Here is a 68,275-nt window from a genome sequence, read left to right as displayed (position 1 = left end):
CAGGGGTGACTTCTGTGAGAAGCTGCCACCATGTCTGACAGACAATGCCAGACTGCTCCAGGATGGACCCTCCACTGGTCAAGGCTGAGCCCATCAGTGACAGTGGCAAGTGCCTCTGGGATAACAGATTTAGGAAGGAAGAAAAAACCTGCACAGATGCAGCTGGAAGAGAGGAGTGAGAATATGTGATAGCAACAGCTCTGCAGACACCAAGGTTAATGCAGTAGGGGCAGGAGGTGCTCCAGCTGCTGGAGCAGAGATTCCTCTGCAACCCATAGTACAGACTATGATGAGGCTATGAGCTACATGCCGTCCTCTTGCAGCCCATGGAGGTCCACAGGGATGCAGAGATCCAACCTGCAGCCCATGGAGGACTCCATGCCAGAGCAGGGGGATGTTGGAAGGAGGCTGTGACCCTGTTGGAAACCCATACTGGAGCAGGGTCCCAGCAGGACCTGTGGCCCCTTGGAGAAAGGCTTGCTGGCAGGTCTTGTAATCCTATGAGATACCAGTGCTGGAGCAGTCTGTTTGTGAAAGACAGCACCCCATGGAAGGGACCCATGCTCGAGCCGTTTGTGAAGAACTGCAGCCTGTGGGAAGGATCACATTGGAGAAGCTTGTGGAAGATTGTCTCACATGGGAAGGACCCACAGTGGAGCAGGGGAAGAGTGTAAGGTGTTCCCCCCACCTCGAGAAGGAAGCAGCAACAATGTGTGGTGAACTGACCACAGCCCTCGTTCCCCTTCCTGCTGTGTGGCTTCAGGGGAGGAATAGAAAATGCATGAGTAAACTTGAGCCTGGGAAAAAGGAAGGGGCAGGGGTGGAAGGTATTTTAAGATTAGGTTTTATTTATTATCGTACTTGAATTTGATTGGTAACAAATTAGACTGATGCCTTCAAGTTTAGTCTGTATTGCCTGTCACAGTAACTGGTGAGTGATCTCTCCCTGTTCTTATCTCAACCAGACAGACTTTCCTAACATTTTCTCCCCCCTGCCCAGCTGAGAAGGGGCGTGATAGAGTGGCTTTGGTGGGCATCTAGCATCCAGCCAGGTACAACCCATCGCAATGGCTTTTTAGAGGTGCAAGGGCATTAAAACTGACATGACTATACTCTGCTACCTGCCCATCTTGAAGAGGTCTATGAACTTGAGTCCTTATCTCAGCTTTTTCTTTCTCAGTATTACTTAATAAACTGTTACCAAATTCCTTTGAGATGATGAATCATAAACCTACTGAGTTTTCTATGCAGTTTCTAATGGGATGGCTGACCATGAAAAGTGACAGTTGATACATAGGAGAAGCAATCTTGGATAACTGCAGTATAAATTGGAGTGCAGTGTAACTTCAGGAAAAAGAGCAATAGACTAAAGCATGCAAATACTAGAAAGAAATCAAGCCTTGAAGTCTGAGGGGAGGGGGTATCTTCTATTTTCCAGATATTTTCCTTCTTTTTGCTTATCCAGCACTATTTTCAAATCTTTTCTCTGATGTGTCAAAAGAACCAGAGAAAGTTGATAGTTATTCCTATAAAACTGGTAATGCCTGTGCATATTCTTGCCCATACATAAATGGACTGAAATATTTCAAGCTCAAAGGGCTTTCAAAATGGCGAGACATTTCGGTTCCTGCTTAGCTCATGATCAGAGAGATGTTCAAATCTTTGCCATCAACATCTCATTCAGAATGAGCTTTTTTATTAATCATCAAATCTTTTTCTTTTTTCAGATATGAACTGATTGATAAGGGTTCTGCATTTGCTGGCCTAGTGATTGTGCTTGAAATGGCATTGTTGGTTTTGGAACACAGAATCTATGTTCTCGCAGACAGAAAGGTAAAGCTTCTATTAAAATAAGTAAAGAAAACAAGTAGAGAAAACCTCTGTAGATCTCAGTCACTCAGGGGTTTTTTGACTAAGAAATTTCATTTATGCTAACTCATGAAACTTGGGCTTTCTAATAATAACAGGAGGCAACACATGGACAGGTCCCTCAACACACACAGTGCTGAACAATGAAATGAGATTTTGATTTTAGGAAACACCTGATATACTGCAGGATATTTCAGTAACCGTCTACTTACAGGTTTGATTTTATGCTTAATGCAAAGATAGACTGAAAAAATACAGAGTACGCCAGGTGGAACCTCCACTGGAACAATATCACTGATTAAGTTTCATTTGATGCAGTTGCTATCAGTCATCTCCGAGTGGTAAACAGTTCAAATTATAAATTCTTTGCCACTAAATTGTCTGCTGCTAATTGCTCTTTTGCATGCAATTATCAGTCAGGATTTAATAAGTATGGAAATACTATTACATGCCAAAAAGTAAAAATAAAATGAGAAACAGCAGACTTAAAGAATGTCTGGCAGACAAACTCTTTAATTAATCCTGGAACAACATATTGGCTGGCATCCCTCTCAGTGAATATCTCTGGCAGAGAGATGATGGGGTTTTATAATCCTTCAAGAAAAACAAGTAATACATTTGCTTCGAAGCTAAAGAGGTTTTGGCCTTTGCCTTCAGGTAATGCATTGGAAAACAACATCGATATGGGTGAGAAAGACTGAACACATCAAAGGAAACACGAAATCTAAATAAAACTTTACAACAGCAATTTCTGTCCACCAATTCCAATGAGAGAGAGGCAAAACCCAGGAGGGGGTTTGAACTGTCACAAGGCTTTCAGAAGTAGCTCTAGCTTCTGCTTTCTTCACATGATTTGTGTTTTAAACAGCCATGCAGCTTTTGGTGCAGGTAAAATATGGGAGATGTGGATGAAAAATTTAAATTATACTTTCAAGGATTTTCATCTTGTTTCTGATTAGGAAAAGGTCAAGATTACCAAATAACTTTGCATTGATACCTTCTGCCTACTGTCAAATGGTGGTGGAAGTTGAAATATCCTTGAAATATCCTACCAGTGATAACAGTCATTAGATTATATTGATCTGAATATAATCAATCTCAGCAGATAAAAAGACTATACACAGATGTAGAGTCCCAAATCTAGATCCCATGTAGTTAACAGCTAAACTACTGTTTGCCACTGTGAAAGAAAAATCCCAGTTCATGCATTCCTGTAAACTATCAAAGAAAATGTAGTGGAAGAAAGATTTGGTATTTTCATACATTTCTCTAAATGGAAAACATCTAGATTTAGGGTTGTTAAGTAGGTTAATGACTTGTTGAACAAGACTAAAGAATAAATTACTACTAAGAGAGAATGAGTAGAATGCAAATCTGAAATGTATTTGCCTCAGTGAAAAGAAGAAAGATTTCTTGCTTTAACTTCCTTAGTCGCTGTTGGTTATTTTGCTAGCTGTCATTTAGTGGTTCCATGTAGACCTGAAAATGTCCTTCATGAAGAATTTTGAAACAGAATTGACCAAGTTTGGCTAAGCATAAGGCTGGTACTAGAAGATGTAGGTGAGAAGCATTACAAGATTTCTTTTGCTATTCCTGGCTCAATTCCTCTATGTAAATTTATTGCCCAAAGGGGAACAACCTACAGAACTAGTGAGAATTTTGTTCTTCCTGCCTGCTTCAGTCTATATTATTTCTTTCTCTGAGGATTAAGAGGGAAACAATTTATCATGAGACATGTTGTATGTGATTTATACCAGTTTGCAGGAACTCTGACCAATTTCCTTAGAGCAGATGTAGCAACAGAATACACTGTCTTCACTTATTTCAGGATTTGAATTGCCACCCTAGATACAGAAGAGAATTGTGAGCACACTGAGCCTTCTAGATCTTCATACTTGGTTGTATTATTAGTAGCAGAAAAAGACATCACACTTCAGTACCTTTGCATTTGGCTAAATAAACTCTGAAGACATTCTGGTTAACTCATGTTAGCAAGATTTTTTTGACAGTTCTTTAGGCACGGGTTTGCTTACTATGATTAGAGAGAACAATCTCATTCTGGGAGCTGTTGTTTTAATTCATGTATGAAATGAAAGGGAATTTTCCAGACTTTTTTCTTTTTGTGGGTTCATTATAAATTTCTCTGGAATATCATTACTGAAGCTCTAAAATGAAGATAACACCACCAGCTTGGATTTGATGTCTATTTTTCCTGAAAGATTTATGCATTTCATGTGTGACTGATTTTGTGATAAGGTAACTCTCTGGAGGGCATAGGTTTAGTTTTCAGATCATTTTTTTTCTTTCTAAACTAGAAAAGGAAAAGAAGAAATCCTGCCTGATTGGATTGCCTCAGCAGCATATTTCTTTTGGACTCTTGCATCAGAGCAAATTAGATCATTCTGCACTTATGTGATATATAATTCCCGTATTTTCTGTGCCATCAGCTTCTTGGGTTTGGTTTGAAGGGAAAAGAATTAAGCTGGAGCGTTTGAGTGAAACTGTTTTTATTATTGGAACCACAAGGGATTTTTATGGCTAGGAGAAAATCTACCACAACTGCCACACAGTGTGACTCAATCTTAAATATCAGGAACCTTAATTCTGCCAGCATCAATTGGACCTGAAGCACATCCACTGATTTGTTTTTACTTTTATGTAGCCCTATGAGCAAAAAGAAACTATTTCCTTTTTGTGGTTCAGCGCACACTGTTTTTATTATTTCCGTTCATTCTTCCTCATGTTTAAGTCACTGTGTAGCAAATAATCTTGCAGGATTTCCTTTCTGAGTGTGTTTTGGCGCATCAGTTGAGCACAGCTAAGCCAAAGACTGGATCGGCTGCTTGAAAACTTTAATTGATGGCAAGTAATGAAGAAGTAATGACACCTGAAACAATAGCTACCTATAGAAATCTGACTTCAACTATTGTTGAACTTGTTGATCTTTAATGAAAAATGTAATATGTACTTCACTGGAATATCACTCTCACTGCATCTTCCATCATCACATTATAGGTTATGATTACGACATTTTCCTTCCTCTACTGTAACATGACTCTTTGGATAAAAGGGGCTGATTACTCCATTACTTCTGGATATCATTCAGCACTTAGGACAACATGCCTTTCTTTTGCACTTCATTTGCATTCCTCAATCACCGCTAATACCCTGAACAATCTTATGCCACTTGATAACCCAGCTAGATAATACTTTCTTTGCTGAAGCCCTATTTTGCTCCAATTCCTAGAAATACAGTCTTTAGGCATTTATATTGAGCACAAATTATGATAACTCTTAAGATGAGACATGGACAATGGTAAATAAATTTACACTAGTTTGTCCTGGGAATTGTTGGTAAACAAAATAAAGAGGCATGAGATAGATTTCAGCTGGAATTAACTATGAATGTATACCAACACTACAAGATCTAAAAGCATATAAAATTGAATTACTAGCTTCCATTTTGTATCATCACCTGATTCTGTTTACATAGAAATTTTAATCCCTGATGGAAGAAAGGATGAAAACCTGGGGTTTACTTGTATGTGCCGAAAGAGGCAACTTGAATAAATGATCTTGTCAGAAGAGAAAGCAACATTTAGGGGGAAACACAGAGGAAGTGAGCAATTCATACCAGTTTGTTAAAAACAGTGATGTATTTTCAGCCATTACTCCTCTGCTTCTTTGTCAACTGCTCTGACTATTCAGCTTTTTGTATAAAAAACAGTGACTGTAGATAACTCTAGTTTACTAATGTTGATTGTTACTTAATGTTGAGCTTGTACATAAAGAGTAAAGTACATAAAGAAGTTATTTTAGAATAACTGTACAAAGTCCTGTGAAAGATAAAAAACTATAGCTGTCATCAAATAACTTTTCTGGAGCAATATTATTTTACATTAGGAGTAAGAAACCACTTTATAAGCTCTCTGCAAAAATTCTAAAAGACTTCATGTTGGGAACATTCCCATACATAAAGCTTATTTTTTAAAAAACTACAGACTGCTCTTATTTTCTTATTGCTCTTATGCCATATTTTGCACACATCAAGAAGGAAGCTAAATTGTGCTTGGCATAAAGATTATTTCAACAACAGCATTATTCAAAGGTGTGAGGATGGCATGGAGGAAAGTACTTAGCAGAGATGACAGCAAAAGAATCAAGTATGTAATAATGAAAATCTATAACTTTTTGGGATACCTGAATGGTTTTTGGATGAGTATAGAACTTCTTATGCAACTGAAGTATTAATAATAAATATATTACTGCAGAGAAATCCAGGAAGAAATTGGATCCTTTTTTCTTTTATTTCCTGCTATAAAACTTAGAGCCTTAGTGTTTTCAGTGTCTCAAAAAACATTTTATGATGAAGATCCAGAGTAAAACTCAAAATGGAGAGCAAGATTTCTTAATTCAGTAGCCCTAGCTGCAAAAATAAATGAAAATTGTAATTTGATAACATATTTGACCCCCAAATGGCAATTTCTTTTCAATTTAATCTTTGAACAGCAGGTGCAAAAGTTATCTTGAGACAGAAACCTCAAACAGGACAATTTTACAGGAGATGTTTTAGTTGCTGGGAAATGCAGAAATAATTGTGAGATGTAGCTCTTTTTCCCTCTGTCTTCCAACAGTGGATCATACATGACCCAGTGCTTTATCTTGAAAGAAACAGATAGATAGATAGATAGATAGATAGATAGATAGATAGATAGATAGATAGATAGATTAAACCCCCCACAGATTAGAACATGGTTCAGCATCATATTAGCTCCTTTGGTCAATGTTTAGAAATTGATGTGAAAATGGATTTTCATTCCATTTGTTTCTAATCACTCAAAGGAACACAGTTGTTTTGAATTACATATCTGGACACCCAGGTGGTTGCTAATGAAAGAAAATCAAGTAGATTTAATGCTGCCTTCAATTACTTCCCACAGTTCTGGAAATGTTTTTGCTATCTCAGACTTCACTTGGTTTTGCAAATGTGTCAGGGTTTTATCCTGCTTGATGGTGAAAATGGGATTCATGTTGTAAAGTGCTAACTTGAGATAAGAATTTTGACAAGCTGGGGACTCATTAAGGAAATTACAAAATCTATTTTTTTCCTGACATCTGAAACACATGAATTAAATACAGGAACTAAAGAAGGACTTGAGCCTTAGACCTTATATAGTAATAAAGATTTTCTCCCTGCTTGATACACCTGCAATGTACAGTAACATCTTTTTCCCAACGCTGCATAAGCAGATGTGAAGCTGTAAGATGCCACTCTGGTTTAAAATTCAGCAAGGTGCTTAGGTGCTTTGTTGTATTTAAACCAGCCTTGAATCAACCAAGATGGCTCACACAAGCCATCCATGTTCCATGATTCACTGAAGCGTGAAATTCTATGGACCACTGCCAATCTCCTCTGACTGCCTAGCAGGGGAACTACTGTACCACCAGATGAATCATCTCAAGGAGGTATAATTTTGGAGTTGTCTTCTTGAAACAAAACAACCCTGCATCAGATGTGGACAAATAGTTCTGAACAGAAAAAAAATTTACTCCTGTGTTGCCAGTAACAGGAGCCTCCATGAGGCCCTGAAACTGCCCAGGCAGTTCTCTGCAACAAGGCATGTTTGCAAGCCTTGCCCAGATAGATTTCGGGCTCGCAAAGTGCCTTTTGAGCCAGCAGAGATAAGAGATCCAGAAGTGCCAACAGGAAAGTTCCATAGAGTTTATTTCTTCTATGAAGGGAGTCCAGTCTAGCAAATCCAAATGGGTGGGGTTTCTAAGAGGTCTTTATAGGGTTTAAGGGTTTTACATTTTGCACCAATTACCAAGGGAATTAAAAAACCAACCAATCTACAAAGGACTTTAGGTGAGAGATTAACCAATAATATAAGAGGAAAATGAACCACTAATATTACAGAAAGATAACACAGGGGTCTACAAGGGGGAACAAAATACTTCTTGGTATTAGTCACTCTAACCAAACAATTTTTTATCTTTAAGGTATCGTCTTCCATGGGGCCTCTTCCAGGGACTTAGAGAGGGTTTCTGCTTCAGAAATGGTTTCTGTTCCCTCCACACTCCTAGTAATTTTTTTTTTTTGCTAGAAGTAAAATTACTTCTAGTAATGTCTTGCTCACTAACATTGACTAAAATGGGATCTTTCAACTGAAATATCTGTGTTTACAAGCCAACCTTGAAGCATGTACAAACTTTTCCCTCAAGATGGTATCATAGCTTCTCAGCTAGATGCTTCAGACTATACACTGCTGAGGGGTAATGAAAATTCTCTTTCAGCCCTGGCTGTGTAAATTTAACATAATACAAATCTCACACTGCTCTCAGCCTTTGACGGGTTCTCAGAATGACCCTGTTAACACCACGTAGAAAAGTGCTGCTGTTAATATCAGATTAACTATTGGAATGGCCATAATAAAACACACAGCAACATGGTCTCCTTTCAAGACAGGAAAGGAATGAGTTTATTGTAACACACACTCCTTATAAGCACTAGATCGCTAAACCAAGAACAGAATACAGCTCATTGGTCAGAGCAAACAACACCTCTTGCACAGACGTTTTCATCACAAACAACAGAGTACTCAAAATACACACTCTGTAAACAGTAGCGGGTGCCTTTGTTCCTGGGAAAACCTCTGCCCCCAGGACAGCCCTTGGGAAAGCTTTCTGTTCTCACGCAGCTTTCCCAGGCTACTGTGTATCCACAGAAAAGCAGAGTGAACCAGAATGAAAGTAACACATGTCAAGGACATGAAAACAATTAACTTAGGTGGCTTATTTGTGAAATAAACCTGTATCTCAAAAGAAAAAAAACTTGGCCACACACAAGATTGGCAGAACACAGTAGGTGCTTTTCCATCTGGTTCTTTTGTCCTTGGCAGCATAAGTTTCAAGAGAGAGTTGAGGGACACTAGATCCATTGGTCTGACAGTAGTTCTATCTGGGCAGCACTCTTTGATGACCTCCCGACAGAAGATAAGGCTGCAAAAGTGCATCTTCCTTCCATCCATGCCCATCGCAGCTGCAGATGGTGTCACTATTCACAGCAGAGCAAAGTAACTGCAAAATGCCATCAGAGCAGCTTTTTCACACTGACTGCATGCTGGTGTAAATGATGATATCAGGTAAGGGAAAAAAAAAGAAAGAAGCTTATTTATTTCTATTATTACAAAAAGCATTGCTTCCGGAAACACTGTAGGAATGGACTTCAAGGACATTCTTATAAATCACTGGAAGACAAAATCATCTTCATCTTGCAATATGTGAGCAGACAATTGTGTCTCTGTATCTCATCCTTCCAAATGACATTGCTTCTACAATATATTTGTTCCAGGCTCTCTGAAACACTGGCTAGTAATGTAAAAATCTTGGAAAAATTACTAATTTTGGCCTCTACAAGGTGATAACAGAACAAAGCCCAGATCTAGTACTGTTATAGATGAATACAGAGATAAAACGACATCCTTACACAGCCAGTACCACAAAAGTGTTAAAAAAATTAAAAATCATATAAGTTACCTTGACTGTGCCAGGCTGGAGATGTTTCTAACATAAGTAATATGACTCAATTTCCAATGAATGAAAAGACTAAGAAATTTTGGAGAACTATTTTTGTTTTGGAAATTACATTCCTCTGCATCAGACTGTAGCATGTGGGTTGACTTTTGTGATAGAAGTTATTAAAAAATACCAGATCGCTCAGTGAGAGCTACTGGCATCATTAACCCCCCATGAGATAACAAAATATTGGAAGGCATTTCTTAAGACTGTTTTGAAATTTAAACATGTTATTTTAATTTGATTGTTAAAAATTGAGATATGGTTTTCTTCCTGGCATGTAATGATTTCAAAAGTATTATAACTAATTGTAGATCTCTTACTTTGGGAGCCTGCTCTTGCTCAATAATGCACATGAGATATATGAGATTCTTGACTTGCTTCTTTCTTCTTTTGATACTTTGTTTCATATTTGCCCCTCAGATACATAAATTCACAAATAAGCCACCAATACTTGGCAGTCCTCAATTTAACACATATTTATTATGAAGAGAAATTTTACAAACCCAGAGGGTTTAAAAATTCTAATTTTTGGCTCTGACATGTTCAAACATATGCCATAGCATAGACCTCCTAAACTTAGATTATACCTTGCTATCACAATATCTGGTTACTAATCCTAGAATTATATGAATAGGCTAATAATATATGCATTTAAACAACTTTCACACTTATGACTCCGTGTTAACTAATTTTAGCAAACAAACACGTGGTTAATGATTTATATGAATGAACAAAATCATGTTGAAAGACTCTAAGCCTCACAGTTCAACAGGTTATGGTGGGACTTTTCTGCAATATAAATTCATTCTTGATTCTGTTCAAATGGTAGTTGACACTCACAAAGACCTTCAGTGCTGAGCTGAAGAGACTAGTTGGTCATCCCTAATTTGGTACCACCACCTCCATGCAAGACAGCCAGAAAATGGAAAGACCCCAGAGACCCCAGCCCCTTCAGCAGCCTTGCCTCCTGGAAAGAGTGGAAAAAAAGTCTTGGCATAAATGAGCAATAAGTTAACTAAGTTTAGGTAAAACTTTAATGTGGACAAGGAGTTACAGAGTTTTCTCTCATATTAGCTGATTTATAAGGTCTGGGGGTTAGATCTTGACTTCTGACCTTTGGAAGGTTTCAATTCAAAGCACTTAGAGATTTTGAAAGGAGAAATGGCAGTTCTGTCAGTGCGAAGGGCAAAAGCAATCTTAGCTTTCAATCTGTAGCTTTCTAGTCTGCTCTTGTGCATGGTATGTGCCCTTGTTCTCTCTGCAAAACTAAGTATAAGAAGAGGAAAATAGACAGGCTCTAATCAGGACTTGAATGTAATACTCCTCTGACAAGATTTTGTGCATAATAAACGCTTACTATGTGTCAAAAATACTTCACTAAAAGAAAAACCTAAAAAAAAATCAAAGAACTTTAGAACTGATTGAATGTAGAGTTCTCAGTCCCAGAAGAGTCACTAATAAAGATCAGCAAGTGTGCTCCTGCTCAGGAGGATCTGAGCACTACAGGTATTGCATGTCAGGTCTAAAAACTGCAGTCAATTAGATAGGGAGGCCTGGAGAAGTGTCTCCTGCAGAGCCTATGGAAACCAGGGCACATTTTTAGGTTCTGCTCTGAGAATGTGGATGACAGTGTAGATTGAGTAATTACTATGAAATTATTTCTCAAATAGCAAATTTAAAAGAAAAGCATACTGTCCTAGGGTGACTTTGTCATGTTTAATTGTACCCCTATTTGTCTGTTTAGCCCAGAGATAAGTTTTGTACCTTTAAGGCTGGATTTGAGAGTGAAGGAGGGGGGAGGAGAAGCGGTGGAATGTATGAGGCGGTTGTTCTCAAAACACAGAGATAGGAGTTCCATCCTCTCGTCCTCCTTCACTGTATCACCGTGGTGGACAGCAGAGAGAGCTCTACTTTGCTTTTTGTTAGTTTCTGACTAACTGAAGCAGAGAAGTTCCCCGGAAAGTTTTTTTTCCTGGAATTAATTTGAACCTGCCCCGGACTGGGGATCCGGGAGAGCACCAGGAGCTCGCACCTGCGGCTCACCAGGGCCTGGCCTGGGCAGTGGCATCTTCCAGTGCCAGAGGAACTGAGAACAAACTGAGCCGAGCTACCACCCACAGGAGAGAGACTTTCTGAATTTGTCATCTCTTCAGAGCAGTGAGAGGTTTTATTGATCGGTATTGTTTTTCGGGTTTTTTTGCGTGGGCAGTGCTGTGCCTGTTGAATAAACAGTTTTTTTCCACTTCTCTCTGAGGAAATTTCTTTCCCGAACCAGCTGAGGGAGGGGCCGCTCAGGTTTGCTTCCTGGGGGGGACAGGGGAGCGGGGGCCCTTTGGAAGTTATCTCTCAAATTTGCCCTAAACCAGGACACATAAATCATATATTAAGAGTCATTCAGCTTCAACATGTAAGTTAAAGACTAATAAAGCTGTTCAGCAGAACATTCATAGAGTATGGAAAAGATCAAAACGTGAGTCAGTTTGCGGCAGCCAACAGGGACACATCTTGACAGGCTGTGTGTCTTGTTCAAGTGAAGGTAAGCTGACAACAGGCATCACCTGCTCCAAGAGTACTCACTGAGTCACTTTACTTCGGATGATACCGCGAATGAGTCAATTCTGCTCCAAAAAATCATTCTGCAAAGTTACACTCCATTCCATCAATTAATTCATTCCAATTTAATTTTAGCCCTCTCTGTTTACATTGATGCATGACAGAATAATTGTATATGTATTTTTTCAACTTTGCAGTTACTGAGTCTCATAAATGCAGGAGATTGCACATTCTGTGGCCTGAAGTGAAGCATTTCTAAAGCAAGAATCAACAGAATTCAGTTGTGTCAGGAAACACAACAGATTAGCCCCTATGTCCACTTTGACAAACATTGACTCATACTGTAATTAGCCAATATAGTAACACTGAAATCTCTAAATTACTGGTATGGTCAAGGATTTCCTGAAATGTGGGATCCAGAATAAAGAAAATCCATAGTACAGCTACCTCTGCTTCTAATAAGCCTAAATAGTGCAAACATTTAATTGGTATTTTTAGAACTTCTGAAATACAGAGAATATTGTTCAGTAACAGAAGTTCCAATTAAACAAGTGCTTTTAAGTTTATTGAAGACAAGTGTCTCAAGTACAAGCATTGCTGAGATCATTATATGAAGAAATCTGGGTATGCTGACATAAAGGTAAACATAATTGGCTCTGAAGGAATTAAAAATTTCAAGTTGTGATAAGGCACAAAAATGCAAATGGTCAAGCAAAAAGAAAAACAACCTGGACTGATTTTCAGGAGAGTTACTGAGGGGGGAAAACCCTTTTGCTCTGTAAACCAAGTTCAATGGACATGAAAATAATATAACGATAAAAATCTTTAAATCTAAATTTCTGGGTCATATTTCAAATCAAATATTTCATTTGAAGGACTGATCTTTTTTATTTTTGGGTGGTTGTGGTATGTATTTGAAAATGACCACAGATGCTGCAAAAAGCTGTGCAGTGTTAAGCAATAAGAAGAGAAATTTCTTTCAGCATTCTTGTAGAGGTTTTAAAATTTTTTTAACCTTTTAATTAAAACACTGTTATATTTTTCCTTTAAGATATTATGTTCCTGAAACTTAATCTTATGATGAGGGTGCTATTGGAACTCTGTTCTTTTACAGAGACAATTTGAGCTCATGTGAGAGTTGTTTCAGTCCATTACTTACCCAGCTGAATACATAATTTTCAGCACTCTTTTCCTATCTTTCTCTTTTTAAAGCTGATGGAATCAGATACTCAAACACTTTGTTTTGCTTTACTTTCCTTTTCAGAAGTGGATTATCTGGGTAAGGAAGGCAGTTCACGGCTGTAGATATTGTTTATTCTTCTTGGTAAGTGTGTAGAAATATCTCCTAAAAGAATCCAACAGTACCTTCAATTGTTCAGAAATGAAACAATCTTAAGTGTAAATCAGCAGAGCAGCCCCATTTGGAAAGATGCTTTGGGACTCTTACTTGCACAACACCAAATTTTCTGTTTTAGGAAGAAAGAAAACCTTAACTAAAACTTTGGCTTATGAGGTTAAAGGCAGCCAATGATTTATTTAGTTCTAAATGTATCCTACTTTGGAAATTGCTATTATTTGCTATGATATGCCATCTAACTTGAAAAATAAGGAAAACAGAAAATAAGGGGGAAAAAAAAGTCCCATCTGTGGCAGAGTATAGTCAGGATTAAGACTCCAAAGCCAAGATTAAAGTTCTATAGTTAACTCACCTTCATGTCTTGGAACATGAGAGTTTATACAATGAAATACAATAATAACCTTAATGACTTAGAAAATACGTTTACCTACAAGACCATTCCAGTGTAGGTTATGCTACTTGTTAAAACTGTTTGCCTTAAGTTAAACACTACCATACCATTCTTTTTTATCTCATATTTAAATCTAGATTACTTCTTTGAAACCATCTGCGTTTTTTTATATAAAATCAGTCAATAAATTTGTAAAATTCTCTTTCCAAGCATCTTCGTGAAAATTCAGAGATCATATGTTCAAAGTCAGCTATGTATCTAAGTGATAAACCAGAACTGTAAGGTTCTCTGGCTCAAATATCTGCTTGCAGAAGTGAGCAGCTTTTGAATTAGAGCAGCAATTTTCCTTTTATTCCCCCAAAGCCAGCTGTAAAAAATGATAACCAGCTTTTTACTTGTCTTCTAAAAGGATTCCCTTTAAGCTAAATACAATTGTGTGGTATAACTCTTTCCACACTGGGATTGAGACTGAGATGCAGCATATTCCTGATATCCTCAGTCCATCAGTGGCCTCACAGCTCCCATGTAAAGAAAAACTGCAAAATGGGGAGGGTTCAAATTCTAGGGCTTCGAATACATCTCTAACTCCCTCTTCTTCAACATTCGGGGAATGTATTTGCAAGTGTAAAGCAAGATAAATCCTTTCAGGTTCCAGCATTTAATTAAGCTTTCAGCTATCTTTGTGAATGAACTGAAGAACATATAATACACATGTCTACAGGGAACAGGGCAGGAGTACCACTCCTTCTGTGAAGTTGTTTGCTATCAGCTGGAAAAAATCTCAACTCAATTAGCCTCTCTCTGTGTTTAACTTCCTTTGGAACTTTATATCTCTTATAGCTGAATCCCAATTGTAATAAATGTACTTAAACAAAAAATACTTTCTTCCTCTGCAATGGCCTGTGTTTCTGGTAGTAATTGAGCAGCGTCAGGATAAGACGACTGTGGTATGGGAACTAGCAAGGGAATGGTGATGTCAGAGGATTGGAGAAAAATTTTAAAGTGCTCAAGGTTGTCTAGCAGACCAGAGCAGAATTGTTCTGATTTTTTTTTTTCCTTTCACTGTTGGAGTCTGTAAGTCAAGAGGCTCTCTGACTCCTTCAGAAAGAAATCAGAATGCAGGAATTGAATTAAAACCTTTGGATGGATTAAAGTATGTTAAGCCACTCACACATAAAGTAGAGGTGTAAGTTTAAGTTTTAGAATAAGTAAGCAAGTAAGTAAGTAAGAATAAGTTTTAAGTGCTTTTAGAGAGTAAAGGTCTCAGAGTCCAAGGTAGAAGCACAAGTTCTAGTAAAGGTTGAAAAACATAATCCTCGATATTAGTGTTTCCGTGGAGGCTCCAGGAACATAGTTTTAGACATAATAAAACTATAGTAAGAATATTGCTTACATTTTTCAGATGAAACAAGATAGACCATATGCATAGTTTATATGTAACCTGGCGTGCTAAGAAACTAGAATTATAATAGGTTAAGAAGTAGTGGTTCGAGTTTGTGTATTTACCTTGTTGGGAAGTTTGTATATAAGAATCTATGCACTGGGGAGAGCTGCGCGGGGTTTTTGCGTTTTTGCTTTTGCTCTCCTCACCGCCGTCATCATCACCCAAAGACGATAGGAGCTGCCGCAGCAACATCAGCCCTGCTGGGACCATCAGGAGCAGCTTCTGCTTTTATTTGGGACTCTATACCAAAGCTTTGGCATGGACTAACGCTTGTGACTCTTTTCCTTTAGAGACTGATGTGCCTTTGCAATAAACAATTTTATAGCAACTATTAGCTGCTTGGCTCTTCAGAGAAGATAACCACAACCTGACAAATGGTGCCCAAAGCACTGGAGAAATAACCAAGACTCTCTTATTACAAGTAGATGCATGTAGGATTCCCAAAGAGGGATATAACTTACTTTAGTGCCTAACTGAAAATGGTAAGGATTTAAAAAGGTAAATCCCAACAGTGGTTCACAGGGACAACTGGCAACGCTTTACTCTACAAGAGCAATCAACAAAACAACCCTAACTGCCATGAAGAATTTTCTTTTGTCTGGCTGGTTTTAGTATGCAGTTTAATGCATCATGGTAACCATGTGGGCAGAATGTTTTTGGAACAGACTATCTTTCACCACCCCGTTACCACCCAATCCCTATTTACCAAAGTCATGAATGTAAATAAAGACAAGGTTAGAACATTATTTTCCTGCATTATGTGACAACTGTGGGACACTAATGTCGCAGAAATAAGTTGTAAGATGCTCAGAAGTCAGTCACCAAAACGTTTCAGAACAGTGCTAACCTTGCCATGGCAGATATGAATCAATGTGGCATATGTCAGATATTTGAACTTCAACTTTTTATGCCACTGTACTTCAAAGAGGAGCTACGCAGTTTTCCTCTGTGTGTAAAATATCATCACAAAACATTTTCAGCTGTCACAACGAAGTCAAGATTGAGTCTATCTTCATCTGTATTGCTCCAGCTGGCTTCATTAAATATCCAATACAAGCATTCAAGCAAAATGAATTAAAGAATTTCCCTCTCTAAAAGGTAACTACTAAATTAAGTATTGCAAATTCAAAGGAGTGAATGGTCTATTTGAAAATCAGTCAGCACTAGGCCAGCTCTATTTTTGAGCGCTTCCCCTCACTGCAGTTCCTCTGCCTGCGCACTGATTTCCCATTTCTCCTCAGGACACTTTCACTCCTGAATACTCTACCATCTCTACACTACCCTGACTGCAGTGCCACTAATACAACACTACACTGCCCACCTCTTCCTTTCGCTGTCCCTCATCCTGCTGTGCATTACTAACCTTCCACCAAGCTACTCTGGGAAGGACACCAGCATATATTAAGCTCTCTGTCCAGCACAGCCACCAGAAAATTAATAGCATGAGCATCTTCCAAGGCAGCTGTTTGCACCAGGGCTGGGTGACAGGCCATGGTGGTGACAGAGTTTACCAACTGAGTAAAGAGCACATTTTCTATTAGCCACTGTGCAAGGCTGCCTGCAAACTGGAGTAATAAACATCTAAATAAATTTTCTTTATGGTTCAAGTCTTTATTTTTTGTCACCGGATCAAAAGCCACTTCTTCAGTTTTGCTGCACACACGTGTAACTAAGGATTAAGACTATTTATTTATGTTCTTGAACTTTAATATGAACCTTGAGGAAAACGTAATGTGCAACTGTTTCCCCAGTTCTCCTAATTCTCCATGTATCATCTATCTATGCATTGACAAATCATAAATTAGGCCCAGAAAAGTAATGAGACTGACATGAACAGTAATGGTGTACCATAAGAGTCTCATTCTCGGAAACGTCCTTTGGCTTCTGAGGCCTCTGAAAGCACTCACATTTTCAAATTGTTTTCAGCAAAACATGAGCAATGGATGGATGCATTTATTTACCAAGAAAATTATTTTTCACAGCACATTATTTTTCACAGTATTTTCAGCCCTCATCTGGCATTTTTCTCAGCGTGCTCAGCTACGACGGGAGCTACTGCACACCTCTGAGGGAGCCTGGAACATCTGCGGCCCCTGTAACATCAGGGTACGTCGCGGGCTTGTAATGGCCACGCAGAGCACTGCGCAGGCAGCAGCAGCCCCAGCCGTGCGGAACGCTTTCGATGCGGACAGCACCCAGGCTGCTCGACTTCGTTCCCAGCCCCACCTCATCTCACTCGCCTTCAGGAACATCTGCGTCGCCGCTGCCTCCTCCGCGCCACAACGACGCTCCGCATCCCAGCACCTACCGCGGCGCGGGACACCCGCCACATTGCAAACTACACGTCCCGATGTGCACCGGCAATGGCTCCGGGAGGACGTAAGCGCGGTGCACGCTGGGACACGGAGTCCTGGCCGGCCTCACCGACAGCCCACTCCCCTCTTCCCGCCACTCTTCGGCGGCGCCTGAACGGCCCGCGCACGCTCTGCGCCACGTACACTCTGACGTCACATGGTGTCACAGGGGTGCACGCACCTCCCGCCCGCCCGCGGACCCAATCAACAGCGCCGGCCTTCGATCCGGCGCTGAGTGCGAGAGGCCGCGCGCGCCTCCCCGCCCCTCCCGCCGCGTTCGCCGCAGCTGCCGCTCCCGGCCCGGCCCGGCCCGGCCCGGCCCCTGCAGCCGCGGGCGAAGTGGAGCAGGCGAGGCCGGGAAGACGCCGCCGCCGCCGCCGCCGCCTCCGCCGCCGCCGCCGCCGCCTTCTGCTCTCCTCCTTTCCCTCCCCCCCGCACCCCGGCCGGGTCCGTCAACATGGCGAGTGCCTCATACCACATCTCCAACCTGCTGGAGAAAATGACATCCAGCGACAAGGACTTCAGGTGGGATCTGCCGCTCCGCGCCCTCCGCCGGCCCCGCGCCCGCGCTGCCCCTGCGGCCGCCTGCGTGCCGGCCCCGGGCCTGGTGTTGCGGTGGCCCGGGCGGGGTCAGGTGCCCGGCGGCGGGGCCGGTGCCGCCGGCCCGGTCCGTCTGCGCTGCGGCTGCGGGGCTGGGCGCGAATTTTCTGGTGCTACCTTGGGAAGGAAGTTCCCTTGAGAGGAGCCCTTCTCCTCGCTGCCCGTGAAGGACGGGGCGCGGTGGTGAGGGCACCGCCGCCTCCTCCACGCATCGTGGGCAGAGATCTCCGGCAGCCGGGAGAAGGCGAGCGGCCACTAGGTTTGCTGACTTTCGTGGGGACAGGCGAGGGTGGAGGTCTGAATTCCTGACCTCGCAGATGCTCAGAAGCCGAAGGGACGAAGCCCTGAGCAGCTAGCTGTCGCTGACCCTGCCTTGAGCAGCAGAGGTCGGGTGAGGTCACCTCCCTCGTCTCTTCCCAACTTCAAAAAACACGGATCCTATGATTCTACGAATAGAAGCAGGAAGAGACAGCCGGCACGGCACATTCAAGAGGGTGCAGTGTAGGGCCACGATGATGAAGGGACTGAAACATCCCCCTTATAAGGAGAGACTGAGGGAGCTGGGTGTATTTAGTCTAGAGAACAGAGGGAGAGATTAATGACAGAACCTCATTAATGCATAGAGTTATTTCAAAGGTGTGTGCCAAGAGGATGGTACCAGATTCTTTTCTGTGGTGCCCAATGACAGGACTCAGAGGAACGGCCATAAACTAAACCACAATAAGTTTCACCTCAACATGAGGAAGAACTTTCTTACACTGAGGGTGGCAGAGTTCTGAACAGCCTGCCCAGGGAGGTCATGGGGGTCTCTGTCTCTGGAGACTTTCAGACCCCACCTGGACATGTTTCTGTGTCGCCTGCTCTAGGTGACCCCATCTTTGCAGAGGGGTTGTACTGGATGATCTGCAGAGCTCCCTTCCAACCCGGACCATTCGTTGGTTCTGTGATCCTAAGCTCTCATCCTTCTGGATGCTGCATCTTTTAGACAGTGGGGTATTGTGCTCCTCATGTTGTTTGGTACTGTCCCTGTGCATCCAGAGAGAGAAATCCAGTTAAATCTTATGGGGACAAGACTGGAATTTAATTTTGACTTCAGGATCTGTCACAGGAGCACTACTTTTCATTGGATCATTTGCTTGCTATGTAAAAAATTAATAGCAGATAAAATGCAAAATATCAGAAAATGAAATAATACAAGTAAACTGTTAAAAAACGGCAGAGATAATACATTTACACAGTACTTCTGGCAAAGCATTAGGCTAAACAGAATTACATTGTTTTGGTATTGAGTGCAACCAGAAATTCAAGTTTGAAGGCTTGTCAATGACAGTGTATCAATATAGACAGGGAAAAGGCATAAAGTGCACTTGTGTTTTGTTGCTTTGCTGCAGCATCACAGCGCTTGGTTTATGATTAATGTAGATGACATCCAAACAAGTCTCTTCTTAATATAGTAAAATCTAAATGAAAACAGAGGTAGTGATTATATAGAGCTGGGTTTTGAATAATCTTACTAGTTTTGACAAAGCGTTTTAGTACTGGACACAAATTTGATATGGGACTTTTTGTGTCAATTTCTTTCAAATTTTAATGCATTGTATTACCTGTAGAGTTCAGACTAGAAATTTTGGCAATAAATAATACTGATTAGTCTAAAAAGAGACAGACTAAAATTGCCCGATTTCTTTTAAATCATTCTGAAACTAGACTGAAACATTTTTTCCTCTAAATGTTACAAATTTTTTTACTATATTTTCATGCTAATTTGTTTCTATGATTAAGTGAAATTTCCATTTTGTACTTATGGGGAAGATGACTTACAGTAAGGTCCAGTAGATTTGTGATAAATACTGATTTTTTATGGGTTAAAAACTTTTTGTATGTAAGGGGTAGGTTATACCTGTCCAGTGCAATTGTAGCAAACACTTTTTTTCCTCACAGCTGTGTGTAATTAAAACTTCTTGTGTAGTTCCTGTAGTAGAGCACACTTCAGAAATTACCTGTTCTAGTAGCTTTGAACAACTTTGAAATTCTCAAATATTAAAAGAAATTTCTTAACATAGATTAAAATTTAACTTTACAAACCACAGAAAAAGTGATGATAGACCTTTACCAACGAGCTGTTATGAAGTAACATTTTATGAAACTTTATGTGTATTGTGTATTTGCATATAGTGCAAATAGTGTTTAGTTCTAGTAATTGTAAGTGTTATTTATTGTTAGATCATGTCTGTTTGAATAGGGACAGTGTAGTTACCTTGCTGATATCAGGCAGCAAGAGTGTAAAACAACTGTTCAAGTAAGCAATCTACTGTAAAATGTAATCCTCCTTTTATTGGATAAACTGACCTGTCTGCTGCAGAGCTAGAACATGTACTTCATAGAACATGTACGTACTTGCAGTTCTATTGTCCACATGGAAACTTGGGCTTAAGTTCTAAAATGAGCAGTCAGGTAAGGTGGCAGTTTACAATCTGTCTGTGGGAGAAGTGTCCTCACTGCAGCAGGAGAATGACTGCTCTGAGTCAGCTATTGACCAAGGAAGTGAGAAGATGCTATTCAGTTTTTAAGAAAAGAAGTTAAATACAGCAGTAACTTGGAGACAGTTCTTGAGTGTTCTTGTACTGTGTGATTTCATGTATATCCTTAAATTATGTCCTATCTGTTACCTTTACGTACCAAGTAGCCTTTTTCAGTACTGTGCTTAAAAGCTGATGCATTGCATCCACAGCCTGTTTTTGTGCACATCTGATTCCTGTCAGACTGTGCAGGCTTGCTTCAGTGGGACTGTTGGAGTGAGTGAAAAAGGGGTGAGGTCTTATCTTAGAAATACCTTGAGACCATTAGACTGGAATTCTTAAAAGACTGGACAAATTGAGGTCTATTATGTGAGGTTAGGCATCTGGCACTTGTGATGCAGATTAAGATTATGCAGAGTCTTGGCTTTGGTTTTCAGTAAAAAGTAGTATCTGGCATGTCAAGCTGCAGAGATAACCTTCCAAGCATGACCTGAGCTAAAGTATTGTCTGCTTGAGGCTGATGTGCCTGAAGTCCAAATGTCACCCTTAACTGTTTAACTGCAAACCCTTGTTTGGAGTTTTGAATAGGGGTTGGTGTCGGTTACTGAAGCCCATGGGATTTGTAATTAAGTAATACATCTGTATTGCTGCTTCTGAGAAGAGAGGGCACTTACAAAAGAAAATTGGATTGTGAAACAGACTTCAGAAGGCAAAGAAAAAGGCAGTATTTTGGAAACTAATTTTTCATTATGTTCTTCTATTGGTGGATATGACTTATTAAATAGTAAATATTAAATAGTAAATTAATTGATATGAAAGATGATTTTATTTGCTTGATCCCTCAAGAATTAATTTTGTTCTTTACTGTGGCACCTTATATTGTGAGCTGGATAAATGTGATCAGCTGTTTTCTGGGCTGTAAAAAAGCTAGTTTGTACAAGGCAAGAAAATGAAAACCACATGGAACATAAGCTTAACTTTTATTTCTCCCTTCATTAATTAAAGTTTGGCTTTTGTGAATTTTATTGGAGAATGTTTGAGAAACTATTTTTCTTTTTGCTTAAAACTTTTTAAAATTAACTCAGAGCAGAGATCAATTTTTTTAAACAAAATTAAAAAAAACCTTGTTTTTACAACATCAACATAGCTTATGAAAGGACTATTTAAAATCTGTGATAGTGTCAGTTTTTGTTTGTGGAGATCATGTGGAATATAAGGTAGATGTTGGAAGTAAAATATGTAGCTGTTCTCATAAGAGAAAAATGATCTAACTCAAAGTTATTGTCGTTTTCAAATAAAGTTTTTCTTCCTTTCTGTTTTAGAAATGCTACTTGCATCACAAAACAGACAACAGTAATTCTGTGTTAAATGTGATTTGTTTGATAACAAATTATGGAATCTGAGAATCTTGAATCCTGAGCGCTGTGAATAACCCATATCCCTTTTGCAATAATTATCAGGTTTATGGCTACTAATGACTTGATGACAGAACTACAGAAAGATTCTATCAAGCTGGATGATGACAGTGAAAGAAAGGTGGTGAAGATGATTTTGAAGTTACTGGAAGATAAAAATGGTGAGGTGCAAAACTTAGCTGTCAAATGGTAGGTATTGTTTTCCTATGATGTAAAGAATTGTATAATGACTGAACAATATAAAGCTGTTTTGAAAACTCAAATGACCACTGCTACACAAAATTATTTGTGAAATTGATGTCCAGAAATTGATGTCCTTGTTCTTGTAGACTACCTGCCTTAATTGTTGTAATGTAAAAAACTATGTTTTGTTGACACTGGGAATTAATATTTGGGGTTTCAGGCACCAAATAGCACATGCAGTCCTTGCTGAAAGTATTTGACTGACACACCTGTTCTTTGGTGATAATTCTTGATTCCTAAATAGGTACAAAAAGCTTATAATTCAGTGGTAGTTGCCACATTGATCCTTGATGGTGAGACCTTAGATGATGTGCAGGGGAAGAATTGTATTGGAGTTGTTTTCAAGCAGATATGAAAACATGCAATGGTAAAGATACCTCAGTTATCAAATGTGGAACTTAACTCTTCACTAGCATTCAGAATACTGCATTAATGGTTTTAGAGGAAGTGTAAATGTATTATGGGATCAGGGTGCGTTTACTTGCATTTCAGAGACTTGTGTTGCTTCACTGCCCTCTTTTCCTCACTTTATTATCTTTACATATGGTGTGACTTTTCCAGAGCACCCTTTGAAGAGGTGCTACATTTCTTACTACTTTTTGTTCTTGGCCATTCTGACTTTCTGTGTGCTTTAAAGAGGGCCTGTCTTAAGAGGCATGTAGTGTTCCTGAGAGTGTTTCTTGTTTGTGAGCTCAGGGGTTTTTTTAATAGTCCATATACACTACTTATACTCCATGAATTGAAGTAAACTTGGTACACAAGAGCTTGTGAAGCTTCATATTGTGACTAGCCAAGTTTGTTTCAGTTTGTTATTCTTTGTAGTTTGCCCTTCAGATTAGCAAAGCAGAAAAAAGCTGTGTGTACCTCTGCTTATGTACTTAGAAGCAGTGTTTGCTTCAGCTTCTGAAAAGTTGTAAGTGATGGTAACCAAAACTTTGCACAGACAAACTGGTGTAGGAATGTCAAGTTTCAGATATTAGTGATATTAGGTATATTAGTACTATAATTGTCACTGCTTTTTTGCTACTGTCACCAGAGATGCAGTGTTGTTAAAATGTGTCTCATCTCCTTTTCATAACAATACAAAATACCACGTTTCTTTTTAATTCAAACTTCTGGAGTGTCTTGAGTTTCTTATGGTTTCATGACTTTAAAACAGATTGCTTGTACTCAGTCAGAAGAGCATATTGCTGTGAAACTTGGCTGAGACTTAGAATTGTCTTTGTGTGCAATAGTATTTTGTGGAAAAGTTACATTTTACCATACATGCAATACTCATATCTAATGTACATCCTGTAGTTGTCCTGAAGTTTAGATTAATGCACATAGACACATATATCACAATCTTTAATGGCGGTGTTAGAATTTAGGATCTAAAGTACAAGTAATGCTTACTAAAACATTAAAGAAAGATTGCAAAGGGAAGAGAATGAGGAAATATTTGACTTCCTCTGTGTGTGTGCATCCTGTTCTTATTAACAATTCTTCAATTTTTAAAGTTTAGTTTGATTTTTGCATTGCTAAAACTCTTGGATTTAACTAATGTGACTGAATCTCTTTCAAGTTATGAGTGTTTTTGAGAAATCAAAATAATGTTAAGGAACAGTGTTAAATTTACTTTAATGGGACAAGAAGCATCATGGAAAAGTTTCCAAGTGAATTGTGAGCATCTATGCAGAAGGTGGACATGTGTACATTTTGAAACTCATAAAGTTGTGTTTTTTCAGTTTTTGTTTTTCCTTGTGTCCCAATCACTTGCAGCTATGCTTTGAATACAAAGAAACCCCCACCACTCTTTTACAGTATTCTCTTCTTAAAGCAGCTTGTACTAACAGTACAGTTCATGACAGTTTTAAGCCTAATGTTGCTGCTACTTCCTGTTTGCTGTTCTTGTACTACTTGTTCCTTTTCTCACACTGCTTCTTACCTGGTTTTGTTACAGAGTGGTTTAAGGACTTAGTTTTCTTCCGGCTTAGTGCTTTCCTCTTGCAGTTTAGCTGTTGGTAGAAACATTGGTGGGGTGAAGGATAGGAGAGGCTAAACACCATTAAGCTGTAGGTTTTTTAAGACAGTTCAAGCTGGTCTGAAGTCTTTCATCTACTACAACACCGGGTATAAGCCTGATTCATTGGGAAGTTAATTTCAGCCAGCATATTTTTCTTGGCTTTTTTTATTTTAAATATTTTGTGCTCTTGTGTATTTCTCTTAAGGATTCCTTGACACTTCCAGCTGAGGAAAGTATAAACTGTGTTTAGATCTCTCTTAATTTAAATGCTGTGATGAACTTTAGAGACTATCAGCAGTAACTTTCATCAGACCCTTGATGACCCATTAAAGTATCAATTCCCTCTCTCATAGAAAGAGGATTTAAGACAGCCTAATGCACTTTTCAATCTGCGCTTGAGATAGATTTTTCCTTGAGGAAGGGAGTAAAGTGTTGCAGCTTGTTAGGGAAACTTTCTCTACAGGTAGATTGGTGGAAACGCTCTGAATAAAACTCTTGCATAAGAGTCTCTCTTTGAAGATTTGATTCTCAAAGTCACTGAACACAGCAGATTTGAAACAATTAGGAGCAACCATAAAGCAGTATTTATTTTTAGGTAAGTGTAGCAACAAGTGAGCAGTGTTCCTGGTTTTGCCTTATCCGCTGCTTGCTTTCACACTTGAGTAAGAAGAGCTCTATTGGTTAAAATGCTGATGAACTTTTTTCTTATTATCTCTACAAAGCACACATTGCTCCTTTCAATGACATTATGCTGGTTTGGGGCAGGATAAGCCATGTAAAAGCAAAGCAGAAGTCAGCTTTTGAGTTCATGGGTATTTGGGTAGCTACCTTGCAAAATGATTGTCCAGTTCATTTCTGAATAAAAATGAATATTAATTAGTACTCCTGAAGTGAAAGTTGGCCTGCTCTAATCTTTGACCCTACAGAAGGAAACTTGAGTTTCATTTGTTAAGCTTCTTACTGCAGGCAGTAGATGAAAACTGTATCAGTAACGGCAAGTTGTTTATCTTGTTTTTGTTAATTGCGTATAAAATATTAAATTTATTTTTGTTCTCTCCATTTTTTTTAAGGAATATTTGTTTTACCTGATAGTCATAGGTTGTTTTACCATCAGCCAGTGTGGAAAATGCTATTCTTACAGCATATCCTTAGTTTATAGCTGTAGGTGTAGTCCAGCCTGGTATCATGAGTGCCTTATGGCAGCAGTAGTTACACTGCTTGTGGCTTTATTCAACTTACGTGCATCCAGCGTAGTCAAGCAGTGTGATTTGACCTTAGGTATCGTGTTGGTATTTGTTGAGTTCGAGCAGCGTGGGACCCAAGACAGAAAACCCCACACTCTGTGATCTATGTGACAAAAGCCTTTATTCAGTTCTGACCTCGGTTTTTATACCCCTTTCAATGTTCCCGGGCAAGCGTCTGTGATTGGCTCCCAGGTCAGGCTGCCCAGCCCTCTGACCAATAGCTCTCTGCAGCCAGAGCTGGAACTTGTTGCATTAAATCCTTGTCTGTCCCTATATCTTGTCCTATCTCTGTTCATTGGGGGCTGGCCTTTTCAGCCAGGCTAATTACCCAATCAGTAGTCAGATTAACTGCCCAGTATAAGCCAGCTTGTACTGTGACAATTCCCTGTTTCTTTTTTATTAATTTGAAGAAAATTTTTGAAACACAAATGTGCAGCTTGTTCTCTGTAATCTTGCATGCAAGGGCCCTTTTGCATGCAAAATTACATTAACAGCATATATTTGATTGGAATGGGTTTTTTCCCAGCTTAATAAATTTGGATTTTAGAATAGTGATGAGTTCCCCATACCAGAAGCTGTAGGGCTTTTGTTCAGGGGCAGTCAGGTGAATTAAACACTTTTGGTTTCACATATAACAATTTAACTGTTTAACATAGAAATATAACTTAACTCTATAACCATAAAACTTTAAACTTTTCTTTTGAAATTATAACTTAATATAACATTCAGTTTTGGAACTGTGCAAAACTCCAAGTTGATAAAACAATTTGTAAACATTAAAACATTTTGTAAACAAACAACTCTGTTATTTTAGTGTCCCATAAGTCTGTGACGTAGGTGCAATTTCTGTCATTTACTTTCTCCACCAACGATACATGAGCTTTTAAGGTCTAATAGATTAACTGGGATTCTCACTCAGGCACTTTGCCTGCTTAACAGGCTGGCTGGGTTTTAACTTGTATCTTTTAGGAAAGTTGCAATATTTACTGCCATGAATCCTTTAAATTTAAATTTTGTTGTTGAATTTTATAAGCTTAGTATTCCAAATTATTAATGTGCTTGATGTATCATTGGAGTTGTGTTGTTTTTATTTAGAAAACTGTTAACATGATTTTTAGCTTGACATGTTATAGGCTCAATGCTTAATAACTATAGTGTTACAATTCAAGATTAAACAAGAACCACTTAGTTCTAAATCATTAACATTTTTTTTAAAAACAAGAAACCATTTAACTAAAAACCATTTCAAATAAAAACATATGTACTTCCTTTATTCCTTACTCCCCTTTCTTTGTTTTATTTAAAAAACAATTGTCTTGGTTTGAAAGACAGGTATTTGCTAAGGAAAGGCAAGAGCCCCCTTCCTGAGATGTAGAATGCAACCCCCTCCCTTTTAATTATTTTAGTTTTAAATCAGAGGCCTTCAGGCAGGAGATGTGGGGATAACAATAATAGTTCTTTACTGATATCTAACAAGGCAGAAAACAACAACAGCTATAAAAATTGACAACAGAACAGAACAGTATAACTCAGTTCCAGTCCCTTTTGGCTGCAGGCCGTCTCCCTGCGCTCAGTTACCGGTGCTGGGGGCAGGGCAGGTCCCATGCAGTCGAAGAGGGCTGGGTGATGGCGGCAGCGGCCCAGGAGTGAGAGGGATGGGGAGGCGACTCCCCCTCACGGTGCCGGTCGTGGTGCTCGGCAGAGTGTCCGGAGGTAGTAGGGTGAGGTGGGAGAGCAGCAGAGTGATGTCCAACGGCAGGGAGCGTGGATCTCAGCACTGGGATGGCAGGGGAGATGCCAGATCGGAGCCTGGGTCGTCCTCCCACTCCACGAGCCAAGCGAGAGAGTGAGACCACTCCAGACCCCCCCGTCCCACCTTTCCTTTTCCGGTTCTCCCCCTCCACCCACCCCCCTACGAGAGAACATTATCTATCTTTTGAAGGTGTAGCCACAACTACTTAGCATAACAATGGGAGAAATTCCACAGAAAGAAAAAGGAACAATTCAACCCCCCAACAACAATACACTAGATAACTTGAAACTGTTTTAATTAGGAACACATGTATTTTCTAGCCTTTCTCCTCCTTTTTGTTTTTAGAATTTAAAACAAGAAGAAAAACATACACGTTTTAATTAGAAATATCTGGATTTTATAATTTTCTCTTCTTGTCAGTCAAATTCCAATTTGGCCACAATTGAAAGAGACTGAGAAGGCTTTGATGATACACATTTCCTTTTGCTGAGTTAAAACCCCCACATGGCCAGAGTTGAGACTTTAGACTAGGCAAAATTCTTTATTATATTTTAAAACAAACCTTTAATAAATTTCAAACATTGTAAACTGAAGTGACAAGAGGTATGTACTTTAGAAATTTTGCAACTGTGATTTGCCAATGAAACACTTTTTACTAAACTGATCCATAGAAATTTGTTTTGTAGAACTTAGAGTATGCAAGATTTTAATTCTTAAGATAGCTGATTGAGTATGATGCTATTGCAATGTATATGAGTAAAGTTAGTAAACATTCAACTGCGAACTTTAATACTCTAAAATTTGTAGACTATATTTGCAACGTTGAAAAAATATTCCTTTAGCAACTGTAAGAAAACAGGTTAACAAAGCAAATATCAACTTAGTAAAACTTGCAAGATATGCAGGCTTTCCTAAAATCAAGTTGAAAGTGGATGAAGCAGCTGTTGAGCTTTGCTGAAGTTGATCATTGCTGGTTGCATTGCCCTGGTTGGTATAAGTAAGTTTTTAAATTTTCATTTTTACTGTTTTGGTTTTCCCAACTTCTATTATAGGATGATTTGAGATTACCTGGTCTTCTAGCCTTCTTTTGTAGGGCAGGTCTCTTGGGACAGCTTGCCTTCCAGTGGCTTTGTTGTCTCTGATTGAAGCTTTCTGTTCTCAGCCTCACTGCTCCTGCAATAGAATCAGCTAATCTCTCTATGTTAGTTGATGTTGTCTTAAGTTTAGCACATGCATTAATTATTTCTTCCAAGGATGGATTTTTCTTTGGGTATTGCATTTATGAGTTTTTTGCAGTCCTCATTCGCATTATCTCATGCTAATTGTAGCAATACTAGATTTTTTGCATCATTATTACCTACTTCCTTTTCTATGGTATTTTGCAGTTGCTCTATGAACTGTGTATATGGTTCACTTGGGCTTTGTTTTATGTTTCTATAACCTGGTGTTGGCTCAGACATGTTTGTAACTTTATTTAGGGCACTCATCCCCAGTTCCTTTGCTTGGTTTAATATCACAGAATTTAAGCATGCTTGTGTTTGAGGATCCTCCATGGGGCGTACTCCTAACAATGGGGGAACCCCCACCCCAAAGCACGGATCTTGCTGTGATAATCTCGAGTTTTGCAACTCTTGCTCCTCTGCATATATTCTCCAGCTTGATTCAAATATCATATACTGTACTGGAGCACAGATTAACTTTGCAATCTGCTTTATATCATAGGGTGTTAACTCATTAGCAGTCACAAATCTAAGCATATTTGTTACTGCAGGGGATCCCAACCCATGCTTAGTAGCTAATTGGCGTAGCTCTAAAATGATTTGCCAATTGAAAGGTACATGTTGATTAGGTGTTGTTCCATTACTAACTGGGAAAGCTTCAACTGTCCCATCTCCCCATTGCTGGCTGCCTGAATTTACTGGCACAGAAATTAATACAGCAGTTTCTATATCCCCACATTCTATAGCCTTTTGTTTTGCCTCAGACCAGAAGATTACTGGGTCCTTGGAGGAGACGACATCTGATTTCTACATTAACGGGGCTGGAGCTGCTTTTTGGGAGTTGGCTGTCAAGGTGCAGTTCGTGTTCTTTTCCGGGATGTGTTGGCTGTGTCTCTGTGCAGAGACCTCTTTGAGCTGTTCTGTGCTTGGCTCCTGGTATGGAGAAACTGTGGGTGCTGTATCTCCAGCAGGATCGGGGCTGATTCTCAGTTCTGGAGTCATTTTCGGGGCTTCAGCACTGGTATTTGCCAGATCCAATGCACTTCCGGGTTTTTCTTGTGTCGCTCCTGGGGTGACATCATTGTGGTGCGCTCTGGCTCAGGAGTCAGTGGGGGTTTCCATGGCGACTTGGGGCGGCATCACGGCCTCTTGCCAGGGCGGCGCCACGCCCTCTGGAGGCTGGGCTGGGGCTGGGGCCCCGCCCACCAGAGGCTGGACTGAAGCTGGAGGTGCGGCCCACCAAGCTGTGGTTGGAACGGGAGGCGCGACTCATCAGGGCGGAGCTTGAGGCAAGAGTACATCCCACGAGGGGGGTTGTGTTTCCTTTCTCTCTCCCCCAGCCATGTGGCCGCTGCCATTTTGGTATTGTTCCCAGACCACTGTCTCGGCCACGCAGCCACCGCCATTTTGGGATAGTTCTCTGATGTCTCCCGCGGCAGTTTGGGGTGTTTTTAGAGTCTCTGGGCTGGCAACTGAGGAATTACCGGGCAGTAAAGTCTCTCTGCATGGAGTAAGTACTTTTTCTTCCATGCTTTCGCTGGATAAATCCGCTTTTATCTCTTTTATCAGCTTTAAGATAGTTTTCTAAGGCTTTAAAACTCTAATTGCATTTTTATCATTTTTTAAGGCAGCATTTAGTATTTCTTCCCCAGTTCTAGTCCAATAGTCTATATTTAATGCAGTTTCCACAGTTGGTTCCACCCCCTTTTCTTTTGTCTATAGTATTAGATCAAAAAGCAATTCTTTTTCATATTCAGTTTCCCACTCCTCCAAAAACTCTGTCCATACCTCTATAACTGGATGCGTGTTTATAGAAAAGAAGCTTCCCATGATTTTCTTGTAGCTTTTCAGCTGAAGTTTTCCTCCGTTTCTAGGATGCTCTGGCTGTGATCAACTCCTGTTGCCTCTCTTTTTGGGTGTCTTTCTCGTCTCTTGGACGTATTCCTGACTCTGGCCAATGTTTCCCCTGCCTCTATGGGCAGAACCTGGCTCTCGGCCAGAATTCCCCTGCTCTAGGCCAGTATCCCCCGTCTCTAGGATGGCCCTGGCTCTCGGCCAGTGTCCCCCGTCTCAAGGACGGTCTGTCTCCCCCACACGCGGCAGTACGGCTATGCTGGATCACGTCGAGACTCACCAGATGTTGCGTTCAAGCGGCATGGGACCCGAAACAGAAAACCCCGCACTCTGTGATCTGTGTGACAAAAGCCTTTGTTCAGTTCTGACCTCGGTTTTTATACCCCTTTCAATGTTCCCGGGCAAGCGTCTGTGATTGGCTCCCAGGTCAGTCTGCCCAGCCCTCTGACCAGTAGCTCTCTGCAGCCAGAGCTGGAACTCATTGGATTAAATCCTTGTCTGTCCCTATATCTTGTCCTATCTCTGTTCATTGGGGGCTGGCCTTTTCAGTCAGGCTAATTATCCAATCAGTAGTCAGATTAACTGCCCAGGATAAGCCAGTTTGTACTGTGACAGGTATTGCTTGTTCCTCATCGCTGATAATCTTGTTAATGCTCTGTTGGCGCAAGTTGCACATTTATTGTTTCATGTGTTCAGTGTTGCAGTTTAAGGATAAACTGTTTCTCATTTTGAACACTTTGATATTCTGCCATTTAAACCAGCACAAAGAAATTTTTTTTGGTTAACATTGCGAAATGTTTCCTGAAACCACTAAGAAGCCAAATGTACTCAAGTTATATCTATGGTGAAAAAAAAGGTGAGATTAAAGTACGCACTTTCAATGATTCCTCTCTTGTGGTACTGTAGTTTCTCTGCATTTATCAGAGTGACTTCTCTGGGCGGTAGTTCAGTACAGGGAGCTCTGCCTGATGCTGTGAGTCTGAGTCATTAGTGTGAACAGGATGATGCATGTATTGGCTGCTGTGTGGCTGATACGGTTCAGCAGCTTTAAAACGTTTTGTATGCTTTGGTAATACACTACTGCACATCATGCTACACTAGTGATCTGAATAATTAATTTTTTTAATTTGTGAATTTTAATTCTTCCTTGTAAATAAATACGCTTATTCCATAGCTGTTAAAATATGCCAGTTGGAGATTAAAATTGATTATATGTTGATGTCCAGCTTCCTAATATGGAGCTATGCTATGAACACCTTTTTTCCAAATGTGTGTAACTTAAAGGAGACAGTGTGTTCCTGTATATTTCCATAGGCCACTGAATGAGCTTTTTACTTTGAGAGAACCTAGCAACAAATTATTGGCTGGTGAAGAGAAAAGATTGAAGAGCACTTAAAACTATCCAAAAGGCCTTCAGGTGTGTAAAATACATGCTTAAGTGCAAAAGCTTTCTACTCAGAACTGATTTGATACAAGAAGGCTATAGTTTATTTTCAATTTCTTGTAAAATTGGTTTGTAATCTGGGACTAATAATAACGTCTATAAGTGATATTTACTGATTTTGAAGGCCAGAAAAGCTTGACGTAATCTTCTGTAAAATTTACTTCACAATTCTTATGTCTGCTTTGCTGAACTAATAGGTTGAATAACAGGACTGAAGATGCTGATTCAGGTAAAATATGGCTTAATACTTTCCAGAAACTAAATTGTAGTGTGTGTGAATATCATTCCAGTGGTTTGGTCACCTTTAAAACATTAGCAAAAAAGTGCTTCTGATGCTTAGCTGAGATGAATCTGATTGACTGGCTTCTGCTGTGATTATTTTAATTACTCTGTCATGGTTTTGATTTGTTAATTTAAATATACTCATTTTTTGTTGTGAGATAGAACCAGGGCAGAAGCAAGGCAGGCTTAAAACTTAAAAGGGTATAAAAAGAAATTTATTAACTACACAAAGGAGGGGGATAAAAACAAATTCAGAATAAGATTTTTTTAGACCACTCCTTCCTTCCTTCTCCCAACGTTCATAACAACAAAACAAACATACAAAAAACTACTTTAGTCAGTTCCTAACTTAAATAGTCCTTTTTTTCAGTTCACTTCAGAGAGAGAAGTTTCTTCTTGTTAGGCTATAGGGGTTTCTCCACAAGGAGGAAGAAAACAGTTCTCTCGTGGTTTCATTTTCACGATTTGCATCTGCCTGGGAAAAAACTTGCAAAGTCGTGAAGCTCCTCCCATCTTCGCAGCTTTCCTAAAGCTGTGACTATGGGCCATGTTACACTCATGGGGTATTAGTTTTAAGACTGAATTGTTCTAAATCAAAAGTTCTCTTCGTGTCTTTTCTCTGTTCATGTTTCATCCTCAGAAAACCGAGATCTCCTTTTTTCTTTGGGGCAAAAGATTTTTAACACAGGTGTTTTTTGGTTGAATGATCTATCAAATGGAACATCTCCAACCCCTCATGTTTTTTTTTTCTTCATGGTTTATTGGAATTTTCAGTGTGATACTAGCCCATCTCTACAACTTCGCAAAAGGGTTTTTCAGCCAACTTTCACAGCTTTTTATCATTCTCCTTCCATTTCAAAAACTTAGCTCTTGCTTCACTGACTTTGGAGAATCTTTTTTTTCCCGTCTCATATTCAAAGGAAGGCCGGAGGTTTTGCAAATCTTATCTGAGCACTAATGCGTTAAAGTTTTACACAGCTGCAAGAGTTGAGGCAGGCCCAAGCCGCGCTGGGGTTGGGGCAGGGGCGGCTGCAATGTTAATTAGCTTTTCTGGGACTTGCTGCAGCCCCACACTGCCCATGGCCACCTCTGCTTCCCAGACAGGGGCCTGGCTGCCAGGCAGCAAGAGCCAGGCCCCCCCAGAGCCGCGGGCCTGCAGGGGAGGAAGCAGGGATAAGGTTTTATCAACAAGCCTCTCCTCCCTCCTCGGCCATCAGGCCCCCTAGTTTGCAAACAGGGCCCAAGAGGTCTCCTGAGCCCCGCCCCTGCATGGGAGGGAGGCCAGGTTGGTGTTACTTGCTTAGCTACTGGATATAAAAGAGAACTTTTTCCCAGGTTACTTCCTTCAAAATCTGTGTTCACAGAGCGAACTAAGTTTCTCTAATTGGCTGTTTAGGCTGTTAATAACTAAACCAGCCCTCAATTGGTCCCAGTTAATCCACAGAGGAAGCCTCCATAGAGAGAACTTTTCTCTGAGTTTCTTCTTCCCAGGTGAAACCAGCACATACTCATAGGTTGCAACTGAAAAATAAGCATATTTAAATCAGAAGAATCCAGTAGCTGTTCAACAGTTCAGGTTTAAAACAAGGGGTTTTTAACCTTGTAGTCCGTTGACTGAAACATACAGAGAATTTAATTTCTGTGGACAGTTATTGGAGTCATTGTACCTTGGAATTCTGTAGGTTTCTGTTTGAGTTGATTTGCACATGTGTTGCTTGCTAAACTATGCACCAAGAGTAGATGTGTTCAACAGTGCTGTGAGTAGCCACTGACTGGCAGTAGTGTGTATTTGAAAGGAAGCTCTATACATAGATGTGTCAATGAATCATGGTGAAGGGAAAGCTTGACTCGAGTCAAATCAAGTTATGAAGAAAGCTGTGGGCTTTTTCAGCAACTGGAGAAAATGCTTCAACTGCAGCCAGGGATGGCTTGATGTATTTGTGTCTCAGAGATAATTATTGGTAATAATCTGTGTTTGCAGATGTCTGTGTACAGATTTATCAGGAGTTTTTCAGTTAGAGGCAAAAAGTTAGCGTTCAGAAATTATTTTAATAATACATTATTAATTTAACTTAATTGTAGCAGTAAAATGACCAGATTAGACTGTGGTTATGGTCCTCTAAACCCCTCCCTACCCTCAGGAGTTTAGTGGCTGTAGACATTGTTTAATTGAATCTAAAGAACGCAGTACAGTGCATTTTCCCTAAATTAAAGGGCAATGTCAGGTTAGGGCATGAGGTCTGACTGTTTTTAAGGAAGGGGGTTCTGTCAGAGCTGTTCATTTCTGCAGGATCTACAGAAGCAGGTGAGAAACTGTCCATTACGTCTCCATTTCTGTGCACTTAAAGGGCTTCTTTTTATACCTTTGGTCAGATACCAGTCAGTATATCAACTAACTGTTCTCCTGAGATTATCTGTTTGCTGTATCTTCTAAAAATGTAACCCCGAAGTTGATCTCATGTGTCTATTTTAAGGTTATCTGTAAATTGCCATTAAATACTCTGCAAGTTGAATAAATCTCGATCTTTCTGAATTTGTGGCATTGATGTGATCACAAAGCATCAGTTTCAGATGTCTGTGTCCTAGCTTGACTAATGTCAAGTCAGTTCCAAGTTCTGTGCATTAACAAAACTGAGTTAGTTGTAAGTGATACTTCAGTGCCTGGTTTTGGCAAATATGTTTTGCCTTTGCTGTCTCTCTACCCACTCTTCCCCTGCCCCCCTCCCACCCCCCATGTGTTTCCAGCAGGTCTTACCACATGAGTAGAGTGGGTAAGGAGAGAAAGAAACCAAGCCAGGTTATGGTTGAAAAGGAAGGCATGGAAAGTGCTAGGTGTGATTGCCTTGGCAATTCCCTATTCCTGGATGTTAATCTAAGTGTTGTGCCTCAAGTGCAAGCACTGTTCTGAGTTGATGGGAGGTAAGGCATTGTGAGTGTGGCCATCGAAAGAGAAACTTCAGGTTTGCCTAACATGGTGACAGACCAGTGATGCCAGAACTTTGAATCTTACTCTGCTTACTGTTGTGCAGTAAGTCACGCAGTGCTTGAGTGCAAGAGCTTGCTTGACCATGTCCTCCTCCTGTTTGCATGTCTTTCTTTCTGCCTTTTGCTTCTTCTGGGCATTTTTTATAGTAATTAGTTCTTGCTCCTATGAATTCTTGGATGTGGGACAAAAGGGTACATGCAACAGGTTTGGGGATGGAAGATGTATTTTGGGTTTGTCTTGCTGCATAGAGCCATGACTGAATCCAAAAGTTCTATAGAATGAAGATGCAGTAATTAAGAATATTCTTCACTTGTCTGTGAATTATGCAGGCACTGATGGTCAAGCATGTAAACTGACGGCTCTGGCTAGGTTAATTTTTGTTATAAATCTTGTTGTGAACTGAGAAGTAGGAGGGAGTCTGGTTTTGAGACTGAAGCAGAGCAGCAATACAAAACGAATTTCCAACTCCAAATAAAAAACATACTAAATAAGTATTTTGTTACTAGATTTATGGAAGCAAGTTACCAGTCCAACCAGATGAAGGTTTTCAGTTTTTAAAATTCTGCTTTGTGTTGCTACCAAAACCAACCTTAAGTTTATGACTCTAATGCAAAATACTGAAATAATATTGTTGCCAATTTAATACTCTTCTCTTATTTATACAGCCTGGGACCTCTGGTGAGTAAAGTGAAGGAGTATCAAGTGGAGACCATTGTAGATACCCTCTGTACAAACATGCTTTCAGATAAAGAACAGTTACGTGACATTTCAAGCATTGGTCTTAAAACTGTGATTGGAGAACTTCCCCCAGCTTCCAGTGGTAAGGCATTTTGTACTAAAGATTTTGTGTAGTTGTATCATTTACTAAGTCGAAACAATTTAAAAGTCAGGGGTTTTAGGGAAGAGGATTCAGTTAATTTAGCACTGGAGCTAGTTTCACTTAGGGTAAAAACATGACACAAATACTCTTTCAGTTTCTCCTTCTCTGACTATTTTGCCAAATTTTATAGTTTAAGAACTTTTTTTTTTACTGAAGTATTGCATTAATGTGGAAAACAAACTCAGAGAGTATGAACTTCAGTATAAAAAGTTGTAAAAGCTTCTATTTTAATAATTGCCTGGTGGAGCAAATCTCGGCTGTAGTAGTAGCTACATCTCATATTTATCTTTGGCTGATAATGCACTTTAAAATTGTTTACTCCTGTATTTTTCTTTAACCATCTGATTTCTTGTCTCACTTCCCAGGAAGTACCTTGTGTTTTGGGAAGTACCTTGTATTTCTGACAGTTGCCTGTTAAATTAGTGAGAGTCTTACCTGTAGATTTAAATGAAGGCAGTCTTTCCTCTAAAAGAGACACTGATGTTGAACAGCTCATCAGTTAATAGCATTATGTTTTTATTCAAGTGCTTTTCAGATATTATAGTGTAGGATATGAATGAGAATAGAGAGTGATTAAAAAGGTTTTGGAAATTATATTTTTAGAGACTGAGGTCTCTTGAATTAAAAAAAGCTCTGATTTTAATATCCTTTTTGAAAATTTACATGTAAATCTTGTTTCTATCAAGCAGCAGTGAGTTGCATAAGCTTTCCGTAAATAACTAATTTTAAGTAAGTTGTTTTAATTTGTACTCTTTTGTTTGCCTACACAAAACAAAAGGAGATTTTTGGGTGGAGGTGAAGCTCAAACAAAAATGTAGCAAAGTCTTTCAATATCATTAATATTCCTAATACAAAAATAAACAACATGTTATTTCTTGCTCCCAACTCAAACACAGATTGTTATCTCCCTTTTTTTGCCTCCATGGTAACATATTAGACTGTCCACTTGTTATATTTTAATTTTAGTTCTAGTTAAGAATGAGCCACAATATATATAAACTAGATTTACCATGGGTTGGAATGGTATTAATTTCACATTGAAATTCACGGAACATGAGTAGAAGAATTTCATGCAGATGAAGAGGACTGTTAACCACTGGGCAGTAGTTACCATGACATGAGTTCCTTCTCATAATTGCTTGAAGCAGTATTAGACAATTGGAGGAAGGGAGAATTACGAAGTTGTTATAAAGACATTTTTACTTGTATTTTAAAATACTTTGGATATAAATTTTCCCCCCCTTTATCAAATGTTTCAGTACTATTTCGGGTACTTACTTTTTATGTAGCTTTTTGTGCAAAATAATTTTATTTTGCTTTTTTTTTGCCATTAGAAATGGCTCTATCTATGTCTATGCTTTTCCTTGTTGTGGCTTTCACTTTCCATTGCTTGCCCTTCCAAAAGCAGTGTTCTTCTGTTGTGTATACCTTCTGGGACAAGAAGCCCTTCCTGTTTATTATGGTTGTACATAGATAGTCTTTTGAGCTCAAATGCAGAGCATACATGGCATTAGCAAACAGGGTGGCTGTTTAAGCTTTGTTTTGTTGGGTGGAAAAAGCTTCTTTACGTATATTGAGTTGCTTTCCATTGTCACAAACATCATATCTGGTATTAAAAGCTGTATTTTTTTAATATTATGGAAATGTTGAGGTTTTGTTGCACTTTCAGGTTCTGCATTAGCAGCTAACGTTTGCAAAAAGATCACAGGGCGTCTCACTAGTGCTATAGCCAAGCAGGAAGATGTGTCTGTTCAACTGGAGGCACTGGATATCATGGCTGATATGCTGAGCAGGTAAACATGCCTCTTTTGATATGGTGGTGAATGTTCATAAGTACTCCTTAAAGCTTGACCATCAATTTTCCAAATGTTAAAATTAAATTATACAAAGTCATATGAAATAATATGGTAATATTAAGTATAGATGAAACTTAATTTAGCAAAAAATAAGTGAATGTATTGAAGATAATTGGTTGATGGATCAATTATTATTTCATCTTCTGAGAATTGTAGTTTTAAGCTTATTTTACTGTTTATTGCTTTGAGGGTATATTTTAAACTCATTTCTTCTTTTCAAAAGTTCCAAAACCTGAAATTTAAAGATTTGATGGGAATCTTTGTGATATTGGGGAAATATTTGAAGGATTGTTTTACAGTATATGAACAAAGTTACCTAGATTCAATTGGTTTTGAGTTTGTGTTTTGTCTGTTTTAAGGCAAGGAGGACTGCTTGTTAACTTCCATCCTTCAATTCTGACCTGTCTGCTCCCCCAGCTGACCAGCCCAAGACTTGCTGTGAGGAAAAGAACCATCATTGCTCTTGGTCACCTGGTTATGAGTTGTGGCAATATGGTTTTTGTTGACCTCATTGAACATCTGTTGACAGAGCTGTCTAAAAATGATTCCATGTCAACAACTAGGACCTATATACAGTGTATTGCTGCTATCAGTAGGCAAGCAGGTCACAGAATAGGTAAGAAAAATACATAAATTATCTTTTACTGAAGCTTTTCAGTGAGAATAATTACTTAGCTAATTTTTTTCTCTTACCAGGTGAATATCTTGAAAAAATAATTCCTTTGGTTGTAAAGTTTTGTAATGTAGATGATGATGAACTACGAGAGTACTGCATTCAAGCCTTTGAATCTTTTGTTAGGAGGTAAGTCATTCATGGATACCTATTTCAGCTTTCTTAGATATAATAGTGTGTCATTTGGTTGTAAGCTGTCAAGAGACAGCCTCCTTCATACAAAATACTTTTGCAAGCTTTGAGCTGGAGCAGTTCCTGTAACTATCTTGTAACTCAACTCTTAAGTAATATGTTACGTCTGTTCTCTACAAACTTTCCACTGTGCCATTGCTACTTGTACAAACAAGAGGTGGGAAGTATTCTAATAATATTCGTGTCTGATAGTGGTGATAAAAAATTGGTATCCGAAGGCATATCTGAGTCCTTTGCAACCTTCCAATCTAGCAGATCCTATCAAAGTGGCATTGCCCTTTCTGACCTTCTCTTCAAATTTCTGTAGTTCATATGGATGCACTGATGTTATCTTAGTTACTCTCTGCAAAGTACAGTATACAACATGAAATCTTTTAGGAATATTTTAGTGCTTCAAAGTAATTTGACATTGATTGTATTTTTATATTATACAGGTGTCCTAAAGAAGTTTATCCTCATGTATCTACTATTATAAACATTTGTCTTAAATATCTTACTTATGATCCTAATTACAATTATGATGATGAAGATGAAGATGAAAATGCTATGGATGCTGATGGTGGTGATGATGATGATCAAGGTATATTCTCTTTTTGGTCTGGGGGAGAGGATGAGCTTTTGATCCTGCACCCATCTGAGAAAATTGGTATGGATAGTAATACTCCTAAGTACCAGCATTTGAATGAGTTGTGTACTTTCATTCCAGTTTTGTACCTCTTCTAAACATAGCTAATGACCTCACTTCTTGGAGTAAAAGTATAGGATATCGTTGCTGGAGATCAGTAATTCTGAGAGTGAACATAAAATACAAGACAAATATTTTTAAATACTTGAAAGGTGGAAAAAGGCAGAAGCATGTGGCATTATATAACTTAAGTGAAAGCATCAGTTAATGAACTGAAAATATATATACAGCATGGAAAAGGCTTCTCACTACTTTCCAGTATGATATATTGGTACCTAATACATAAAATCAGAATAGATTGAAAATGACTCAGTATTTTTCAGTAGGATAAAAGGGTTTCAGACTGAAAGGCATAAGGTATTTTATTGTTAAATATGGTGGCAGGCGTTGCCAGATGGAAGCTTTGTGAAAACTTGGACACACAAGTAATCTGAACTGAGGCCATAAAATTCTCATTACTTAAGGAAGGAGTGAGCTGCATAGTTGTTGCTTTAAGACCTGAAAAATCTAAATTGCTTATTTTATATTTCTTTGTTATTTTTGGTGACACTGTATAGGTTGATTTACCCCTAGAAAGGAAACAAAATAAGTGGTTGAATCTTGATCAGCTAGTATTCACTATTGCTTTGTTGTTTATGTCATGAATAGAGAAGAATATGCTTTAAATCAGTAGTCAGGTTGGAAATGTGATGGGGAGCTCCTTTTCCTCTTTGCCATTTACATTAATTCAGTTAATTTAGCATTCCTAAATGTGTGGAAGACTAGCATGAAAAAATTGGCTGAGAATTACAAGTTAGACTGTTTAGAAGGTTTTTTTATATGTATGGTTTTTAACGTAATTTTGAAGCTATTTCTTTGTGTGTTTTATGCAAAGATCTCTACTTCTTAATTGTTTAAAAAGCATGTTCTTCTTAATTGTTTAAAATAAAACTTGATGCTTTGCTTGTCTAGACTCGAACATATGCATAATTTATTTTTTCAAGGGAGCGATGATGAATATAGTGATGATGATGACATGAGCTGGAAAGTGAGACGTGCAGCTGCTAAATGTCTCGATGCTGTGGTTAGCACACGACATGAAATGCTTCCAGAATTCTACAAAACTGTATCTCCTGCTTTAATAGCCAGATTCAAGGAACGTGAAGAGAATGTTAAAGCAGATGTTTTTCATGCATATCTTTCTCTTTTAAAACAAACTCGACCTGTGCAAAGTTGGCTTTGTGATCCTGATGCAATGGAACAAGGAGAGACACCTTTGACAATGCTTCAGAGTCAGGTTATTTGTTAAGATTTTTGTTCTCTTTGAGAAGACATGTTGAAATTGCACCCTATTCATAAGGATAGTTCATTTCAACGTGCTTTATCATGCTTTCTTCATACGCAGGTTAGAGTTTATTTCTGTAGTACTAACATAGAGAGCAAGCAGGGTAAATTGGCTCAAAAAATGCAGCAGTCTTAGAAACTGAAATTGACTTGTACAAATGCACTTATTCAATTTCAGTTGTTTACTTACCTGTAAAAGTTGCATGTCCTATGTCATTTAGCCAAATTGCCAAGCATTCTCCAGGCATATGCACTAATGGTCAAGATAAAACTTGATCTGCTGCAATGTATTTTATTTGCAGAATAAAAAAGATAATGCTGAAAAACTTCTTCTAATTATTTGGGTGACTTTTCACTTGTTACTCTCTACTGTTTTTTTAATGCAAATCACCTTTCAAAGCTAAATTACTGTTTTATTTTTTAAAGCAGTTATTTTGAATCTTTATTTCCCAGTGTTTCTACAAGGTCTCTAGTTCTGTAGAGAAATCAGGTGGTTAGGATACACATATTTCTTTATATGCCCCCGGTGATCAATAATGCAAGAAATGCCAGCTATTAAATCAATTAACAGATGTGTGATGATTACAGGTTCCCAACATAGTTAAAGCCTTGCACAAACAGATGAAGGAGAAGAGTGTGAAGACTCGTCAGTGCTGCTTTAACATGCTGACTGAGCTAGTAAATGTGTTACCTGGAGCCCTAACACAACATGTTCCTGTACTTGTACCAGGTATGAGAAATACAGCATTAACTTAGATACTTATAAATGGTATGGGAAGTTCTGAAATATCAAAATATTGAAGTCCCAATTATGGTTTTTGCAAAAGCTTTGAAGCGTGGCTTCTGTTGAAAGAAAATGGCAAAATAATCAGCTATTATGTGTATCCATATAAATATTTTAGTCATATATTTCCATTAATCTTGAAAAGAAGATTGAAGGTTTTTTCTTCTTTATTAAAAAAAAAGTTACTTCGATTCTTAATTACAAAATCAAACTGCCTTCTTTTCCAAACAGAGAAATATATTTTCTATAGTTTAGCTTTTAAAACTTAAAATGTTAAAATTTTAAGTTATGGTGAAAAGTAAGGTTGGAAATGTTAAAGGTTCAGAATTTCTTTATAATTAAGAAAAATATGTAGTAAACCATTAAATGGCCCATCTCTTTTGATAGAGGAGGCTTAAAAGTTAATTGGTTGAATAAAGTGATGAAAGGGGTTTGGAAGCATTCAGAAAGATGGGGAGCCGGAAGGCATGAATTCAGTATAGCTGCCTTCCTTTGGAGATTTTGAAGTGTTCTAGCAGGCTATAAATGCCTGCCCTAAAAATACATTTTTTTATTTCTTTCAGGAATAATTTTTTCACTGAATGACAAATCAAGTTCTTCTAATCTGAAGATAGATGCTTTGTCCTGTTTGTATGTGATCCTCTGCAATCATTCTCCCCAAGTCTTTCATCCTCATGTTCAAGCATTGGTACCTCCGGTTGTAGCTTGTGTTGGTGACCCATTTTACAAGATAACATCAGAGGCACTTTTGGTTACCCAACAACTTGTGAAGGTTATTCGTCCTTTAGACCAGCCTACTTCCTTTGATGCTACTCCTTACATCAAAGATTTGTTTACTTGTACAATCAAGAGATTAAAGGCTGCTGACATTGATCAGGAGGTGAAAGAAAGGGCAATATCTTGCATGGGTCAAATAATTTGTAGCCTTGGTGACAGTCTAGGCACAGACCTGCCTAGTACACTTCAGATCTTTCTAGAGAGACTGAAGAATGAGATCACTCGTTTAACTACAGTGAAGGCAATGACATTGATTGCTGGTTCTCCTTTGAAGATAGATTTGAGACCAGTCCTTGGGGAAGGAGTTCCTATTCTTGCTTCTTTTTTGAGAAAGAACCAGCGAGCTTTGAAGCTGGGCACTCTTTCTGCACTAGATATTTTAATTAAGAATTACTGTGACAGCTTGACAGCTGCCATGATTGATGCAGTCCTGGATGAGCTTCCACCTCTGATTAGTGAAAGTGATATGCATGTATCACAAATGGCCATCAGTTTTCTGACAACACTGGCTAAAGTATATCCTTCCTCTCTGTCAAAGATTAGTGGCTCCATTCTCAATGAACTTATTGGGCTGGTAAGATCACCCTTACTGCAGGGTGGAGCACTTAGTGCCATGCTAGAATTTTTCCAAGCTTTGGTTGTGACTGGTACAAATAATTTAGGCTATATGGATTTACTGCGCATGTTAACTGGTCCAGTGTACTCACAGAGCACAGCACTTACTCATAAGCAGTCTTACTATTCCATTGCCAAATGTGTTGCTGCCCTTACTAGAGCTTGCCCTAAGGAAGGACCAGCTGTTGTAGGTCAGTTCATTCAAGACGTTAAGAACTCAAGGTCCACAGATTCCATTCGTCTTTTGGCTTTGCTTTCTCTTGGGGAGGTTGGGCATCACATTGACTTAAGTGGACAAATCGAGCTGAAGTCTGTAATACTGGAAGCGTTCTCTTCTCCCAGTGAAGAAGTCAAGTCAGCAGCATCATACGCCTTAGGCAGTATTAGTGTTGGCAATCTTCCTGAGTATCTGCCATTTGTCTTACAAGAAATAACCAGTCAACCTAAGAGACAATACCTTCTTCTGCATTCCTTGAAAGAAATAATTAGCTCTGCGTCAGTGATTGGTCTCAAACCATATGTTGAGAACATCTGGGCCTTACTCCTGAAACACTGTGAATGTGCAGAAGAGGGTACAAGAAATGTTGTTGCTGAATGCTTAGGCAAGCTTACGTTGATAGACCCAGAGACTCTGCTTCCACGACTCAAGGGATACTTGGCATCAGGTGAGGGGTAGTAATGCATGTATGTATTGGAGCAGATGGCTTTATGATACCTGTTAATAAATGGATCTGGTTTTTCAAATTACTTGCTTAAATGATGTGTCTTGAAGTTTTGCTCCCCTCCCCCAACAAAGGAAGGTTAAGGTTTTCTGCTTTTACTAGAAGTTGTTAGTCATGCACAACAAGAATTACTTGTTTTCTGCCTTCAGACTTTTTATTTCTGTTAACAATGTTTTGTTTAAGAAAGACCTATAAACTTGAAGGGGAGGGAGCATGGGCAACTAAGGAATAAATTAACAAACCAATTGCAACATTTTGACCTTTTGGTGTAAATTACTGTGTTCCTAATTTTCAGATAAGGATTCTGAAGGTTTTAAGAATTAGGAAGGATCTTTGTGCATAATTCATGAATCAGTCTCATATCAAGAACTGTATTCACGTGTTTTCTCCATGTGCTTCTGCTGTAAAGGGGAAATTTTTTTGTAGGCCTATGTGTGATCATAAATAATCTGTTTTAATAGGCTTATTGCTCAAATTTTCTATAGGAGATGACATTACATGCTTATTACAATGTTATGGTATTTTTTTCCAGTTTAAAATGTTCTATCCATAGGTTTATTTGAGTTACATCTTGCATTGCTAGTAGCAAATAGCATTTCTTGGTTGCTGTTCTTAAGAGTATTAGAAGTCTAAGAGGAATGAATGGCATTGAGCATGATCTTGATTCTGTTGTTCTGTTTAATCTTGCATGTTCATACTTTCGTTTCATATTAGGGTCCTCATATGCTCGAAGTTCAGTGGTTACTGCTGTTAAGTTCACTATTTCTGATCATCCACAACCCATAGACCCACTCTTGAAGAACTGCATAGGTAAGTACTCTGCTTATCTGACAGCTTCTGTGTTTTCAGGCAAGAGAATTCCATTTAAAATTTGGTTTTTGTGTTACCAAAAATAAGTATTTTGAAGATACTAGAATTAGCTGCTAATGATAACTGTTGGAAGAGTTACAAGATATTTCCATAGTAGCCAATTATTTCTTTTAACACTAATTTATTTGAATTCTGAGCAGTAAAAATTATGTCATTAAAAATTCTATGTATTGACTTTGTGATGGGCAATAAAAGAAGCTAGTGTTTTTAGTAGGATGGGACCGAAAAGCTGATTTCCTTTCCTGTGTTTTTGCCAAATTATATCGGTTTGATGTAGTAAGATGTACTGTTTTTACCAGGAAGTGTGGTCTTGGAAATATTTGACATTCAGTCGCTTAAAACATGTCTGCTTGTGTGAATTATTCTGAGTATTACCAGGTTTTGAATGTAAATATAGGTTGTTATGATTCTATAATGCTTGTGGTCTGAAAGCATTTGGAATTGTGTGTATTTTTATACAGGGATAAGGTAATCAGAGCTTTTAGTATAACATCAGTATGACAAAGACTTGCAATGCTGTGGCTTTTTTTCTTTTCTCATTTGTATAGCATAGTGTGTAGATGTAATGTTTTATGCTTGAAGAATTATAGGTCTAAAGATATGTAAAAGAATCATCTATGCTTCTTAACCTAATAGGAAAAAGATTTATGCTTTAAAGCATACAATTTTGTGAAGAGCAAAATTTTTAATTATAGGGAAATGAAGTCATTTTACTGTGTGTTATTTTCATCACTAAGCTTTTTTTTTAAGTAATATATTCACGAATTATGCTTGTAGGTTTTTCTCCCGTCTCACTGAAGCTACCTTGCCCCTTTGATTTCTGGAAATATTTATTGATTATTCAATCAAAAAGCTATCAGTATATAGTACTTTAAAAATCTCAGTCATTTTGAGTTTTGTTACCCAGCTTTTTGATGGGTGAAAGAGTCACTCTGTTTTTACACCTTGATGGTTTTCTCCTCTGAAGATGTTCATTCCTCGTGGAAGTCGCTAGTAGAACTTCAGAAACCTTGAGGATATATTCATACAGTCATATATTTTAACAAGGTTATGTTATAGAAGTATAGAAAAATCTAATTTAAAAATGCCCAAAGGCAGGGTGGGATGGGAGAGGTGATGCTACATTAATATATATTGAGTAGGCCTATTTTATAGTAATTTAGGTATTTTCAGTATATGCCAATTTGAGGGTTAAAAATCAGTATGTTGATAGTTTCTTTAAGATGTGTTCTCAAATTCCTGAACTGCCAAAATTGAAATTGGTTTTCTAATATACATTTTGAGAGAATTTTAATGAATGGAGAAAAGGAAAGGTTAAATGTAATTTTCATTAGTTTACATGCTATATCTTCAGAAAAAATGTTTATATGTCATTATGGTGGCCATTTATTTTGATGGTGTTCCTTCTACTACTGTTTCATTATATGAAATACTATATATCAATTATATTAATACTTTTCATATGATTATAATTAATCCTTTATTTGTGTAATCATGCTGAAATAGCAGGTGTCTGTTACATAAAAATAACTCCTGCACTAAGTATATATTTTTGAAAGTTTAAGACTAAGCAAAGATATTTTTGAAGTTGCAAATTAAAAATATCCTCATAGGTTACTTTCTTTATATGATTGCAGGTGATTTTCTGAAAACTCTGGAGGACCCAGATCTCAATGTCAGGAGAGTAGCCCTAGTGACATTTAATTCAGCTGCCCACAATAAACCATCTTTGATAAGGGACCTCTTAGATACTGTGCTTCCTCATCTTTACAATGAAACAAAAGTCAGAAAGGAATTAATCAGAGAGGTAGGTTAACTGAGATAAACAATGCTAAATATGTAAGTAGATTATTTTTTAAAATAAGTGTATTACTTAACTTTTTTTTTTGTTCATGGCAGGTGGAAATGGGACCATTTAAGCATACAGTTGATGATGGGTTGGACATCAGGAAAGCAGCTTTTGAGTGCATGTATACTCTATTGGATAGCTGTTTGGATAGACTAGATATATTTGAATTCTTAAACCATGTTGAAGATGGTCTGAAGGATCACTATGATATTAAGGTTAGCTGTCATTTTTCTCTGTGAAAGCAGTGACTTTGTCAAAATATTTCAAATAGTGAATAGAATGAAATGTAAGTAAAGTATTAAGGAAAAACATTACTTAATATGCTTAAGTACTTCACTACATTTGCCATTTTCATTAAAGTGTGACTGTTCAAAACGTTACACAGCATCGTGGGAAATACATCTCCATATATATGCCAGGCATAACTTTTGAATTGGGTTTTTTGCTCATCCTAGATGCTGACCTTTTTAATGTTGGTGAGGCTGTCTACCCTTTGTCCGAGTGCGGTGCTGCAGAGATTGGACAGGCTCGTTGAACCTTTGCGTGCTACATGTACAACTAAGGTATTTCAGTTTATTTAAGTTCATTATTTTGCCTTTTCTCATAGAAATATAAATGAACTCATGTTTAAAGAATACCTCAGTACTGCTGCAGTGTTTCCTGAGTTATAGTTGATAAGCTGTGGTAGGCAGGATAATTAGATTAGAAATGAATGGATCTTTGAACAACTATTAAATTCATTTAAATTACAGGTGGAGAGGTAGATTTGTAAGCTTCTTTTAAAAATTCTTCTGTTTCTTTGATGCCTTTTCTTTTGTTCCTTGAAAATTTAGATGCCACTTGGGCAACTTGTAAATCTCAGTTCATTATAAGTAGTGAAACTGGAATACTAAAGAGTTTTTCTGACTTATGAAATGTTGTTTCAGACAAGCATTTGGCTGATGAAGGCAGTCTAAAGTAATCCTGGTTTTGTTAGACTTTTTGTCATTTATCCCACCTCTTCATTTATATTACAGGAGTATTGGATCTTTGTAGTTAGTCTCCTTTCATTCCTACTTTGGTCTTCATTCACCTGCATGCTGTGACAATCATTTATTGCCTGATTTACCTTGCTTTTCCATTACTCTAGACTGCTATATTTCACATCAGGAAAATTGATTGCCTTTAATTATAATATATGTTTGTATTGCTGAAATACCTTTGAGAATAACAACAGAAGGTTAAGCAGTTACTCTAATGAAGGTCAACTTCTTTAAAAAGTTCTATTCTCTGTGAGCTGGGAGTACAGTGTTAATAGCAGTTTAAAGTCATTTACTGACCTTCCTAGCTAAAGGTTGGCTGCTATAGTTGTTTTGATTTGGTGATTGACTTGGCAGCTTACAACTTTCTTCTGCTTACCTTGCAGTGTTGAAGCTTCAGTCTATTTGTAAACTGATGGTGAAAATTCTGCCAAAAAGATATTCCAGGGTATTTTTTGTTGGGTTGATTATTTTAAGAGCTTAGATCATTTTGAGAGGAAATATGGGGTTTTTTTAAGGTACATTTTTTTAGGATTGGTATAGAGGGAGGGTTGAGTAAAGTTTCAAACATATTTTCAATTTTTCCATAGGTAAAGGCTAACTCAGTGAAACAGGAGTTTGAAAAGCAAGATGAACTAAAACGATCTGCAATGAGAGCTGTAGCAGCACTTCTAACCATTCCAGAAGCAGAGAAGAGTCCATTAATGAGTGAATTTCAGTCACAGATAAGCTCTAACCCTGAGCTGGCAGCCATTTTTGAAAGTATCCAAAAAGATTCATCATCCACTAACTTGGAATCAATGGACACTAGTTAGATGTTTGTCTAATGGGGGCCGTTACGTTGAACCATATGATGCACTGAATTGACAGGTTATGAGTAAGAAACAGCAAAAGTATCTAATCTACACATTGTTCCACTTTATTTACCTTTATGGAGACAGTTGGCTTTTCCCATAATTGCTTTCCTAGCATTTATTCCAGAAATAAATTTCCATAGTCCAGAGTTAAACCACTATTGTTTTTGTGGATTTGGCCACATTTGGGAATTAAAAAGTTGACTCATGGTGTATGGAAATAAATTCCAACATCCATTTGCCCTATAATGTTTAGGATTAAAATGTCAAAATTTTGTGACATTGTTTTTTTTCTTTTATTCATTCTTTCTACTTGTAAACAAAAAAGGGGGGAAGGTGGGAATCAAGTGTCCAGGTGCACCATGGTTTTTGTATAACTTTCTGTTCTTTTTTGTTTCAGCTTCATAAATTGGTTTGGCTGGCAGACGAATTATGTGTAAGATTTATTATATTAAAAAGAGTTTGGGCACAGCTCAGAAAGAGCAGACATAAATGTCATTTTTACAGCTGTGGGGATTAGAAAACCAATATTCCCTGTTGCGCACACTAATTTTGCATGAACAAGTTTACAAATATATATTGTCTGTAAAACAGCATGTGCGATTTTATTTGTAATGCAAGTTAAAATAAGTTCTACTGTATCAGTGCAGTTTTCAGGTATTTTGACGTGCAGGCCATTCATAAAGGAAGGGATGAATGAAGGTTTGTTGTCTTAACCTGGCTTTTTTAAATGTCAGTGATATGACCCTGCAGATGTTCTTACAGTAAACATGACAATTTCTGCAGTTTTCATGGGTTTTCATTCCCAAAAACTGAATCCACTGGAACTGAGGTGGACAAACCTTAAGATTGGAAGGAAGCGAGATAGAGGTAAAATGAGCAGAGAAAACAAGAGCTGCTCAGTGGTTCCTGAACTCAGGATTCAACTTTGCTTTTGTTATAAAAGTATGAAGGAAGTTTCTTCAGTGGATTCTGTCTCCTGTTCTTCATCTGACAGCTTTTTTTAAGGCACTAATATATGGGGTTGACCTAGACAAATGTTGCCAGACCATAATTTTGTTCTGGCACATGGGACAACCATAGGCTGCAATGCTGCAAGTGTCATACAATATTCTGGTGAGATAGGAAACAGGGAATGGCCTAAAGGCTGGAGAGAGATAGAAAGCAAACAGAAGAAAACATTATTCAGTGGATACACTGAGGTAATTTAGGCATGGACCAGAAGTGGATTCCTGGCAGTCCCACAATGAACTGGATTGTGAATTTACTAACAAAAAATGAGGGACCACTGCCTCATTACTTGTTTAATGCAACTGCTTAGTTGTCTTCTTTTTTTTTTTCCCCAAGTCAGAGTACGAATTTGAATTTTTTTAGTTAACTGGTATTTTTTAGCTAGTTTAATATTTTGGAAACCTGTTACATGGGTACGTGGCATAAGCTGCTACAGGACTAAAAAAGCATTCATTTTTATGACCTCAGAGACAGTTTCCTGTGACCACTGGGGCTTGGGGGCAAAATGTTCACCTTACATGCTTGCAGCTTGGGAAAAGCAGAGGAGATATTGGTACATTTTACTTTAACAGAAGGACCTGAACAGAGAAGCCTATGAACTCATTCAATAGTAACAATTCTAATGCTGTAGAAATTTTTGAAAATGTAGCTTTCTCTGTCACCAAAGTCTTCATGCTAATGTAACAGTTGTATTTTAGAAGTAGAAATAAATGAGATTAAACATACCAACATATCTAAATGTCATGAAAAGGAGTGGGATGACTAGAGAGAAACCATACAGTAGAAAAAGCACTGTGAATTAGGTATATGCTATCTTACTGTATAACTCATCTACTTCAATTGCAGCAATATACAGGCCTCCTAATTAAGAATCTGTTGTGCTAATTAGTTGTCAGACTAATCTGAACTTTTTGTATTAAGTTTTCCTAGTATATTAAAATATTTTATAGATCTGAAGTTAGATGTGAGAATGGTATGACAGACATCAACTGTGAGGCTGAAATAGGAAAAGGGAGTAGGTGACAATGGTAAGTGAACAGAATATTCATAGTTGAGAGATCTGTGCATGCTTATGCGCTACCATTAACAAACACCTGTTGTGGTGGAGGCAGATCATCTTCACTTTGTTTTACAGTACATTACAGTGGAGCAAGCTTAGGACAGAAGGGAAGGTTGAGCTATATTACATACTGAATGCTTTCTTGCACTGAAGAGTAATCTTCACTTGGACCACTGACGAAGCAGATGGGGACATAAAAGCTAAGTCTTCCCTGTAAATTGCAGAAATTCTGAGTGTGGTTGTCTCCACGTAGCAGTTAGTTATTTTGGTGATGTGGGAAGACAAACTCATAAAGATTGTAACTGCACCATAATTACTGAGATAATTTATTAGTGTTAAAAAATCTAACCATGTTAGGTGTTGAAATTCTACTCACTTTCACTGGATCACTAGATTGAAAGTTTTATTTGGTTTTCCGTTTGTATATACACGTATTTGTATAAATCTGGTGTGTTTATGATTTTAGATCAATGACGTTCATGTAATTCTCTTACAGAAGATGTCAGGAATACCTGTAGCTGTTTTTTAAATGCTAAGTATTTGAAACTGAAATAGGAGATTTCCCTCACTAAAACAAAACCAGCATTCTGAAAGGCTTCTCTTAGGATGTTTGGTAAAATTAGAACTCTCTCTAGTATTTTTCATCACTTTGCACACAGACAGTTGAGACCAATTAACAAGCTTGTGCATAATATAAAAATGGTTGGCCGGTCGTCACATTGTAGATTCTTGGGTTAAAATATTTTTTAATCTCAAAAATACTTCATGCTCTGTTTTTCAGTGAAAGAACTCGCCATCCTTACAAGAGAGTTTTTTTTCTGAAATTATAAATTGAAACCTACAAGGACTTCAAGAATGCTGTACTTCAATCATGTAAATTTATTTTTATATGATTTTCCTTCGAAGTATGGCACCTAATATAGCAGTTGACAAAATAAAGAACGCTGTGTTACTTCCAGTTGTATTTTATGAGGTGTACAAAGCAGCACATAGGCATGTAAACATCATTGCTTCCTTCAAATGAAAGATCATTTTAAAATTTCATCAACTCAAAGATACAAATTAAAAATCGCTGTCTGCTCCTATTGTATTTCCCTTAACAGATGTTCTTAATAATGAGGCTCGGAACAAGTTCACCCTGCACTGGAGGACTTAGTAGTAGGGATTTAGCAACTGTTCTCGTATTTACTGGTACTTCCCATCCGTTGCCTCCTCTTTTAAAAAGCAAAGTAACATGTGGCCTTGGATGTGTGTGTGGGTTGTTTTTATTTTGTGAGTCCTGATAATTCTGACTGAAATAATGCTTGTTTCTGCCAAATACTAAACAGTTAAACCTGCAGCCTCTGGATTTTATTTCCCTGTTGCTCTAAACAGCAGATAAAATGTCTGTTTTGTTGTTGCTGTTCTTAAAATTAACCCTGAAAAAATGAAAAATACTAGTCAGTTTATTTTTTTCCCCCTCTGATTCCTCCTTGCTATAAGATGGGAAGATTTAAGTGCTGCACTACTGAACATGAGCAGGTAGAAATTTTGGTAGAAAGTGTTGCTCCCTGGGTATAGTTATAACTCTCATAAAATCCACCTTCTTCATCAGTATCTATTTATAATTTTTCATTGTATTTTAGTTCAGGGAGGGAGTTATTAAGAATAATGAAGTAAGTTAATCTTCCATGAGCAGTGTTGGTGAAACAGGGAAGCTTTCTACAAATAAGGCTTTTCTGAGAATCAGGCAATTTTGTCTTGGTAAAGAGTTAGACTTCTTTAGATTGGTTTCCACCCCATGAGACTTTAGTATTTCCATATAATCTTAGATGAGGAGAAAACTTCCTTCAGAAAGGACATCCATCCCCCAAAACAAACAAAGGGTTTCTGCTGATGTTCACCTGTGTATTGTGGTTTAGAACATGGCACTGAACCACAGAAGAAATAAAAGCATGTTTCTGAGAACAGTATGGACACTGGCTGGAATATGTTAACTAAAAAGTCATGCTGAGAAAGAGACACAACCAAAGTGAGATTATGTTAACTTAAAATAATTTTCTCTGTGTTCTGCCTTTGATATTTTTGAAGAATGGGAAATAGAGAAGGGAAAGTAATAAGTAATTGGCAAGTGGTGACCTGCAACCCCAAAATGTAAAGGGGTAATTTCTATTGCCTGCTGCTTCTTCTTAAGAAGAGTATTTTGATTAAAGTTTGTAGTAATTTTGAAAATACTTTTATTCTGAAGGAGTTTATATTTGGTTTTGTTATATTTTTGGTTTGGTTTTTTTTTTTTTTTTATTGTGCAGAAATTATTTCCCTTCTTAGGGAAAGTGGGATTTCTCCCACTTGACAATTATAAGTCATTTCAATAAAGCTGCTGAAGACTTAAGGAATTAAGCTGTGTCACTTGGTTCAGTGCAGTAAAGATATTCCTGTAGAAGAGATTTGCAATTCACTCTTCCACTGCTCTTTTATTAATAGATTAAGAAGCCCCAGTTCTATATGACTGTAGTTTCCATTCAACATCCAACCTTTCTTCTCTTCAACTGAAAAAATAGTGCACTCCTAATTACCTGATTACTTTGGATGCCACCCTTCCTGGTGATTCTTGATGTTTTAATCTCAAGTCTTCTGGAAGACTCTTTCTTCAGTCCTTACTAAGGTTATTTGCTAGAAGGCTCAAACTTGCCTCCTGTATAAATGATACATCCATTGTGCAAGAGAAGGTTTTCATTTTTTGCATGCAGTATCCGTTTTACAGAGGGATTTCAGGAAGAGATGCCATGCTTACACTTAACTGAATGCTGTTTTTGAGGGATTTCATAGCTCAGGCATTCCTCTCTGCAGTGAAAATACCTAACATTATCTAGAGATAAAATTATATGTTCCACAGAATTCCATGGAATGTGGTTTCATGGAAATTTTTCTCTTGCCCCTCAGTTTCACAATGCCCACTCTATCGAATGATCCAAAGCTCTAGCCCAGCTTGCCAGTAAGAAGGTGTTTTGAATTGTAACAGCTAACTTCTGCCTACTGATGGAATATATGGTAGGAGTTACTTCGATTCTTCTCTCTACACGACTGGCAACTTTGAAGTGTCAGCCACATTTGACAGAAGGGGAAAAAAAGAATTTGAATTGCCCATCATCAACTCCTTTTCAAAGTCAAACAACATTACCATACTTTTTTTTCAAATATGGAGATGATCAAATGAGTCTTTTCAAAGAGGAATATACTAAACTAAAGCTGCTGAGTTCTACGGAGTTCTTGTTTCTCCTAACACTATGGGTTGAAAATCCATGACTTGTTTGAAATGTGACTCGTTTGCAAAAACCATCTCATGGTCAAAATTGAAGTGAGGAACAGAAGATGCAGATGGACACTGATGACTGATTTTAATACCTTGGCAGGGGCCAGCCAAAATGAAATATTAAATTCTGTGCTGCTTTTGCTTTTGGTACCAGTTTGGGCATATAAAGTGGGTAGAGTTAAACTCTAATAAAATGGCAGGATAAGTGTATCTCCACGTGTGGAGGGAACAGAGACCATCTCTGAATCCCTAGAGAGGCCCCCATGGAAAACGATACCTCTGATAAGAAATTGTTTACTTAGAGTGACTAATACCAAGAAGCATCTCACCCCCCTGTAGGCCCGTGTTACCTTTCTGTAATTCTAGTAGTCCATTTTTCTCATAGATAATTGGTTCCTTTTCCCCTAAAGTCTTTTGTAGATTGGTTAGTTATAGATTTCTTTTCTTAATTGGTTCAAAATACAAAACCCTTAAACCCTATGAAAGTCCCCTTAGAACCCCCACCCATTGGATTTGCTGGACAGGACCCCTTTGTAGAAGAAATAAAGACTCTATGGAATCTCCTTGACAGCATTTCTTGGTCTCCTTCTCTGCTGGCTCCAACGGTAAGTGCAAGCCTGATTTCACAGAAGAGCTAAAAGCCTGAATCCGAGCAAGGCTTGCAAGTGTACCTTGTTACCAAGAACTGCCTGGGAGCAGGCAGTGTTGGAGTCTAACAGAGACCCCCCTCTCCACCAGCAACATCCAGGTAGCCAGTATAAAGATCAAAAAGTTTGATATGGAAGATTATACACTGTTCTGACAGTGACCTTACCCTAGTTGTAGGTAATTTTCTAGGGAGATGACAAATTATTTTTGTAGTACTTCACTCCAAACTTTTTAAAATAAGAAAAAACCCCAAAATTATGTGATTTTTAGTGTTGGTATTTGATTTCCATATATGAATTCGGAAAATTCATATTCAAATATGAGTATGAATTTGAGTGGCTTTCAGCCTTGTGCATCCATGTATGGTTGTACGAGAAAAATTGAGAGGTTATTTATACGTGGAGAAAATGTTTTTAATGGTTTGAACACATTCAAGTTGAAACAGTTGGATTCATCAAGGGCCATGTAAAGATAAAAAATTTTCTGAAACCATAAAAATCATACAGGAAAGGTACATTCTGTACTGCAGAAAGAAGAGAACTTGGGAACTTATTTCACAGTGTGCTTACGAGCCTGTGTGCAGTGAGAGCCCATAGTTGTGTGTAGTATGAATGCTGAGCAGAATGTGGTGTTGTGAAATGGGGACCATGTGGTGCAGAAAAAGTCTGTCATGTCATCATTCAGTTCATATTTCAATAGCTCATTAAGAGGAGGTACAGAAGCTTTGTTTTGCTTGAGGTAGCAAAGTAATGCTCATTTGCAGGTCTGTCCAGTTTGCTGCAAGGATACAATACTTTTTGAATGTATTTTTAACTGTAATTTTAGTAAGTGCACAATCATATTCCAGGAGAAGATTTGTCCTAAAAATTAGCTTCATGGATCTTATTTTGGCGAATTTGCCTCAATATAATTAAAAAAAATTCCTCTGGGAGCAATTAGTAGCTGAAACTAGGATTTCATATTTTTCATAATTCCAATAAATTAAATCTATTTCCAAGGAGGAACCCTAAAGTGCTGCTATGACATCTAATAATCTAATAATGCACAGTTTCCAGGATCAGCTGAAAGATTCTGCAGGAATCAAGTCAGATTTTCTTTCTACCTCCTGCCTCTAGAAGTGCTGAAGAGAAAGTGGGAAAGCATTTAGTCTATGTTCATCTCCTTTATTTGAGTTTTAACATGAATAAATATGTGAATAGTGAATTTATAGTGAATAAATATGATTTGAAATCAAGAATGCTTCTGCTGCTTTTTTAAAACAAAAAATACACTTATTTGTAGACAGACTTAGCAATCTGTTTCAGTTAGCTTCGATGGAGACCACTTCTGTCTTTTCAGAAAGTGACCTGCCAGTGCTGTAAAGTGCAGCTGATACCTGGAACATATCAAGGAGAAATCTCTCTGGATAGAAAAAGGTAAAAAATATAATACAAGATTTAAGTATTTATTTGTAGAGTTAGCCTTAAATCTTACAGTGTTGTTTCTGAGCTTCTGTACTGTTGGTTTACAAGACAAATGTTCCAACACATGCACTTTAGGATTGTAAACAGATTATGTCTCTTACTCACAATGTTTGTTTGCTTTATGTCACTACAAGACCCAGTCTTGCTTGCCTTGTTTAAATCTTGCATATTTTTCTGTTGTTTTGTTCAGGTTTCAGCCTATAGCAATAAAAACATATTCATTTCTGACACGAGCAGATGTTAGAAAAACACAGAAGCCTTAGGAAATGTCCGACATATGCATGCAGAATAGTATGTTTGACTACAAAGATGTCATATGCAATACACTCCATTTTGAAGACCAGCTATTTCTTTGACAAAATAGTGGAATAGGTTTATTAAAATACAGTATCTGAGAACAACATCAGAAGCTTCTTTGATAAATCTGTTCTTACAGCTGCTTGATTGTGTGGCTGAAGAGGAGGCTGTTCACTGTGAAGTCTGTCTGCACAGCTCATCAGAGGCCTTTGCCAAAGGAAGATCCAGCTGTTTCTGCCTGCCTGTACCAGTAAATACACTATCCTATGCTGGTGAATGCAGCACAGTGCTGTAAGTTTTTTTATGCTCAAAAGCAAGATGTACAAGATACAAGCAAGTACAGGCTACTCCTGTTACCCTTTTGACTGGGTTTTTTTGAATAAAATTTTAGTGTCCTGGGATTTTCTGCAGGGAGCCATGATGCCCAAGACTATTATATTACATTGCTTAGCTCATAAAAATCACTATAATTTTTCCTTTTTGTATTTTTCATAAAGAGCCTTAAATATCAAGCCCTGAAGCCTTTTAATGAGAGAAAAGTGGTTTAAGTAACGGAAGTATTTTTTGTTTCTTCTATCAGTTGGAGTTGGATCTGCACTGTGTACAGTTCCACTCAATGGGGTAATACACAAATAATCTTACTACTCCTAGAAGCAACTATTATTTCTTCTTAATAATGCTAGTAGTAACCCCAGTAAGATAAAGTATGTGCTTTATGCCCCATAATAAAATTTTCAGAATGCTCCATGAGTATAGCAAAGTGCCTAGGACTATTAATATCACATATAGCTGCAAGATAAAAATACCTGCTTGCTAGTAATTATTGATTAATGTGTTCTGTTCGTTCAATTGGGTAACACTTTAAAATCTCCACTAAGTATTTGTGCATATGTGTGCACGCACATATATCTGAGAATGGGTGAGTCTTTCTGGGTTTTCCATTTTTCGGTGTTTTAATTTTTTGAAGTTGCTGTTCCCCCTGGATGATCAGAATTGCATTTGTAGAAGTTACATCTATCATCTGATTAAAAGGACGATTCTTTGATATTTTTCCAATGCTAGGTGTTAAACCATATAGTAATATTTTATTTTTTTAAAAAAAGCTAAAATTAACTCTGACAATGGCCCTTTTAATGTGAAAGTAGGTTTACTGCTAATAGTTTCTCTGGTTTTTTTGTAAAGCAGTGAAACACATCTAAAAAAAATTGTTGGAGGTATTTTGTGGCGTTATTAGCCTTTTGGACCTCGGGTTTTATAACCCTCTGACCAAAAGCTATATGTACCTTTTGGACCAGAAACCCTTTCATTTTTATTGTTTCAGTGAATGGCCAGATCTGTCTGAGCAGGCTTGTGCTCTCCCAGTGCTGACTTTATAATAATAAGTTTCGTGTTGCCTCTTAAAAATGGAGATTAAGCTAAAATAAACCTCTCCATTCTTTCCCAATGCTCATTATTGCAGTATATCTACTGAGAAAAAAAAGTCAGCACTTTTTTGGTTTGCCCATCCAGTTGCTTCAGGTGGCTGCACTGTCATAGCAGCATCTCCTGGTTCTGGGGCACAGGGAAATGGAACATTTCAGGAGCAGTTGCAACAAGTTCTTTTCTTCCAGGAGGCGGCGCTGTAACCTCATTAACAAAAGCCAAACAAACTGGGAGGGGAAACCCAGCAAGACTTCACAGATAAAAAATTGCAGGTACTTCAAGAATGGATTTAAAATGGATCTAGTGAATTTTATTTTTCTTGACAAGCTACTGAAGCCTTCTGTTAGGACTGGCCTGCTTCAAAATTCTATTTCAATCCTTTGCAAGCTATTTCTAAGGTTCACTTCTGTAGTGTAAATTTTGTCAAAGTTTGTGCAGGTGGGTGGCCAGCAGGTAGTGCTCCTGTAGCCAGATATTTGCTGGTGGTGCAGTGTGGATGGCTGGGTACTGCTGCCTTCCTCTGAATGAGTGCATTCACTTCTTAAGTGGTAAAATTTAGGTGTTTGGGCAACTGACTTACTTTGCAGGTCTGGAGTTTGAACAGGAGAAGATGGGTACATTTTTAATTTATATTTCTAATCGAATTTTTTTTAATGGGCAGATATTGTTTTACGATTTGACCATAAACTAAACAAAATATGCAACAAGACTCCAATTCCAGTGGTAATATTCTCTGATGCTGCAGAACTGAGGTTTCCATTCTGGGAAAGCTGACCAAAGGGAGGAAGACTAGAACCAACTGTATGTGATTCTAATGAACCACAACTTTTACCATAATTGTAAGAAAAGCTGGGGAAGGCAACTGCTCAGCAGTTGTCTCTGGAGATGTCTGTGCAAGCCCAACCACAGCTTCAGGAGCTCACAGTCTCTTCTGAGGTGGTTTTGGCAGACCTGTATATGCTGCAAGTACTGAAATAGATGCTGCTGTATCACATGCTCTTAGGGATAGGGTTCTGCAAAAGTCAAAACATTAAATGATTTTATTTGAAATATGCAAATGCAAATACAAATATGTGGATAAAAACAAAAAATGAAAAGCCCCAAAAATCTGATAATTCATATAAATCTCTATACTTGGTGTTGAACATTGAAAAGGAACTGAACAGTGTTTTGAATGATCTGTCCATACTGCAGTAACTGAGCAGAAATGACTGGAGATGGAGGCTTGCTTTCTGCTCCAGGCAGCAGCAGAGGCAGAAAGAAAACTGTCAAGGCCAGTGTGAGAACAAGCACTGACCAAAACACATCCTTGTAGATGTTCTTCTCAGCTACTGCTATGAAAGACAGCAGAATTTGGATGTCTGGCTCAAGCTTGTTTTATATCACTTGTTACCATTTTTGTATATTTTCAGTCCTGCAGAGGGTTTTATTTGTTTGCTTTTAATTCCAGTCTTTATCCTGTGTTGCTGTTATGAGAGAGAGAGAGAGACACACCTGACTCCAAGTTGATCGAGCAGGAAAAAGACCTCTTTATTTACATAACATGTCTATTTATGGAACTCTAACAATGAGCATGGATTGGACAGTGATGAAGAGACCCTCTGACTCCACTGGTTCATCACAATGTCAATCAATGCTTGCTTCCTCCAAAGAGGAATGCAAAACAATTCTATTTGCCAGAAAGAGTGTGAGAAAGTGTAACAAGAATGCATCAACATCAGAAGGCTAAAAACACCAGGGCAACATATCACCCTTTTACTATTTAAAAAAGAAAAAGGAAAAAGCAAAATGAACAATGTAGAAGGGGAAAATGAACAATGACCAGTCTGTGCTCATGGTCATCTGAGTCCTCATTCAATGAGTCGTCCACTTGATGGCTTTCAGTTTGGTCATGGTTTTCACCTTACCTGTTGGCCGGGTTCTGTCTCTGTGGTTGCAGGCCAGGACAGACACACCTCGAAGGTACCCAGCATACCCCAGTATCTGTGGACACACATGGATACCCATGCCCCGAAGCGACAAGGTCACAAGAACCTTCCCACTGTTTGGTGACTAGATTTCACACCCGAACTTTGTCTCGAGGCAGGTGCATCTCGCCCAAAGCCTGTAACGAGACGTGGTGATTTGAAATGACAGAGTTATTTGAGTTCTGTGGCACCCAAGGTAATTGATGGTGTAGAAAACCTTTGTCAACTGACAGTATGGGGTTTCACCCTGCATTCCCCGTTTTTGTTCTTCAAGAACCCACTTCGGTGTACCATGAGCACATTTTACAATGGCTTGACCAGTCGGGCAACTGTCGGGCAATTTCACAGCAGAAGGCATGCCTAGAGAGGCAAAGACCTGCCCCCAGTGAGCACTGACATCGCAGGCCTTTTCTCCAGTGTGAGCAGAACCCACATCGCAGAGGGGAATGTGTCTACCATGCACACACTTGCCAGCCAAACTCAGCAATCTGGGTAACATCGTCCCGAGCCTCAGTTGGCAACAGCTGAAATTGCTTCTGCAACGTATGTGCGTTCTGATGGAAAAACCCATGCGATGCCTTGGCCTGCATGAGTGTATCAGGTTGAGGTGCCACCCATGCTGGGCTAGCTAACTTGTCTGCCCTCATATCACCTTCTGTTACAAATCCTGGCAAATCAGTGTGACTCTCCACATGCAGAACATAGAACAGATGAACCCTGACCTGAATGACACACCACAAGGTTTTTAGTAAATGAAACAAGGCAGGATTACTGACCTCCTTCAAAACTGAACAACCCAACTGCTACGCGGTGTCGGCCACATAGGCTGAATCCGTGATCAAACTGAAAGATTCCCAAGAAAATCCCTCAAATGCCATGACAGCCCTCAATTCAACCAACTGGGCTGAGCCAGTCTCATGACTTTCCAGAACCTGCCACTCAGATCCACCTGTCAAGTAACAATGGCCTTTCCTGGTTGTCCCAAGCCGTCAAGCAAGACAGTGGGTCCTTCCATTGGCCTCTGACTATGTCTGGGTCACAAATAAAAATTATTCGATTTTGACACATACAGTAACCTGTGGCTGAGCAGATGACAAGTGATCTGCCCTGAAAAACTATCGAGAGCACTTTGCAGAACAACATTTCATGCAAAGGCCACCTCAGAGTTCTCCCACAATACCAGGAGTATGATATCTGCAAGATCTGCTCCCCTCAACTGCAATCACCATTGCCGGACTGTGATCAGGAGGAGAGCAAGCATTCAAAAGACAGGGATGCTGTATTTCATAACTGATGATGCAGAAAGACCCATTCTAAAACGTGCAAGGGATCAGACCATTCATCATCTCATCAGCCAATTCCACCTGTAGGTTGTTGATATGGAACAATAATAAATACAGTAACATCAAAGGAAGGATCAATGCGATAAATTTGACAAGCAAAAACTGCCTGCAGAAGTTTCTCCAGTGCTCACAGCGCATCACAAAGAAATATTTTCAAAGAGTCACAAACCGCTGGCAAGTGGCCAGTGAGTTTCGCATGCCCAAGGGCAAATCCTTCATTGATATCTCTCTGCAGGCTCATCAGTGTTGCAAGCTGGCACTGCAAAAGCAAATTTTGGATAATCATCAGGATACAAAGGAATCGAAGAAAGAAAAAAAGAAGTCGTCTTTCAAACAGTGATGAAAACTGAAACCGTGAATGCAACCTTTGATATATCATCAGGATGCAAAGGAATTAAAAAAGCAGCAATCTTTGAAGTCAATTATGAAAAGTGGCCAAATCGCAGTCGTTTGTCCCTTCTGATTTGTGACCGCTGGTTTACACAGCATCGTTTCGCCCCCTAAGCGGGACTCAAACGCCGGTCGCACCGGTGAAAGCGTAAAAGCCAAACCACTCTGCCACCAGAGAGTGACACGGCATGCAGCATCTCGGGGCGTTCTTCAGTCAGGACCGCTGGCCAGGAGTTGCAGGCGGTCCAGGGAATCTGAAACCACCATCTCCTCGCAACCAACCAGCTGATCTGCGAATACAAAACTCAAAAGAAAAAAATGAGCAAACGGCGCTCCTTCCAGGCCCTCTGGTTTTCCTTCCGCTTTTGCGGAAAACAGCGGCAGCAGAGCCATGCCGGCAACCAGTGCCGCGCCAGCCCCCGCAGAGCCCGCGGCAGCTGTGGGGATCGCTCCAGCTCCATCTCCCTCCATGGCAGGGGCGGGGCGGAGCGCCGAGGAAGCAGGCTGAGGGGGCACCGCGCCCCCGCTCCGTGCCGCGGCCATGGGGACCAGGCCGGCCCCGGCAACGCCCGTGTTCGCCACCATGGCGCACGAATCCGGTGCAAGTTGGCACTGGGCCGCCTCAGACTCGCCTCCTCCCACGACTTGGGGGGGCGCAGGGGACGCAGAAGAGGCCGGCCCCCCGGACAACGGAAGAGGCTGCGGCGGGCCACTCCCACCTGGGGCAGGGGAAGGGCACGGTGTAGGAGAAGCTGCCTCCCGGGCAGCCCCGCCCCCGCCCCGCACAGTTGGCACGGGCTGCGCAGACACCGGGAGCATCCCGGGTGGCAGCAGGGGCTGCGCAGGGGCGGCCACAGTCAGGGCCGCTTTTCCGCAGCTCCTGGCAGCTCCCTCCACCCCAGGCAGAGGTGGCGGAGAGAGGGGGGGGGGTTCGGGATCACCCCGGGGGGCGCACCGCCCGCGGCCAGCTGGGTCATTGATGGCACCACCCGCTCCTGGCAGGGCGGAGACAGCCACCTCTCCATCAAGGTGGGGGTCGCCCCAGGATCTGTCATTGTCTTGGCCCCAGTGGCTCCATGCGCCTGTGCAGATCCGGGGGGTTGTGTCATCGCCGGGCTCGGCACTTTAAACCCCTCTGCGACTCGAAACAGCGGAGTGGCGGGTTCCGGTCCAACTGTGAGCAGCGCGTGACAGGCTGACACCCCACAGCTCGGACACAGTGCCGTGATCGATTTCAAGCCCAGCAAAGGCAGCGGCCAGGCCAGAGGCCCCCCGCAGTCCCCAAGTGCTGGGAACACGCAGAGGGAGGGTGATCGTCCGCCCCCGGACCGCTCCTGCGGTCCGGGGAGGGGTGAGTCTGGCGCTGCCAACTCCACTGGGGCCCCGGAGCCCCGCGGAGGCGGCGGCCGGACCGGGAGCTCCCCGCCTCCCCCGAGCACCGGGAATGCACAGAGGGAGGGTGGCTCTCCCCACCCCCCGCCCACCCTTGTGGTTCGGGGGGAAACGGGGCCGGCGAAGCCGGCCCCATCGGAACTTCGGAGCCCTGCGGGGCCCCGTCCAACTTTCGGCCACTGGAGGACAGCTGGCCAAGGGCAGTCCCCCGGCACCCAGCCTGGAAAGAATGGGAAGGCTCCGGCTGGGGGGGTGGTTCAAAACCCTCATCAGATTCGCTACTCTTCTCCAGGGCAGGAGATGGGGTCCCGCCCCGAGGGTCCCCTGTGGACCCTCCCCTCGGGGACTAAAAACTTTGTCCAGAATGCTATCAATTCTTTTCTAAAGCAGCAGAAACTGCACAATATCTACCCCATAGGTAGACAGAGTGCCCCACAAGTGGTCACCAAAGAGAGACCACGCCCCTCTCGAGAACGCATGGCCAGGCTTAGGAAGAAAACCCTGGCTCCTTGCCCACAGAGCGGGTGAAACTGCGCCAGGGAGATGGAAGCCTGGTATCTGTTGAGGAGGTCCCCCAGAGGCCGAGAACTAGCTCGTCCTCTGGAGAAACCAAAAGGACCTTCATGGCTAAAAAAATCTGAACCAAAGAAAAGGGAGAGAGAAAAGGATCTCACCACGCCCGTTCCTCAGTTGGAGGTCACCAAATGTCGCTGTTACAACACAGAGAGAGAGACACACACCGGATTCCAAGTTGGTCGAGCAGGAAAAAGACCTCTTTATTTACATAACATGTCTATTTATGGAACTCTAATGTTCTAATGAATGATGTTCTATTTTTTTCCAATTTATCAATCAACAAGATTAAATTTAATAGTAAGTTTTTAATAGTAACAAAATTAATACAATCAAAGTATTGGAGATGACAATTAAAGTATTGGAGATGAAACAATCAAAGTGCATATGTTTAAGAATATACAAAATTTGACAGTAAGTAATTTAGTATAATTGAGGTTCGTATAAAGCATGAGCAAAACCGATCGGGGAGGGGTCCCCCTCCGACCGGGGATACGGGGAGTGGCTCGCCATTCCTCACGTACCAAAGCATCCAGGCTAACAATCCCACTTATATACTATAGGCTACAGAAGTTTCTAGAAAGCTCCTCCTAGTTTCTATTCCTAAAATCTACGTAACTATACTGCACGGCGCATGTTCTACTAATGGGTTAGGGGGTCTCTCATCCTTTTGAGGGTCTTATTTCCGATGAAGGCTCGTCGTCTTCCTCAGTGACCGAGGTGTGACCCGCAGGTAGCGCAGGCGCACTGTGTGACTGAGCAGATGTTTTCCATAACATGACTTTAATTAAGTCCCATGCTTGGAATCATTCAATTTTTGCCCATTTCAAGGTTGAAGCTCTATTTTCTAGATGCTGCTTATCAGACCTACGTCTTTCTACTATTCTTATTTGACTTTCTTCCAACCTTCTTCTTCGACTCCCAACATCTGGAAGATGTCCTTTGTCCTGTCTCACCCATCTCCCCCCTCACTCTGTAACAATTGTCTTTTATTGATCTAAATACAATTTTGTTAATATAGTTACAACTTAATTAGCACGAATCACATTTATCACAATTCCCCCATTTCTCTTTTTGATCATATTGATTCATGCTCTAAAAAGTTGCTACTTGGTATTGTCTATGTTTCTTCATACTAGCCTTTAATTTTTCTAACATTTTTCATGTGGCATCCAGCTTTTCACACTTTTTCTCAAATTTGGTTAACATTTCTTATGCCGGGGTATTCTCTTTGCATTCAGTCACTATTTTCTCGATTTTTCTCCCTCGAGTGCAAGTGGATTGTGCTTTCAGTACTATTAAGGAATTTAATTTTTCTTTTGCTGTTGATTCTAGATCCATGGGCATGGCTGTAAGTTGCATTCCTTGAATTACTGAGTGGATTAGTTTGATTAGACAGGATATCATGCAAGGTAGAAACAATAGTTCTAAAACAGAACATAATAGCATGAATCCCAATTTTTTTTTTTTTTTCACTACACGCCTTTAGAAAGTTTATCCTACTAATCAGCTTTCAGAATTTCATTTTTGAAGTGGTACATGTGCCACTCTTTTAATTTTATCAGCAAGCTTTGTGATGGCCTCCCCATGATCATCTATTTCCACACAGCTTTCAGATTCATTAAACCTCCCACAAACTCCGCCTTCTTCTGCCAATAGATAGTCTAGGGCAATTTCTTGTATCAAATTTGCAAAAAGGTTTTTATTTGAAGTTGGCAAATCCCAGTCGCCATAGTGCTGTTTTAATTGTTTATACACTTAATTCAATTTCCTTAACTCTTTCTCTTTGATCTTTTCCTATCTTTTTTTTTGTTTCTTTTTGTTTTTCAACTTCCATTATCATATTTTTCAAAACAAAAGAAAATTTTATATTTAGGACAAAGTTGATTATTGTTAGGATAAGGAGTTCACCCATTGAATCCTAAATTTCTTCTTACTCAATAGAATTTTGGACTTTTCACACAATTTTCTAAAAAGCTGGTACAGTCATAACAGGCAGCAGTAACATGTGAATGTGCCACAAAAACTGATTCCATCTTATCCTTGACCCACAGGGATCAGGAATAGTTTGTTTCTTTACTGCTGGCTCTTGCATTGCTTGTCTTCTTGTAATTTGTTCCTGTATGGTCTGTTCTTTTTTGCTCCATGCTGTGTTATAGTTTTAGCCAGTTGCCAGGGGTATTATAGTAAGCACAATGAAAATAATTTTCAGGAATTTTAACTTTCTACCTGTCTCAAGGCCCCTTGGGTTGCAGCCAAGGGCCGAGATGTCCATCTTCTCGGTAGCAAAGTTTTTATCCTGGAATTTGTTTCTTTTTGATACCCTTGGCCTCATAAGGTTCGTATGAGCTATTTTAACTTTTTTGTTCCAAAGATGGCACAAAGTATTTGTAGTTCTGCAGCACTGCCTTATCTTTCTCCTTAGATTGATTAGCTATTTTTCCTAATCCACTAAAGCTCCGGAGATATGCCAACTACAAGATTTGTTTTCACATAACTTGTCCCAATGGCATTCCAAAAAAATCACTAATTTTTTTTTTTTTAAAGTTAGCTGTTTACATACACAACTTAAACAAACCAATTGTCTTTTTTTTTTCTTTCACTCTAGTTACTCTTCACTACAAATTAAAACAATAGGTACAAATAACACAAATTTATGGATAACACTTTAAGCCATGGTTAGTACCTTCCCAGTGTGTTAATTATGTTTTTGACCCTTTTAATAACAGGTGTTACCAGTCTTTTTTTTTGGAGTTGTAGTTCTTCAAATAAATCAGTTAATGTTGACTGTTGGAGGCTTTTGGAGAAATTTTTCAATCTTCCTGGGCTGTTTCCATTGATCAACGAGGTGTCTGATTCTTTCTCATTAGTGCTCTTCTGCCTTCAGGTTCAATGAGGTTGCAGTTGGCAGCTAATTCAGGATGTCCAGACTTCGATAATGCACTTTTTAAAACAACTTTAAACTGGTATTTCAAACAGCAGTAAAATAATATTTTTTCACTGCACATACAAAAATCACATTCTCCCTTGGTCCCAAAGTACAGTGGTTCTATGCTAACTCTATATGGACTGTAGCTTTTGGCACCCAGTACCTTCCTTAGCTTCACTCGATTTATTACAATTTTCTTGAGTAATTTGTTTCCTAATTTCAAATATTCTTATACACTCATAAAATTTTACAAAAATGGTCACAAAGTGCTCTCGTGCCCCAGTGAATCCCCCCATGTGAGCTGTCTGGGATCTGTTGGGCCAAAAGTCCTGGCACCGCTCTTTTACCATTGGGCAGAAGAATCCATCCTTTTTTCAGGGTTACCCCCAGCTTCTTCATAGCCTCCACTTCTGCCAAGGAAAAGCATGTTGCCCCACCCTGTGCTTTTGTTTCCCGAAAAGCCACACTTACACTGCTGTTTTCTCCTAGGGCTCCCCCCCCCCGCTTCATTATCAGCCAAATTGTTTCCTTTTATTTTATGATGCTTGTATCCCTAAATAGTCTGTTCAGTTGGTGTTGAATATTGAATTCTGCAGCTTTAAGACTGATTCCAGGAGTGAAAGAGGGAAGAAAAAGTGCAGAATTAGTTATCAGAAACTACACTGACTCCTCTGCATTCCTGCTCACAGACCCGGTTGTCTGCAGTGGACAGCGGGAGAGAACTCTCTTTTGCTTTTTGGTTAATTTTTTTTTTTTTCCTTCTTAACCAATTAAAGTAAAAAAAAAAATTCCCTGGAGTGTGTTTTTTTGTTTGTTTGGGGTTTTTTGTTTGTTTGTTTGTTTTTTCTTGAATTATTCAATCTTGCTCTGGACTGAAAACCCAAGAAAGCACTGGAAGCTCACACCGTAGCCCACCTAGCCTGGCCTGGGCCATGGCATTTCCCAGCACTGAAGGAACTGATACCAGACTAAGTAAGTTAAGCTGCAACTCACAAAAAAAGCCTTCTTTTGAATTTGTCATCTTTTGGAAACAATAAGAAGTTTTGCTGTTTAATATTGTTCATTTTTATACTGAAAAGTGTTTTGCCTGTTAAATAAACAGTTATTTTCCCCACTTCTCTCTGAGGAAATATTTTTTCTTTAACTAATTAAAAAAAGACTGCTTAAATTTGTTTCCCAGAAAAATTCTATTCAAAAGTTTCTTTCTAAATTTACCCTAAACTAATTTAGTGTCTACTAAAAATATGATTTCTTTATTTTGAGAATCTACTTTCAGCTTTATTAAGGGGTCTTCTGGTATTTTGGTCCGTATTAAATAAATGAGTCCCTGACCCCTCTAGTCTTCTTGAATTAATTTTTTTTTTTTAATTTTGTTGCCTTTTTTTTCCAGATTTTTTTGTGTATGTCCTTTTTTTTTTTTTTTTTTTTTTTTTTTTAATTACAATAGAAACAAATGGGTCCTCTACCCCTAGAAACAGGACAAAAATTTTGTGAATGTCCTTTTTTGTGACAAGAAAAGCACATAGGTCTTGTGTCCTCAGAAGCAGGACCTGATTTTTCTTTCTTCTTTTTATTCTTTCCTGATAAATTCTTTGTGTTTGTGGCTGCTTGTATTTCTTGGACTGCTGCCATTAGAATCCTGGCTTTTATTTTATTTTATTTTATTTTTCTCATCTCTCCGAACATACGCTTTTTGTGCTTCCTTTAACAACTCCTGAAACTCCTATTCTGCCAATCTTCCAATTTTTCTAACTTTTTCCTGATGTCCCCCCCCTAAGACTTAGCTACAAATTGTGTTTTCAAAAGGACCTGCCCTGCTGGTGTATAGGGGTCTATGCTTGAGTATAACTGCAAATCCTTTTTTTAGTCTCTTTAACCATTCTGCCAGGCATTCATTTTTCCCTTGGTGTTCACTCAGAGATTTCCCTATATTTTGTCCCCTGGGCACTGCTTCCTGAATTCCTTGGATAATCATTTACCTGAAATGTCTTATATTTTGCCTATGTTCTACCTCCTGATTATTCCAATTTGGATCTGCCATAGGCCATTTCTGATCTCCTTGGTTTGGCTTCTAATGATCTTTATTCTAGGCCTATATTCCTGACTGTCTAATCATTTTTTTCTTCCACTGTAAACAAGATTCCTAAAATAGACTGCAATTCCACTTAGGTGTAAATATTCAGTCCCAATAACTGATCTAGTTTCTTTGCTACCTCAATATGATCTTTTAGCATCCTGCCCATTTCTTTCTTAAATTTTCTAAAGCTCCTAGTATGCA

General features: G+C 39.1%; 1 protein-coding gene and 2 long non-coding RNA genes across 5 annotated transcripts in view; 2 read left to right on the top strand and 1 right to left on the bottom strand.

Moving 5' to 3' along the window:
* Positions 1-8,321: 8,321 nt before the first annotated feature.
* Positions 8,322-17,797, bottom strand: LOC148223688 (uncharacterized). Its single transcript, XR_015803980.1, has 2 exons — positions 17,419-17,797; positions 8,322-8,989 (listed from the first exon to the last, which is right to left on the bottom strand). It is a non-coding gene; the product is annotated as an uncharacterized LOC148223688 (long non-coding RNA).
* Positions 17,798-17,918: 121 nt separating this feature from the next.
* On the top strand, positions 17,919-51,620 carry CAND1 (cullin associated and neddylation dissociated 1). 3 transcript variants are annotated; one of them, XM_014892056.2, is made up of 15 exons: positions 17,919-18,071; positions 22,126-22,269; positions 35,777-35,931; positions 37,661-37,784; positions 38,207-38,463; positions 38,544-38,649; positions 39,147-39,292; positions 40,381-40,673; positions 41,309-41,450; positions 42,068-43,561; positions 44,333-44,428; positions 46,126-46,295; positions 46,388-46,552; positions 46,793-46,900; positions 47,947-51,620. In XM_014892056.2, the coding sequence occupies exons 1-15, from the start codon at positions 18,004-18,006 to the stop codon at positions 48,169-48,171; spliced, it is 3,693 nt and encodes a 1,230-aa protein (XP_014747542.1). In that variant the 5' UTR covers positions 17,919-18,003; the 3' UTR covers positions 48,172-51,620. The 3 variants fall into 3 exon arrangements, with proteins under 3 accessions (XP_014747542.1, XP_088021744.1, XP_088021745.1); XM_088165618.1 differs by having other exon boundaries at positions 39,147-39,358; XM_088165619.1 differs by lacking the exons at positions 17,919-18,071; positions 22,126-22,269 and adding an exon at positions 30,033-30,055 and having other exon boundaries at positions 39,147-39,358.
* Positions 51,621-66,655: 15,035 nt separating this feature from the next.
* The window catches only part of LOC148223687 (uncharacterized), a 5,092-nt gene continuing 3,472 nt past the window's right edge, over positions 66,656-68,275 (top strand). Inside the window, exon 1 of the long non-coding RNA XR_015803979.1 lies at positions 66,656-66,969. This is a non-coding gene — a long non-coding RNA (uncharacterized LOC148223687). The remainder of the gene's footprint in view (positions 66,970-68,275) is intronic.

This window comes from Sturnus vulgaris, chromosome 5 (genome assembly GCF_052056855.1).
Source record: "Sturnus vulgaris isolate bStuVul1 chromosome 5, bStuVul1.hap1, whole genome shotgun sequence".
NCBI classification, from domain to species: domain Eukaryota; kingdom Metazoa; phylum Chordata; class Aves; order Passeriformes; family Sturnidae; genus Sturnus; species Sturnus vulgaris.
Note: the sequence above shows the minus strand (reverse complement) of the source record. Positions and strands in the feature narration are given on the sequence as shown.

Coding starts and splice junctions, on each gene's coding strand:
- CAND1 (XM_088165618.1), top strand. CDS start 18,004: ATGGCGAGTGCCTCATACCACATCTCCAACCTGCTGGAGAAAATGACA. Junction 38,464..38,543: donor GCAAGCAGGTCACAGAATAG/GTAAGAAAAATA, acceptor TTCTCTTACCAG/GTGAATATCTTGAAAAAATA. Junction 46,553..46,792: donor AGGATCACTATGATATTAAG/GTTAGCTGTCAT, acceptor TGCTCATCCTAG/ATGCTGACCTTTTTAATGTT.